Source organism: Amborella trichopoda, chromosome 12 (genome assembly GCF_054954075.1).
Source record: "Amborella trichopoda isolate Santa Cruz 75 chromosome 12, AtrichopodaSantaCruz75HAP2 v2.0, whole genome shotgun sequence".
NCBI classification, from domain to species: domain Eukaryota; kingdom Viridiplantae; phylum Streptophyta; class Magnoliopsida; order Amborellales; family Amborellaceae; genus Amborella; species Amborella trichopoda.
In genome coordinates, this window is record NC_142347.1 from 47,401,761 (window position 1) to 47,473,392 (window position 71,632).

The 71,632-nt window shown below is 35.9% G+C and overlaps 4 protein-coding genes across 16 annotated transcripts; 2 read left to right on the top strand and 2 right to left on the bottom strand.

Moving 5' to 3' along the window:
• Nucleotides 1–8,808: 8,808 nt before the first annotated feature.
• LOC18435566 (ARM repeat superfamily protein) lies at nucleotides 8,809–14,757 on the top strand. 8 transcript variants are annotated; one of them, XR_016045365.1, is made up of 10 exons: nucleotides 8,809–9,453; nucleotides 9,535–10,045; nucleotides 10,413–10,499; nucleotides 11,238–11,428; nucleotides 12,113–12,308; nucleotides 13,315–13,379; nucleotides 13,538–13,639; nucleotides 13,820–13,949; nucleotides 14,065–14,124; nucleotides 14,403–14,757. XR_016045365.1 is itself a non-coding variant. In XM_088852966.1 (9 exons), the coding sequence occupies exons 1-8, from the start codon at nucleotides 9,344–9,346 to the stop codon at nucleotides 13,911–13,913; spliced, it is 1,356 nt and encodes a 451-aa protein (XP_088709092.1). In that variant the 5' UTR covers nucleotides 8,809–9,343; the 3' UTR covers nucleotides 13,914–13,949; nucleotides 14,403–14,757. The 8 variants fall into 8 exon arrangements, 6 of the variants coding, with proteins under 6 accessions (XP_088709092.1, XP_088709094.1, XP_088709093.1 ...); XR_016045366.1 differs by having other exon boundaries at nucleotides 13,820–13,914; XM_088852966.1 differs by lacking the exon at nucleotides 14,065–14,124.
• On the top strand, nucleotides 14,486–29,944 carry LOC18435567 (flocculation protein). Of its 2 annotated transcripts, none has more exons than XM_088852965.1 (9): nucleotides 14,486–14,531; nucleotides 22,106–22,155; nucleotides 22,894–23,009; nucleotides 24,398–24,746; nucleotides 27,146–27,328; nucleotides 28,115–28,579; nucleotides 28,897–28,996; nucleotides 29,093–29,174; nucleotides 29,283–29,944. In XM_088852965.1, exons 3-9 carry the CDS (start codon nucleotides 22,915–22,917, stop codon nucleotides 29,686–29,688), a joined length of 1,680 nt encoding a protein of 559 aa, XP_088709091.1. In that variant the 5' UTR covers nucleotides 14,486–14,531; nucleotides 22,106–22,155; nucleotides 22,894–22,914; the 3' UTR covers nucleotides 29,689–29,944. The 2 variants fall into 2 exon arrangements, with proteins under 2 accessions (XP_088709091.1, XP_020523651.2); XM_020667992.2 differs by lacking the exon at nucleotides 14,486–14,531 and adding an exon at nucleotides 18,227–18,977.
• Nucleotides 29,945–30,175: 231 nt separating this feature from the next.
• Nucleotides 30,176–35,059, bottom strand: LOC18435568 (COP9 signalosome complex subunit 5b). The gene is made up of 6 exons (XM_006845611.4): nucleotides 34,478–35,059; nucleotides 32,837–33,118; nucleotides 32,477–32,624; nucleotides 31,515–31,597; nucleotides 30,841–30,918; nucleotides 30,176–30,736 (listed from the first exon to the last, which is right to left on the bottom strand). The coding sequence occupies exons 1-6, from the start codon at nucleotides 34,880–34,882 to the stop codon at nucleotides 30,638–30,640; spliced, it is 1,095 nt and encodes a 364-aa protein (XP_006845674.1). The 5' UTR covers nucleotides 34,883–35,059; the 3' UTR covers nucleotides 30,176–30,637.
• Nucleotides 35,060–41,376: 6,317 nt separating this feature from the next.
• Nucleotides 41,377–48,236, bottom strand: LOC18435571 (N-acetylglucosaminyl transferase component family protein / Gpi1 family protein). 5 transcript variants are annotated; one of them, XM_088852972.1, is made up of 9 exons: nucleotides 47,868–48,236; nucleotides 45,951–46,230; nucleotides 45,588–45,749; nucleotides 45,190–45,293; nucleotides 44,874–45,095; nucleotides 43,570–44,064; nucleotides 42,028–42,446; nucleotides 41,748–41,841; nucleotides 41,377–41,653 (listed from the first exon to the last, which is right to left on the bottom strand). In XM_088852972.1, coding segments are annotated over exons 4-9 (1,350 nt in total). In that variant the 5' UTR covers nucleotides 45,192–45,293; nucleotides 45,588–45,749; nucleotides 45,951–46,230; nucleotides 47,868–48,236; the 3' UTR covers nucleotides 41,377–41,535. The 5 variants fall into 5 exon arrangements, with proteins under 5 accessions (XP_088709098.1, XP_006845677.1, XP_020523688.2 ...); XM_006845614.4 differs by having other exon boundaries at nucleotides 45,835–46,230; XM_020668029.2 differs by having other exon boundaries at nucleotides 45,831–46,230.
• Between the last annotated feature and the right edge of the window lie 23,396 nt (nucleotides 48,237–71,632).

A 71,632-nucleotide genomic window follows, 5' to 3' on the forward strand; every position in this document is an offset into this window, starting at 1 on the left:
CACGTGTATAGGAAGTGTCTTTGTGGGTATGCATACACACGTGTATAGTTCGGGCTTTGTTGATAAAACCCCAGGCCTCAAAATTTATTGAGGGGAAATATTATTAAAGGGAATGAAACCCCTTAAAATATTATTAAAGGGGCATTTGAGGGTTTTCTTTATCCCATTTCACTCGGACACCTTTTTAAAAATTTCTTCTAAAAATACCAAATTATTATTATATAATATTTGGAATGAGGGACATTTCAATAATTTGAGCCATGAGGCCTCATCTCATTATGTATTATAAATAAGGAACATTGTATATTAGTAATACATAACAATTAGAGTTATTTTTTGGCATTTTATATCTCAAAGGCATTTAAGGTATAAGGTTTGGATGACGATGATTGTCTATGCAAAGTATTTAAGTGTAAAATCATAAAAATATCTCTGATTGTTCTGTATCACAAATGCTAAACAAAACCTTCTTTATTTGTAATATAGAACAACTAAGGGTATTTTCATTATTCAGGTGAGGCTTCATAGGTCAAATCATTGAAATACCTTTCATTATTCCTCTTTCTAAATACTAAATAATGGTAATTTTGTTATTCTAAAGATATCTTTTTGTGGAGATATCTGAGTTAAATGAAAAAAAAAACCACCTCCTCGAATGCTAATAGGGATGATTTGAAACCATGCCCTAAAATTTTAGTAAGGATAATTTGATTTTTTTAATAATATTTTGAGGGGTTTTATCTCCTTTAGTGATATTTCTCATTTATTTATGGGTTGAGGTTTACGTAAGGTTGCCTCTTTCTATAGTGGAATTAAGGTGCACCACTAAATTTTGACCAGATATCAATTCAAATGTCAAAAACCTTGTGATTATTGAAAATCTATATTTGAACTTAGTTATAAAATTTAATATTCCATAAATGCTACATATCGAGCAAATCTATCCGTGACTTAAAATCCAATGGTCTAGATAGAGAATCGTAGATCTGGATTGAGAATTAGCTAGGACCAAACTAGTTCCATCAAGGTACTGGTTCTGGGTTGGTTCTCTATAAAATCCCTTCATTTTTTTTATTTTTATTTTTTTTAGATATTTTAAAACCCATTGGTCTAGATCAGGAATTACCGATCCACATTGGGGATTTACTAGGACCGTCCCTCATAATTTTATTTTTTTTGTTTGAAGCTTACGTAATATTTTCATAGGTCCCCTCAAAATCCCGACCCATGAGCCCCTATTTTAAACTACTTATTTTCTATTATTTTTAATATTTTCCGGATTCATGCATACTAGATTGGCAATTAAACGATTCAAAACAATTTTCTGTGGTGGACGATCCACCCCATCGATACCGGTATCAAAAACATTGCCTCTTATTATGAAATTTAAAGTTCAATAAATTGATGCATATCAAACAAATCTATAAATTATTTAAAATCGTGAAAATAGATGATCTAGATAATATATTACAATATGCAGTATTTTTAATACTTTATTTTGTTTGTTTTTCCATATCTATAAATCTCAAAGCTTATAAAATAAGTTTGAAGAATTTCCACATCAAAAACCACCACTTCATGTGGGTTCCTGAGGTTCATCTAACTTCATGTGTAGGGTTCCCACCCTGAATATTTATATATATATAGAAAACATTAGACTAGGCATGGTGCTCGAGCTAGAGTGGTTGGGTGGGGCTCGGCTTATGGGGCAAGTTTTTTAGCCTGGGCCTACATTTTTCATAACCAGTCCTACATAGCTGAGTATATATACTTTGGGTAAATTGTACATTGGAGTAGTGGATCATGCGACTTGTATTATGTAAATATGTTTGAGCGATCTCGACTGTATTTTGATACCAAGGGACGGTGGAGATGGACAGTTGTTTTGCTCGAGTTTGTCAATGGCAAAATATTTCGTGACATGCAAAGCAAAACGTATCAAAGCAGTCCACAACAAGTACAGTTGAGATGGGATGTACCTTATTGTTAAGGAGTGAACACGTATGGCGAAAATAAGAAGTGCCCTAGTTCTATAGATATTGTAGGATACATTCTCATTTTTGAGAGACGAATTGCATATCTATTTAGGAGGGAGAGAGAGAGTAAAATAAGAAGGGTCCTAAGTTCTATAAATATTGTAGGATACATTTTCATCTTTGAGAGACAAATTACATATGGAAGGTAGGCCCCTACCCATTTTTTTAATAGATTGGGGAGTTACATTTTGAAGGTATTGGGGGTTTCAACAGTATGAATGGATACCATGATGTAGTAACTGGGTGTGGGTATACTACTACCATAACCCCAACCCCTTTTCTAGTATGCACCTTTTTTTATATAAGAAAATAATATTTAAGACAGAAAAAAATGCTTACCATATTTAGGGGAGAAAGAGAAGTCGTGGGGATAAATCTTTTTACTTTTAGAGGGTGGGGGAGAAAGAGAAAGCCAGGGTGCCTAATCCGGGTGAGAGAGAACGTGCAGAGGACAATGACAGAGAAAGTATATGGGCAAAGAAAGAAAAATGGAAAAAAATAAAGAAAATAAATAGATTTATGGGAGAGAAATACGTGTGAGAAGGAGATGGAGAGAAAATTAAGGAGCGAGATCATTGAAGATTTTGCTTCATGTGTATAAGGTTTTATCTAATTTTAGATAAATATGACATTCATTTATCGTATGTATATAATTGAATACAGTAAATTGCTCCGAAATAATACAGGTGCTGACAGAGAATAATAGCCACATAGAAAGCAAATTAAAGGATTTTTTTTTTAAAAAAAATTCCAATTGTACCATCCAAGGGAATAAAATAAAATTTTTTATACAATATTAAACTTATGGGCCAAGTAGCTTTGCCTTTCATTATATGTGAATAGCAAAGCATCAATGGGGATAGTAATCCAAGAATTCCAAAGAGAAAGCATCTCCAATCACTCATATATGTAGAGTAGACTTACACAATGTTTAAATATTAGCTTTAACTTCCTTTGTTGATATTTTATACTTATTTTGTTAATGGGTCACTTTATATTACTTTAATTTAGTTTTCTATAATTTTTTCTATTAATATTTTATTTTTATTTTTATTTAACTTTTATTGTTCTCTATGTTCATATTTTTGTAATTGCGTTCTTTTTATATAGTTAATATCACCGGTCTATGAAGCTCAATTCACATATTCATCTTTTGAGGTAAGTTGTTATATTTTTTCATTAAATTTTCAAATGGTACTACTTAAAGATGCCGTCTAGAGGTATAAAGTATCCATCTTAAAGATGGATGCATATAGGTAGTCCATATAAAAACAAGTGTAACTAATTGTCCAAATGTTTTTTTAATATAATTATATTTTCTAGTTTTGAATTTTATTTTATTTTGATGTTCATGGTCTCCATGTTAAATATTATATATTCTCTAAAAATTAGGATTAAATTATATTTAAAATATATATTTATTGTGAAGCCCGCATATCTACAATGAGACCATTTGCCTTTGATACAAGTAAATCACAATTAACCTTAATCAATAGATGTGAATTTAGATGACTACATTTATTCTATTGACAAAGGTCAAACTTCATAATAAATTGTGAAATACGAAATCTAAAATACTACATCCTTGCTTTTGCAAGTTACCCCGTTATATAGGCTTTCCCCGGGTTTATATTATTCATGGTAGGTAAATGGTGTAATTTCAAAGGCAGATTATTCTAGGCATATTGCATACTATTCTTTGACTCCACATTGCCGGTCCCAACAGTTTCAAGCTGGTCATGCCCATGTTGAGCCTATAGAAAGGTGGGTCGTGTTATATTAGTAATTAGAGTAAAACTTTTGCCACATCTATGATTGGTGCCCAATAAGTACCTAAGAGATATTATTTTTTATATATTGGATCGATAATCCATTAGAATGGAGAGAATGAGAAATTGAAGGTATGGCCCTTAGTAGAGCGGAGTGGCACAATATGATCATTGTAACCGAGCCCAAATAGTTGGGATATGGCTCAGATGATGACGACGATTGTATATTATTATTTTATTAGTATAAGATAACAATTTATATAAATAGGAATCTCATTTTCCTCGTAAATATAGTAAATTAAGAGCATAAATGCTACGAATATAATTTTTCTCTATATTATTGCAAATGAATAACATAAATAAGAAAGCATTCACTCTTATGTTTATACAACTATATTCGTATATTTTTATATTGTTGTACATCACTTGGTGTACATTGGAGCTCTTTTGAACTCAAAATGGGAAATAACTAACATTTGGAAATGTTCAATAACTTAGTATAATAAATTGTATTGCTGGTGATGTGATACATTTGGCCAAAAACTTTAGCTTGCATGATGCATTTGATTAGTTGCTCATGAAATTTTTTCTCATAAATTTTGAAAATCATTGTAATTACACACTAGAATTAGCATTTTCTAAATACATATTTGAAGTTTCTAGATCTGAATGTCTACTGATTTGAATGCTCTCTATTCAATCTTGAAACATTATATTTTAAGAAAATATACAAAAGTGACCATTTACTTTTAGTACAAGGAAGTCACAGTCAATAATGTCCATCAAATTTTAAATTCGGTGTATATCATTGACCAAACTCAAAATTTTAAAAAAATTTCTCAACCCAATGCTATCAAATTTGACATCTAATAGCTATAAATAATTGTGACCTACTTATAATAAAGACAAATAGTTTCAGTATATAATCCTTATAATCTACACAATGGGTTTTTATGAAAAGTGCAAGGTTGGTCACATGCAAGTCCTCATAGCACTGCTATATAGTGTTTCAGCATAGGGAGCAAATGGATAATTTGCTCACGCGAGACCATATAAACTGTGTTGCACTCGAAGAAGCTAGATAATGGATAAAAGGAGAAAAGGGCATAGACAGGTGGCAATAGAATATGCATATTTGATGTTTGGGCAGTAATAAGTCAAACTCATGGATGTGAACTTTATATTAAATTTCAAAGACCTACTTAATACTTAACATAAGAGTAAAATTGATGCCATGTAGTTCTGAGTATATAGCATCAATTTTTGGTGGAATATTCTCTTGATGGACCCATTATGTCTTGTATAAGAGTTTCATGTATTTGGATGAGGGAGTATACTATGTTCTTGTAGGAACATAGTGTATATTCTCCCTAGGTCAAAAGACCTACTTGTGAGTTTTTTTTTTTTTAACATATTTGGTTTAAAAAAGGTGAGGGTTTTTTTTTTCTTTTACATCTTCCCAAGCCATGGTAAAGAATGTGAGTTGTGTTGAGTGTGCAACCAACATAAAACTTTGTCAAAACATTTTATGAATCCAAATACTTAATAATCATTATATGCTTATTTTCAAAAGAAAAAAAAATTGAATTTTGAGTTATCCGAAACTTGGATCTCATGCTTTAAAAATTGGATGGTTTCTATTCAATTTTGAAAATTTATTTTTTCAAGTGCATAGAAAGTAAAATTAGATTTTTTTTAATTAAATTTTTCTATGGGGTTAAAGGGGTTACATTCTCAAAATTTAAGATCCTAAAATTAATCCTAGAGAGGGTTTTATCTCATGGAATAAATTGATATTATACTCTCATTGGAGCCTAACATCTTTTGGCTTACTGGATTATCCAAACCTGTATTATTTTCTTCGGTGATATGAAATTGGGCAGCTGTAAGTATATTATTTTTTGCATCAAAATTCGGGAAAAATTTGTAGTGTGTCAAATCTCCCTGTTTTTCATCCCACGGTTAAGTGTGGTTATGAAATTTTTATCTCACTATTTCGTTTTAGGAAAGGGATTGACTCTCAATAAGAATTATCAATTGATTATTGAAGTCCAAAAATATGCCTCGGAATTTTGAAAAACATAAAAAAAAAATATCCCTCTAATTTTGTTTTAGGTAGCATTAGATAATATTTTTATGATTTTTATGAGATTTCTAATAAAATCATTTTTTTGCTTGGTTTTGTATTAAAAAAAACGCAAGATTTTTATATTTCCCCTATAACATAGAAGATATATACTTTCCCTTCATCCAGCCGTTCAATTTAGATCAAGTGAGTCATTGACCATTTAATCTAGATCCGAGCCTCATAGTAGTTTATTGTTTTTTTTTACAAATTGTATGACTATAAAATTTGGTACATGACATCTTCTAAATGAAAAGAATCTAAACAAATATTAAAAATATTTTTTTGGTAAAATATAATGATAAAAATATCCTTTAAAATTTTTATAGGTATTTTGGTCAATTTTATTGAGAATATTATTTTTATATTTTTTATAAGCGCAAGCTTAAGAGAGGAGTGGATTCTCAAATTTTGGTGTCAAAATATTTTGTGATAAAAATTAAAAATAAAATAGTGTGGAGACATGATATGGTGATTGGCATCATCTCAGCCGTCCATTCAGAATGAACGGTTGGACAGGGGGAAGTATATAAATTTTATGTTGTTGGAGAAGCATAGAAAGCTTGTCCTTGAAAAAAAATGCTCGTTTTTTGTTAACCAATAGATGTTTAGGGCTGCGACCTCCATGGTTTCAATGAGCCACCCCATCATTTTGTCTTGATTTGCATTGTATATTTTGACTTTTTTAAATGAAATATCAATTTCATCTATGTCACTATTAAGATTTATTACATTTTAGAATTTAGACTGTGAAATAACTATGTAGCACTTATATGGGAACCAAACTTCATTATTCGTACGTTTTCAATATTTTCGTCAACATATGTAACATGTTTACTTTTTTTTTTAGAACTTGCATTATTTTGATTTTAATATATTTTTCCCCTCTTTCATGACAAAATTGCCCTTGCTCAAATATTTTATGATAAATATCGATCATATTTAAAAATTTTAACTGGTGGTTTGAATTATGTCACCCGCCAGTGAGTTACTCTGCATACTAGGGTATTTTATTCAAAATATAAACATATTTTTAAAAGTTTAAACAAAGTTTCGGAACCTCTAATCATCTAAAAAATAATATGTTTTATATTTATTTTTAACATGAGTTTTTCGTGAATAAGTCCTAAAGTGAAAAAACAACTCACCCAATGGTTTAGAGGGAACAGGGAAATTTGGTTTTTTTTAAAAAAACCAATAATTGTGTGATTACGAGAAATTTATCCGCGTGCCCCATTAAAATTACCGCTATCATAAAAATATTATCCATTATTGTTGTTGTTGCTATTATTATTATTATTATTTATTATTTTTTTCATTCATACATTTTTTTTTCCAAAATACCAACGGACCTCGAGTGACACCTTCATGGTTTGAAGTGACAACGACTTCGGATTAAAGATTTATTTATTTATTTATTTTCTTTTTTTTTGTGATTCCAGACATTTAAGGCTCAAAGTCTCGTCATTTCAAACATTCACAAGCTCTATTTAAAAATCATTTTATACCTTCAAAGTTTGAAATCAAGATCCGACTCCATCACTAAAACCCTTGAAGTTCCGAAATGATTAGACTTTGACCTTGAAAGGTTCAAAATCAATAATTTTGGTAACATGGACTTTTAAGGTCTGAAGCTGAAGCATTTTAAAAAAAATTAAATAAATAAGAATATATCAATATAAAATGAAAAAAAGTTTCATCTAAAAAATCATCGGAAATAGTTGTTTTAATGTTGAAAAACCCTCTAATTATTGATCATCTCGACATCTAAATGTATGAATATAAAAAGAAAGCGAAAAGATTTTGAGTCCCATAAACAATGCATCTTGCAACACATTATTTAAACCATCAAGTTTCAAGATTTTCATATATTTATATATCTACTTCATTTTGACCAATTTTAGAGTTTTAGATTTTATAATTAGATATGAAATAGATTTTCAAATAATCCTAGGAATTTTTTACGTCAAAATTACATATTGTGATAAAATTTGGAGCTACGCCTTATTTGAATTGTTTAAAGTTGTAACACTATAGAAACTACACCCATATAAAATTTAATACATATAAATATTTTGTAATAAATAATATACATCATGGATGTAGGCTTACATTGGTCAACCACCAATCTCAAGCTAAACCAAAAAATCTGCCGAACCCAATTTTAAAATCCAGTGTACGTTAAATCTTTAACAAGGGTGAGCAACCCACCGATATAAAACTATAATTATTAAGACCATATTGAGTGATCTGATCGGTGTTATGGTTGGTTTAATCCAAAATAAAATAAAATTTAATCGAATCAAAATCAATATTTGATCGGTTCAGATGAGACATTTTTTATTTTCCACGAGGTAAAATGAAGTTTGACAAAATTTTCAATATATTTTATATTCCATGATATGGACTTTTTTAAACGAGTACATTTAAATTTTGTTCCTTTAACCTAAAGTTCAGTCCAACTAGTTTGACTTTGTTAGACAAATTTCAGTTGGACCAAACGCGGTGGCCGGTGCGATCCTCGCAACTGAAACTTCAAACCAACGGCACTAAAGTTGCAAATACCCAAAAAGCCAAAAGATTTTGTGCCCCTGAGAGAGTATGTTGTCTATTTACTCAAACGAGCTCAATCTAAGTGTTTTTAGGACAATATGACATCTACAAACATATGCAAAACCCAAAAAAAAAAATCCTAATTATATTATCTGTAGGTTCGGAAAAATAATGCCTTAAGATTAATAAAAACTATTTACTTTTTGAAGAGTGAAATCTAGAGAATTTGAAATCCAATTTTTTTCTTTACATATAATCCTATGCCGATTTTTTGGTGGTTCTCAAAATTTCGGATAAAAGGCACTCCCCATGTTGGTCTTCTGCCCGCAAGAGTAAATGTACATTATATATACCCGCGGGAGCATAACATATGCGCCAGCCGAAATATTTACCCGATCCCTTTGCATTTCCGTCTCCAGTTTTCAGCGCGAAGGCTTGCTCTACATATAACCAGGGTAATTCATGGCGCTCCCTCTCTCTCTCACACTAATTTCTTAGGGTTTTCTCGGTTTCTCTCTCAAGGGAAGCTTTTATTATCCAAAAAACGCAGCACATTCCTCTCTAAGCCAGACTTTAATGGCCACCCATCTATTGAAACAAGGCGGCTGGGGCCTCTTCTTCCAAAGGCTCATACAGTGAAGGGTTTTCTCCAATTCCATTATAGACCAAGCTTCTGCTTTAGAAATATATTTTATTTTTTTTAGGTGTGCAACATTCAGTAAATTGTTTAGAGAACCAGAGATCAATGGTGACTGATATCTTGTAACAACGCAAAGAGCTCTCATTTCTCTTGTCTCTTATTCCTGAAAAGCTCATATAGGGACGGGTCTTCTCTATTCCCTTTTAAAAAGCGAGATTTTATGCTCACAGCAAATTATTCTCAGAGTCAGAGATTAATGGCGACTAGTTTGTTGAATCAAGGCAAAGAGCTCCCCAATCTCTCGCCTCTCTTCTTTAAAAAATTCACAAAGTAAGTTCATATCCCTTAATTTCAGTGTTTCATATAAAAAACCTCGAATTACATATGCGCTAATTATTTGCTTTTATTTAGGTTTTTGAATTTGATCAGAGAAATGCTATCACAAACTCCATACATGCAGCCCGAAAGCTCGAATATGTCTGTAAAATCCATATTGGAATCTCTTTTACCAAAAGACGGTATGCTAAACCCTAACTGTAACATGGAGGAGGCATGGCTTTTGACTCTGGATTTTTGCTTGTGTTGTGCCGCTCTGGCCTCTGCAAGTGACGACAGGGGTACCACAATGTCATGGGTTCCAATGAAGCTTTCAGAAGAGGCAGCCATGGCTATAAAGGAACTTTCAGGGTCAATTTTAGGAGAACCGTGGGAAAATGGATCAATGGAAATGGATTTTGGAGCTATTGATAAAGGGGAGAGGTTGATGGTGGCTTTGATGCCAAGAATTATGCCAATTTTAAAGGGTTCAATAAAGGAGACGTCCATTGATACCAACGAAGATATGGTTGAGGCTGCTTGTGCTAGGGCTCCAAAGGAATATGCCATTGTAGCTGCCCATCAGCTAAGATGGTGGGTAAAACAGGTATTTCCCATTCAATGCATAGATTATTAATCCCATTAATGAGCTCCCTTTTTGGCAATTAGTCTTCAAATGCAGATTTTAATTAAAATGATGGTATGTTGCTTTGTGAAGTTACATATGTAATTGCAGTTTATGCAGTAATTGAAGGTGCCCACTACTTCTAAATTTCATCTTCCAAACATATGCTACGAGATCTAGTTACCAAGAAGTCATTATCCAGAATTCACTGTTGAATTCGTTTTTCTATTGCATTGTTTATTGCAAAGTAAATAAGCACTTTGTTTTTAACATTTTTGGTGAACTATTCTTATGTTATGAAGAGTTAAGCTCTGATAATTTAAGTAAATCTGCATTTTTCTCATTGTAGGTCAACCAACCCCATCTTGGAAAGCTATGTGCTTGGGTGATTCCGTGTGCATTGACTGCCTTAGATCATTGGTCACCAGAAGTTAAGGTACGTTTGACATATTATTTACTTATTTTTTGTGTATAACAGTAAAAAAATCTTTAACCCTTTTTATTGAATTTTCACCAGAGCATTATTTGTATTAGTGTGTGCATTTTAATGATAAACACATTTGTTTTGTGCCTCATCGTGCATAATTACTATTATGATTCTTTTGTATGAAAGAGGATTTTAAGTCACAGAAGTGATTATCATGCTAGATTGTTTCTAAAAACATTGATGAACTTACGAACTTATGAACATGCATGATATATATTTTTTGTCAACAAACTCCTATTTTTGATGATATAGCTCTTTTCTAAAGGTTAGTGGGTTTTGTATTTGCGTAAAAGTTATATAAAAGATTGATTTTCATGTGCTGCTTGTTTAATCAACAAATTGATATTTTAGAGATTTGTGGATTTTGGCTGGCAGTCATGCTGTAAGCTCTATAGCAATATACATCCTGATGGCTTGAACTATTTTTCTGTTGCAATTTATGTTATAGAACATGCGCTTCTTTCATATAAGAACTGCGAGGTGTTACCATTGCGACAATCCTGACATGATCAGGGTTATCTGAAATTCTTGATTTAACTTTTATCGTATATAAATTCCGGGACAGGCTATAATTAGGATAATGTGGATTTTATGATTACTACTCTTATCATACATAATTTTCAGGGACAGGCAATAATTATGATTATTTTGATATTTATGTACAATTTTCTCATATATGATTTCCAGGGACAGGCTATGATCAGTTTTATGCATCTGTCAATAAACATGAGTGCAACTGAATTTGGTTCTTATGGAGATGTAGTTCTCGATGCTTCATATCGAAATATTGCTGCTGCTGATGAGATTTGGCAATATGCCGTTGAAATGTCAGTGCTTTTGCTGACTTGCATTGAATGCAGGAACCCTCGTAGCTACTGGTACGTGGATTTTTAATCTTGATATTGGACTATACATGCATGTCATGCTTTATATTTGATATTGAAAAGCATATCAACAATCATTGTGACATTATAATCATCATTATTGTCCTCATAAAGGGATGTCTTAACTATTGATGTCGATATAACAATAAGAATACACTACTCTTCATTGCATAAGCATTACTTGTTGCATAAACATTATATGAGTAAGTTATTACATCAGTGATTTATTTTCATTTTGTAAGTCTTGATGAGTATTCGGCTCTTAGTAGATTGAAGGTGAACGTAAATAGTACATTCAATAATTTGAGATAGTGCTGATTCGAGTCGCAGTGGCTATTTCTCTGCATTGAACCTCTAGATAAACCTTGTCAACTATTTATTGTTTGTGGTTATCTTTGAGTGTGTGATTTCTAATGGAGGGTTATGGAAACTATTTCATGAATGATGAAGCTACTATTTACATAAATGTTTTAATGTTTTATTCATAGTGACATACTTCATCATCTTTTATGTGATAAAGGAGTCTTCCTTTTTCTAACTTCCTATCTATAGAAGCATGGATTGCCATTATACGTTGATTTATTTGAAAGAATCTATGTAAAAAAAATTCCTAATTTCCTTTATGTGGTATTTGTTACTTAAATTTTAGTCAATATTCTATCTTTATTTGCTATATAGGTATGAGCGCATATTGGGCGACATGCTAGGACATTTGGAACGTCAACCTAATTGTAAAGAGCGACGTATTCCATGGCTTCAGCAAATTGAGCCAATTTTCAATGCCATGGGGCTTGTCTTATTAGCCCATTTAAAGCGTGTCATGACCCTTTTCTTCGACTGGATGCATGCTGACGATGATAGATCTGTTCTTCTGGTAAGAGTTTACATTCTTCCCCATCAAAAAAACTTGTGCATCCATTTCCTTGAATTGGAATCTTAGTTGCTTATTGATTGATGATCTTCTGTTCCTTTCAGGTTTAATAAATTTGAAAAAGAAGGAACTGAGAGTTTCTGGGGATTGCATAGTGAAAATTTTAGAAATGGAATTTCTGGGGATTGCATAGTGAAAAATTTAAAACCTCTGTAACACTAATGCCAGAGGACATGCCTTTTTTGTCTTTTTCAAAATTTGTGAAAGTAATGTATCTGGGACATGCATCATCATCATCTGAGCCTTATTCCAACTATTTGGGGTCGGCTTATCTGAGACATGCACAATAGATTAAGATCTAATCAACCTGGTCACATACCAAACACTTGATACATTCCTCATTTCAATCAAATCCCTAATGCCTGCTTAGGGATCTCTCCCTAATGAGGGAAAGCCTGAAACTATTGGCCGCCCATTAAGGGAGGGACAAATTCCCACCTTCTGTTGCCTGTTTTGTGGCAGGGGTACTAGGTTAGGCTTTGTCCTTACTATTAGAGCTGGAGATTTTTAAAAGAAATGGACAATTTTGTCTTTTTGAAAGCAGTTGCGAGGTTTAAGAGAATTCAATGGCCATGGAACCACTAGGAAGTCGGAACTGGTGGTGTATTGGTTAATGTTACCAGAATTGGTGTATTGGTTAATGTATTAGTAAGCCTCTAGACTCACAACGTGCTTTTTCTTTTATTGCAATTTGTGATCTTCATTAAACATTGTCCGAAGTAGATGAACCAGTCTGTTGTGCCATGGGGATTTATTATGCCCCCATAATCTTTTTTTGAATGTTTATTGTGTTCCCATAAATTGACAGAAAGAAATTGGAAAAGACATATGGGCAATCTCATGAGTGATACTAATCCCTGGATTCAAAATGTGCTTTTTGTTTTAGATTACAATTATGATCTTCATTAAGCATTTTCATAAGTAGATGAACCAATTCATTACTTTACAGGTTCTCGAACGTATCTACACAATTATGAAGTTAATATGGGTCCGGAATACTCCATACTTGGAAAGGTGTGGATGCTATCTTCTTTTATCTCTTGTTGTAATGATTGTGTTACTCCACTTGTGGGGTCAATTTTGTCTAAAATCATCAAGGTTTTGTACCTGTTCTTTCTTCTGTCGTCAAGTTTCATTTAGTTAATGATCTCTATACATGTGTATGATTTCAGATTAGTAGATGAGCTTACTGTAACTTATAGAGAGGCATCCTTGAGAAAAGAACGTTTTGCGATTCGTGAACACGTTCTTAAAATAATGTTCTTGCTCCAAAGGTGAGGATACTTATGAGATGCATTTGAAAGTATCATGCTTTATCACCAAAAAGAAAATGGTTCTCTTTTGCATCCTTGGTTTTATATTTGACTTGTGAAAGGCCATGTCTTTTATTTGTGTCCGCCTTCATTTTTTATTCGTTTGTCTGGGCTGATTAGACGTCATTTTCCATCTTCAAGATGCAAGGGCTTAGAATTTGAATCTGCTTGGAGCAAGCACAAGGATGATCCAAATTTGGTTTCACTTACGTCATCCTTAAGCACAGTGAACTAGGGTGATACTCTAATCCAAGAATGATTTGAGTTTACCGTGAGTCAACTCTAACATCCTGATTATTGAATGTGATTGGGTTATCTATATATTTAAGTGCCAGTGAGAATAGTATTTGCTTCAGTTTACCATTTGATTTGTGCTGGTTTTTTAGCGTCAAATCATCACTTGAGAGCTGGATCTAATGCATCAATTTGCACACTCCTATTACCATGTATGTATCATCACTTACAGTGTGTATCAGGTGGTTTGGATGGGCACCTAGGTGGAAGTTTTGTAGTTCCAATTGAATTGTAGCTTTTCTAGGAAAATAGAAACAAAGGAAAAGGGGATGTAATTTGAATGTGGTAGAAATTTCTAAAAGTCGTGCATTTTAATATGATGACATTTAATTGACTCCTGAGTTCATTTATATTTCCTTTACTATTTTACTTTTAAGGTCCTAATTCTATCTAATAAATGTTTCGATTTTTCAATTGGTATTTCTTTCAGGTGCATACTCTTTGTACATTTAAAAGAGCTGGCTTTGATTGTACTTCTAGCTCGTCCATGATGGATCAAAGTGGGGAACCTAGATATAGACCCAGAACGTGGGTATAGCTCACTTTTTTGTTGGGTGATGTAAGTTTGAATTATGTGCAAGTGATTTCTTTCCCCAATTTGTTTTGTGTTATTCTAGAACTTTCGGCAGATCATTGTTACTCTGATTTTTGTCATGTACATAGAGCATAATGAAGAACCAGGATTCATGTAGCCGACCCCAATTAATTGGGAAAAGGCTAAAATGATGACGATGATGATGACATATTTCTGAAACATCTTATTTATTTATTGGTACTTACTATTATTTGGAGTATCTAGGAAATTCATTATGGAGTGCATGGTTGTGGGACTTTGACATGTAATTTCAGAAGATGGGGAGAGCTAACTACTCGTAAATTTTCTAGAATGCCATCCTTTTATTTTTGGTTAGTGTTTTGTTTAAAGATAAATTAATATTCTATCCATTGCAACTTGTATATATCTACAACCTTTTTCAGGTGGTTACCTCAATCATCATCATCATCCGAGCCTTTTCCCAACTATTTGGGGTGGCTACACAATTCATGTTTTGCCATTCCGCTCTATCAAGTGCCATACCTTCAGTCGGACCAGAAGTCGCCATACCTTCAGTCAGACTAGAAGTCACCATATCTCTTCTCACTACCTCCATTATGAAAAACTAAGGGTAGTTATTTTGTTCCCTAAATCTTGTTATGGTATCTTAATATATTTTTAGATTTTTTATCCTTTTATAGTGAGAGATTCCATGTAAAAATCTATGGTCTTTGGTATGAAATTTTTATAGGTGGGTTTCTTGGATTTGTTTCCTGCTCTAGTGAGTGAAAAGCAGGTAACAGTGGTTGTGGGGGTATTTGTGTACCGTGGCTAATTTCTTACAGTTTTTCTTTTTTAGCTAGAGAACAGCAAAGTAAGTAGGTTTTATGTGTAGTGATTTAGGAGGATTGAATTTGGAACAATGTGAAATGCTATGTAAGTAGGCATGAATAAGACCAAATATTTTCTCCTTATATTTATTCAATTACTGGTAGTATATTTATATTTATGAAAATAAAATTCAGTCTTGTAATTTATATAAATTTCTTTTCTCTGTGACGTATTAATTCTTAAATTGCAAAGAAACAGAAACATTCCCCCCCACTCAATCAGAAATCTTAGGTGTATTTCTATAGAACAGTTATGGCAGGTGTATTTCTATAGAACAGATATGGTTATTCACCTTTTTAATAGTTGCCCTAACAAAATGAGTGGCCCAAGCAGCTCGCCCAACCATTTTAGCACCCATTACTGGGTGGCAGAATAAAAAGAATGGGCGGCTCAGTCTGCCGCCTATATTTATTTGCACAAATACTTGATGTTATTGAATATGGCCCAAGTGCCCCTTTGGCGAACCATGAGTATCCCTTTTTTCATAGTGTAAAATAGGGTGAGATCTTTTCTCCTGAAAAAACTGAGTTTGTCTCTTGAAAAGCCCTTTGTAAGAGAGGGGTGTGATAGTCTGCTGTATTCTTAGGTTATTAGGCCATTATTTCTTGTTTTGCTTTATATCTCTTTTTCCTATTCTCATGCAATGGTGAAGGTCTATGACCAGTTTTCCCTAATAATATTGCTTTTTAGTGTTTTCACCAGGTATACAAATTACTTTTGGCAAGTATTTGCTGACAAAATTTCTGCAGTATAAATTGATCAAAAGAAAAGAATCATTCTTCTAATACTTGGGTAATCATTCAGCAACTATTCTTGTTTTGAATTAATCTCAACTAATTCAAACTAATTTAAGAGCTCAAAGAACCTACCAACCAAAAAGAAATAACTCAGCCATTTATTAGAGGGTCTTTCATTCTTGTTTTGAATATAAAGTCTCATTAATTCTTACTTATGGCATTACTTTTGATAAGGTTTGAGTTCTTTTTGCACTAAAATCCAGTCAATGTCCCTTGTGGAATGGTATGGAGGGCACTTTAATTTCAAACAAGAATGGAATATTCAAGTAAGTTAACATCACCATTCTTAGTTACATAGGCATGTGTCTACGAAACTTCATTTTTTTCATACACTGTAGTGGTATGAATGTCTCTTCAACCATTTTTACATCACCACACCTTTGGTCATTTGGTACTTCTATTTCCTAATATTGAACAACTAAGGATATTTTGTAATTTAGCTTGAGGCATTTAAATATATTAAATTGTTAAAATGTCCCTAATTGTTTTGGATTTCCAGCCCTAAATAGAGTAATTTAGGAGTTTTTGATAATTCTTTTGAGAAGGTACATTTATAAAAGGAAATTTATTTGAGACCTTTTGAGCCTTTTAATGATGAACAATTGTTTCATGCGGGCTGGATCGCATTTCTACAATATGTGGTCCGGAGGTATAAAGCATCCCTTTTAAAGATGGATGCAAATAGGCGGTCCATTTAAAAACAATTGTAACTAACAGTCCAATTGTTTTCTTAATATAATAATTATTTTTAATTTTTAAATTTTTTTTTTCTCATATACATCATCTCCATGTTATTTAGAGAATGTTTAAGGAAAAGCATCTCACTAGGCACGAGTATTAATCAATGAATAAATAAGCCCTCTTTTATTCGGATTGGTGAGGGCAAGATGCAGATTTATGAAGAAAGAAAAAGATTGAAATATCAATTTAGTCTTCGTGGAACCTCCGGGTTTTGAAGTTAAAAGTATTGACAACATTTTGCTTATGCTGGACATAAATGAAGCGGGTCACTTCAGTGGCTTATGATATTTCGAGTCCTTTATTGATCATGTGACACGTGTATCTGAACTGGGAAAAAGGATTTGCCCATATGTGAAGTGCTCAAAAACAACTTGGAGATGGGTTTGAGGACCTGAAATACTTTTTGATCTACCCATTGACTATGGAATTTGGAGTTTAAAAAATTAGTGCAAATTTGATAGTTCTATAAAAACTTTAAATATCCAGAAAAATGCTATAAGATAGATCAATTATAGAGCTTCATATTTAACGACTTTTTTTTGTAACATCATGAATAAGTGATGGATTTGGAGAGTTAGGGGCTAGAACGTGCTCATCAAAATCTCCACCTACATGTAATGAAAAAAGAACGGAGTATATATTCACAAAGGTAAAGTATATAAAAAAAAGATCATTAACCTTTGATCCAAGGTGGTCACAATTAATCTTGACCATTGGATGTGAAATTGGGTGGTTATATTTATTTTATGGACCAAGTTTAAAGTTTAAAAGAAATTTTTTCAAACTTTGTGATACATCGGAGCTATCAGATTTTACATCGGATGATTGTAAGTAATTATGACCTTTTTGTATCAAATATAAACAACCTCCTTTTATACAATCTGAGTTTTAGATCTAGTTTGTCAAAAGTTGATAATCTCAACTATCGATGAATCTGCAAAAGAAAATGAATTTTGAACCTTAAAATTAATTCACGGATGAGATATGTACCATCTTTCGAATGGCAAGTTCATGAATATAATGCGGAGTGCATATGAAGTGATTTAGAGTAGACTTTAGATTAATCAAGATGGGTTCACCAGTTGGGTATCAGGCGTGTAAATGGTTCACTTGGTCCAAGGACAACCTTTATCCTAATAGGTGTAGGGTCACCCTACTTAAGGAGCCTAGGTTCTCTCTTTTTCCAAAAAAACAAAATGAAATGACCCTTGATTTTAAGAAAAAACAAGGCCAAATAACATTAAAATCTTAAAAAAAATAAAAATATATAGTATGTGCTTGCATAAAATATTGGGTTCGACTTGGCTCATTTGGGTATAGATTGAACCTAGACCAACTTGATTGAGGTCAGACCTGACCTGCTTGGGTCTAAAATCTGGACCAAGACGGCAGCTGCGGCCCTATCGACAATCGGGGGGCACACACAATGGGCTTTTCCTACAAAAACTAGGTTCCTTACTCGCAAATTCCAGGTTACAACTGCCGACTGGTAGGATAACTACCTGAACCCTAGGTCCCTGACCAGCACTGCGAATTCAAATCTGAGGGGCCATAATAGAAATTTCACAAAATCCCCAGGGCTCTTTACTAAAACGCATACACACCCTCTCTCAAACCGAACGTTTGGGCCCTTCGAAATCGGAGCGTACCAAAAATTATCCACTTTCTCTCGGATCATCGCGCCCTCGACTACTTTGTCTCCCTGCAAAAGGAAAAAAAAAGCATTCTCTTTCTCTCTCTCTCTCAAAATTCCATTTTCGCGTGCGTTTTGTTGCAGAGATGTCCGCCATTTTCGAGCCTCGCTCTCCTTCTAACGGAGAACGCGGATCTGGTGGAAAGATTAGACGAAAAAGAGGAAACGGTGTTCATGGCGCCTCCCCTTATAGGCGCCCTGAAGCGTCATGTGACGTCCATGAAAAAAAACCTAGCTGGTTATCAAGGTTCGCTAATGGCGCGGGGAAGTTTCTCTCCTCTGCGTTTTTAGGGCGTGAGACTGGTTCTCCTTCTTCTTCTTCTTCTTCTGATAGTGAAGAGAAATATGGTAAGTTATGAATGTCGCTGTTCTGTTGATTTCGTTTTTATATAAGTTTTACGAATGTTTTGAGTGGATTTTGATGTGTTTTGTGGTTTTTGGTTGGGGTTATTGTTGGTTTTGTTGGATTCAGGGTTTGGAGTGAGTAGAGTTTGGATTTGACCTTAGGGTTCGGTTTCTAGTTGTGTTTCGTGGGTTTCTGGTGGATTTGGGGGTTTTCAGGAAATTTTTTTCTTTGTGGGTTTAGAATTATTTTAGTGTTTGTTTGACATTTTTTACTGCTATGTTATGCCTTTGTGAAAAAGCATGATTGGGAACTAATGGAGTATGCTTTTTTTGTTGTTTAATTCTTGGTTTTTGGTTGAATGATCAAACAAAACTCGTTGGTCTATGGCCGAATAAATTGTCAGAAATGATGGTCTAAACTTAGGACGGACTTTACGAATTGAATTCTTTCTAGTGTTGGGTTTTTCTTATGCTCTTGAGTATTATAGCGGGTTTGTGTGTTTACTACTTCAGTTTCTTGTGAAGCTGTTTCGGTTTTTGGTTGTCTAACGGATGAAGTTATGGTTTATAGAAAATCCCTTTATAGAAACGGTGAGGAATTGTTGTTATGAATTTGTTTGGTGGTTTATGAGTTTTCTTTGAGCTTTTACGGTGTATTCACTGATTTTCTTCCTACTAGCTCTCTCTGCTCGCATGGCATTATGCCTTATGGATACTCCAAGTGACAAGTCGAAGTTGGAACCACGTTAAAGAAAGATTAACGTGATATTGGAGGGGAATATATTTTTCTATTTTTTTTCCTTTCACCCATTTTCTTTTCTTTTTCTTTTTGGCAAAGATCACTTACAAGTAGTCTTCTTACAATAACTTTTGCTTCAAATAAAATAAACCTAACAAATCCAAGATCTTAAAAATCTTGATGCTTTTAAACAAATTTTCTTTAAATAAAGAAAATATCTACAATTCTTATGCTTGGAAATATAAAAACAATATAGTTAAATATGGAAAGAAACAAAAAAAGAGTGTCGGAGATTACCTCAACCGGGCTTATTACACCCCACACCAAGTCACCACCATCCGATGACACGGGATCAACGATCAACCTTCAATCTCAACCGAGAAAGCAAGTTTAGGCCAAGCCCTCTAATGGAATTATGAACTCTTTTATCACAAATCTCAAACCCCCTGGTGAATCCCCTTGACAACCTAGTTTGAGAGAGATAGATTATCTTTTTGCTACACCCTAAAACCCTTAGCCATAAATTCATAGTTGAAAGATGGGAGAGAGAAGAACTCAATAGGTTCCTTAAACCCATAGGTTCTTTCACAATGTGGGAGAGAGAGAGATCTCAAATATAGGAGAGTGGGACGTGCCCCCTTTTTGGTTTTAATGAGAGAAACTTTTTTTAAAGGAGAGAGATTCTAAGTGGGGCACAGCCCTTTGTGGGATATGAGAGAGAAATATGAGAATTAGGTATAAAAGATAAGGTATAGAGATTTTGGGTAGAGACAATCTTTTTTTATAGGCTTTGAACGAGATTAGGGTTTTTTAGGGTTTTTTTTGGCTTGTATCTTCTTGTGAGATTGAATATGAAACATTGATCTTGGGTGACGTGTGGAGTAAGAGATTTGAGCAATCTATTCCATAAATGGGCCATTAACATTATGGAACGTGTTAAAACTTTATCCCCTTTTCCTAAACCATTTTTTCATTAATAGAAATTAAATAAAATAATTTCAAATATAATATTTTACATATCAAAATAATGCACAAGCCTTCTCATGCTTTCTAAAAAATCATTTAAAGCTTCCTCAAGCCAATACCTTTTCAAAGCACGTAGCAACTTGGCCTACAAGCCAAAGTCACGTATCATAAAACAATAGAAAGCTTCTAAATGGGTGGGGCGTGCCACCCATGAGAGGATCTCATGGGCCCCACCATCTAAGCCATGGTGGGCCCATGTGCACAATGGGCCTCCATGCAATTTTAAATATTTTTAAAACTCAATAAAATAATTTTAGAATTTATTTGAATATTTAAATCAATGTAAAATCAATATCTCTGATTTTATAAATCCAAATTTGACAAATAAAATATCCAGAGGTCTAGAAAAATTCAAATAATAATTTTAAAAATCATATATCATAAAAGAAAGATAATTAAATTCATAAGATGGGAAAATGATCCATATGGTATAGGAGTCAATGAAGCACGGGGGCACTCCACCTTCGATTGTGGACTACGGACCACACTTGTTTTATCAAACCGACCCAGTGTTTCCCATGACCGATAGTCCAAATAGGGGCTCATTAGTGGGTTACCAAAGTCTTGCCGATGAGCCAAAAGGTCACAATCCTAGTATGTGGATTTCAGGTTCTCCTCTAGAGACGTGCCAAGGTCATATAGACTTGATGCGACCACAACTTCTATGACGCATAGGGGTATCTCTCGCACATGCATAACTCGCTTTCTCGAAACAGCTATTATTATGCATGCCGTGTGATGGTACATGGATGAGGCTTTGGTTCTCGTCTCTGAAGGCCGCCATCACACACAAGGGTCACACAATCCCTTGGCTTACTTATTCGGGCATACTCCAACCTCATCAAGGGATGACCCATTAAAATCCTTATCGGTTAATTTTCTATGCTCAGATAACATAGGTTTTTCTCAACCGATTGGCCAAACTGTAAAGCACAGTTCAGTATCAACAAATATCGTTTGCTTAGTATGGTCCACGAGGGACCACACTCCCATTGAGTTCATGTTCCACTATATCATTTCATCGTACAAGCACTCATAAGGCCTTTAATGGCCACATTCAACCAACACCACGCAATTTTATTGTTTGTCTTTTATATTTAATACCTGGATGTAGTAATATGATGCTTTTCTGTGTCTAACTGCTTCATATTGTGAATGAATGAAGTATCCCCACATTTTATTTGTGGTTTTTAATTTTGCTTGATTTGTGGTGTTCATTGTGAGGATTATTATGTTCTTATTTTCCTGTTAGGTGATGCTGAGGGTTATGAGGCTTTCTAGGATTATCATGTTTTCCTATTTAACGTTCATTGTTGTTATTATGGCTGAGATGTTTTAGAGACTAACCTGCCAGGTCTTCATGCAGAGGAGGAGAATGAAGCTGCTGACTCTGGTGACTTTGTTGAGTCGAAGCCGGTACTTTTCTAACTTTTGTTCACTCTCGGTGTTTTTCCTGTGTACTTATGGTTTATGCTTAAAGAGATAATTTTGTAAGTTTCTTTAGGGAGTTTGTATTCTCTTATTTTTTATGATAAAACATGGAATAAACTTGCTGACCTTTTGTTTGCAATAGTATTTGGAATACTGGATTTTTCTGTTTGAAAGGTATCTATATTAAAGAGACTTGTTTACAATCGACATTTAGCAGTACCTTGAAAATTGATTTTTAGAAATCTTATAGTTCTAAGAAAATTAGTATATGCGTAGTTGACATTTTCCAAATTTAGCCGGTTTCAAATAGTTGGGATAAGGTTCAGATGATAATGAATTGACATTTTGCAAATTCCTTATTTAAATTGGCATAATATATATATTTTTAAAAAATGCATTAGAATAAATAAAATAGTTTAAGTTTCATGTGCTTCACTTTTTCTTGAAAATAGAGAATTGAGGAATATTAAATTCCAATATAGTTCTGTTGTGTAATGATGACCTTTATTTAAAATTGGTACCATTTAAAATAAAAAAACTTAATATGCCTATAATTTTACTTGAATATAGGAAATTAAAGAAATCTAATTCCTATCATTTTGTGTTATATATTGGCATCATATTCCTATCTCAATCACTTGATTTTGGCTTTTATATTTCTTGAGGCTCAGACTGTCACATCTTGATCTCCTGTATCGCCTTTTCTTGTTTATATTTATGCAGGATGAAATTTTCTCAGAAGCAATGGAGAACCTGGATACTGCTTCCTTAGTTGTTCCCTTTATGGGCGAAGCAAAAACCACGATTGTGAAATTAATCCAGCAAGAAACTTTTTCAAGGTTCCATTTTTCTCATATTTCTATGGGTTTCGGATTTAATTTTAACTTTTTTAAAATTTAGTTGGCTGACTGGATGACTGCTGGTTCCTCATGTACTGCATTTCTTTATGGTTTCCTTCTGCTGATGTTTTTAAAGTCGGAACTTTTTGCACTTAGTTTCAGATTCATGTTACTCTCTCTTGTGAGGCGTTATCCTAGATTTTTCTAGATATATTACTCTGTTGTTCTTTTGAATTTCTTTTGGTTATATGGACTCATATTCAAATTCCTGAATGGATGTGCAAATCTTATATATAACTCAAATATTTGTATGGTGTTTTCCTAAGTCCGAAACCTTCAGGGTTGGTTTAATGAATTTGTCGGACATATCAGGTTTCTGTGAGATCTGGGATAAATGACGGGACTGTGTTGGGAATCAACAATAAATATTTCCTTTTTGGGTGCAGTGGATGGGGTATATGAGCAGTGGGATTTGATCCTGGACTGTGCTGCTGCAGTTGTCCACACCCTAGATGTTAAGCCAGATGCCCAAAACCCAACAGCAACAAAGCTTTTTTCTTTAGTGTTACCTCACTTTTTTTTTTTATCAGTTGCTTGACATATTTAATAACAGTCCGAAAGTCAGACACCCTCAAGTCAATAAGACTTCATACAAGTGCTAGAGTTGCTCAGTTATGCATGCTTGGCTGAGTATATCAGTTCTGAGTCTTATATGAGCTGCTTTGCTCAACTTTAGTATTTATAGACATTTGAAACTCTATTCATTGGGCTACTATGCTTTCAGAATTTAATCTTTCTTAGGAAACTAGTAATAAATCAATTTTATGAATTAGAAATAACAAGAACCTTTTTATCTATTTTCAAAAAAATAAAAAGTAAAAAAGGAACGTTTTATTAAATTATGATGTAATTAACATTAATGTTGGGGACTTCCTCTTTCCTATTGTCATTGCTTGATCATGAAATTTTCATTAAGGCGACAGCTGATCGTTTGCTATTTCTCTTTAATTCTGGGCATTATATGTCATTTGTTCGTACGTAGGGCAACTTAAAAGAATGTTTATTGTTGTATGCATATCTCTTTTACTTGTGGTATTTTAATCTCATGAACATGCTATAAGCAGTGGGGGATCAATTTTCTACTGTTGCATGTAACACTTCCAAGTTGCATACCCAATCTCTTTTTTGTTTCCTGAGATTTTTCTTTGAGAAAACATTGCAAATCTGGGATTCTTTAGTTATTGTGCTATAGAGTCAACTGAATCCAACTGTGCTTTTCTGGAGTTGCCTGTTGGCTCCTTGTCAGATGCGTGATTGGTTATAGTCTTTGTAGATTGGTTGGATTACAACCTACTCTTTTGACAGGGTTTGAGGTTTTGTTTCACCAGGTCCGAATATATTAATCTTACCAGGATACTTAAATCACGAGTTGTAGACAGCTCCCATGTGTTGCATGAGGGTGAGGATGCTACCCATCAAGAGTTTCATGATGCTTCAGGTTTGAAAAGTCTTTTCTTCTCTGGAACAAACCACTTGCCATATCACATGAGAAATTCATCCGTAGTATCTCCTAGAAGGGTGAATGATTTCGGTAGTGGAACCCCCAAATCTTTAGCACGAGATCTTGAAAATACAGCTGTTATGGAGGCAAAGAAATGGGTGGAGGAGAAAAAGTTGGAATCCAGTCCTGGACAGAACCTTGGGCCTTGCACTCTGAACACTACTCCGCTGCCTATTGTTAGTACTTCTTGTCCTTTAAGTCCTTTGAGCTTTAGTTTTTCTGTTAATGAAATGAACATCAACTATTGCTTCTTTTTTTTTTGACATGGTTTCCTTTTTTTTTTCAAAGGCTAATTTAGTGCTGATAGGGGTTACTAATGGATCAAAGAGTCTATGATTTTTTGTGGTTGTATTATTTTGCCTTCTGAATGACTATTTCTTAGGAAATTTGCATAAATATCCCTTATAAATTTGCTGTATTTTTCTGACTGACATATTGGTTTGGAACTTGAAGTGCCGAGCCAGGTTGGTATTTTTCTTTTAGTGAAATGCCGGTTCAGAACTTGAACTTCAAGTTCTGATTGGGGGTCACTTGTCTTTTTTCAGTAGACCAGTTTGGAATTCTAGTTCGTGTTCGGGTCACTTGTAAATTTTTTTTAAGTGATGGACCAGAAGCTTCAAACGGTATCACCTCACTAAAACATAAACACCTTTGGAAAGGGGTATAGCATGGTGCTGTGGGAGCAGATTGTAAACTTTGTCCTTTGAATAAATGACTTATTTAGATCAAGAATCCAAACTTTTATTTTTGAAAATAATCATCCGGTGATTTTAAAGTGGATCCCAAAATTTCCCCTCAAAAGAATATATTTTCCCTTAGGTAGCAAGTGTATATATGCACTTGTAGGAGAACAATATAATAAGAAGTTCACACATACAAAGGAAAGAAAAAGGGTGCACTTGTGTGCATTTAATAGGTGATGTCAGCTCTTTGAATACATATGCTCACCCTCGTCCTTATCCTTCCTATGTGTTAACTTTTTAATTATATTGTGCTCTTAAAGGTTCACATTGTATGTATACTTGCTCCCTAAGGTAAAATATTTATATATGTTTTTTTTCTGTTTTTAAGTTTGGGATCCACTTTAGAATCTTCAAATGTTTATTTTCAAATGGAAAAAGTTTGAATTTTCAATCTAAATGAGTCTTTTATTCGAGGAACTAAGTTTACAATATGCTCCTACATAAGAACTTATACTCTGGCTTTTCTAAGATGTTAATTTTTTTAGTGAGAATGAAGTTTTGAAGTGACGCTTCCCTCAGCAAAAGACAAGTGATCTGGTTCAGAACTTGATTGCGATTTGATCTATGGTCTATCACTTGAAAATAAAAATTCTACTAGTGTCTTGGCTCAAAATTGAAGTTCAAAATCAGTCTTTCACTAAAAAAAGACGAGTGACCCTGTTCGGAACTTGAAGTTCCTAACCGGTATTTCACTCAAAAGACACATTTAGGAACTTGAAGTTTCACTCCCAAATTAGTAATGTCATTCAGAAAAAAAGAACCCGGTATGGAACTTCAAGTTCGAACTGGGGGTATATTAAAGAAACTAAAGAAAATATAATTGGGAAATTTTTCCTATTTTCCCTATTATGTCTGAAGAAGAAAGGAAGTCTATAGAACGTACTGAGGGTGATAGGCTATAATATTTGTGGTCATCATATTTTTCTACCAGTTAGTCTACAAATCTTAAATTTTAGCACTAAAATTTTGGCAAAAAAAAAAAATCATAAAAAATTCGTCATAGCGAAAAAAAAACCCTTAAATTTTAGCTCTAATACTTAGAGCTGTACCTTCTGTGAAAGCTATCAGTTGGTTGTCATCTCTGATATTTTCTCACTAAGTGCACTACATGTAATGTTTGAAGGTTTCTATATGGCCATTAATTCCATTGGAGTTTAATGAGATGAGTTGTGACACTTTCTGTTTTGATGATTATTACATCCTTTTAGTCCCATGTGGAGCTCTGCCTTTGCATTTGTTTAGTCATGTTTAATTTTTCAGATTTCCTTACACTAAATGTTTTTTTCACGGTATCCTATTGGCTAGAGATCCTAAAAGTGATCTTTAATATGTAGCCATGATAATTTCCTTTACTCATGCGTGATGACTTTTTGAATGCATGTTGGTCTTGTGATGTTGTTGCATGTTCTTATTGATGGACCTATTAGTGCACATCTTTTTCTTTTAATATATGTTATTGATTTACTGGTGTGGTGGCTGTAAGTTTGCTTGTGACACCCTGCAGTTTGCACGTACTCATATTGTGTGGCTAAACTAAAGATAATGTATTATAAAAATATGTTCATAATTTTACATGTTTGTGTTGCTTGTCTAAAGATTGTGCGGTTTCCCATAAAGAAGTGAAAATGTGCCCTACTCAAGGGAAAGATGTGTCCCGTGCCAATTCTCATACGTGTTTACAATTTCTGAACTTCAAGAGGTGTGATATGGTTGCTTGGTGAGATATTTGGTTTTAGTATAACACATGGTGTAACATTTGCAAGATTGAGAAGTCTGTCACTCATTTCATAGTATTTTGGTATAGTTGGCTAAGTAATTGGTGACTAGTGCAGGTTACTGAAGTTGGCCAATGTTCACCTGTTGATGTAGCAAAATCTTATATGAAATTCCGTCCAGCATGGGCATCACCATCTGCCAGTGATATTGGATACGGAACTCCATCCCCTATTGGATCACATCAGTTTGTGGGTCATACGCCATATCCCATTGGTGATAGCCCTTTACTCTCTTCAAAGGTATGGGCCTGTGATTCTACCTTTCATCAGGATTTCCTTTAAAGTAGCCGAACCATTCAATTGTTTGTTGTGACATATCTCTCGGTTTTTGTGTGTGTGTGTGTGCGTGTGCTTTCTTTTTTTCTTTTCTTTTTGGGGGGATGGGGGCGGGGTAGTAGCTTTGCCGTGTTGTTCTGAAGTCATTATGCTATGAAGTTTATATTACAAATGATATTCAAATTGTTAGGATACTATTTTTCTCGTGTGTTAAGGATTTGTATGGAGACTCTTGGTAAGTTTTTATTTAGCATCTGACCTCTATCTGAATTCCAAAGGGCCATATGCCACCAACCCTAGCAACTGCAAAAAGAAGAGGCAATATCCCATGTTTTGATAAATTCTTTATAGGATTGTCTACAAAGAGACCATTTATCTTTTGTACATGGAGGTCACAATCAGTCCCACTCATTAGAGGTTAAATTGGATGGCTCGAGGTGAGTCACGAAGTCCGAGAATTTTTTTTGGGAACTTTGTGTCTATTCAATGACACTCTTACAATCACCCATTTTGAAATTTAAGGGGCAATTATGATTGTGAACTCCATGTACAAAAGGATAAATGGTCTCTTTGTAGACAATCCTTTTTTTTATACACTCTAATATATATTCTAGGATATGCAGGTTATTGAGTTGTTGTTACCTGATTGTCGATGGCTTTGCTACTAATGTTTTGCTTACTGCTTTCACATATATTAGTTCATTTGTTTATTTCCACTAATTGTGGGTATATTTAATCCACGCACAGCAGGCATCTAAAAGGTATTCTCTAGCTATTGATGCATCCCTTAATGAAATTCGAAGAGTACGTCTTAAGTCCAAAGAAATTGCAGCACTACCATCAGCTAATCAGCTTGTTTCAAGAACATTGGGATCAGAAGCTATCTCATCAACAGCAGATAAGGAAGTTGGTGAAGCAGGTTTAAGTCATGATTCAGCATCATTGCAGGCTGAGAAGCCCACCATTCAGTCCAATGACCAGGCCAATGAGTTGGCTGTGAATAATAGTAACCTAGGTCCAGTTGTAGGCTTGTCCAATGAGAATATAATTGAAGGAAACTTTAACTCAATGGATGTTATTCATGACCAGAAGATGGATCAGGATACAGCTGAAAATTGTTCAGACCTTGAACATCGTATGGAGGGAGAAAGTCATATGCCTCTGTGTACAACTGTTGGCTATCAAGATTCTGCCATTCCTGAAATGGAAACTGAAGTAAGTGCACATCGTAATTCCTGCTGAATCTATTATATTAGATAACATCTATGTTGAATTTTTGAATTTTGTGATGGATCTGAATCAAGTTCAGATGGTGCTCACCTTTTTTTTACTATGCTAGTACTTGAAAATACCATATAAGTGATTGGTAAGACTGATTGGACATCAATACTCTTTCCTTGTATTTTCCACCGTTTATTGTCCAGTGCCCACTGAGTGCTAACGTGAGGCTTATTAGAGTTACTTCCAAATCTTCTAGTTATGTAGCCATTGGCTAATGAATTATGGGTTTTATTTTTGTTATGCATTTTAAGGACCCTGATAAGGCTCATCATACCAAGGAACAAGAACTCAAATATGCCTCGAGCTTTGACAAATCTATCACACAGAATTCCACTTCATTGCAGCATGATGGTAACTATCTTGACATATGCGCCTTTTAATCTATGCATTTTACATTTATGATGACTAATGCCTGTTCTTCATTCCAATGCAAAAATTGTTTTACAGAGGCAGTCACCCAGAGCGGGAAGGAGCAACTAAAAGAAACGAATATTGCTGCTTCAAATGGCTTCAACTCTTCTCCTTCAAGGTATAAATTGTTTTCCCCCTTCTCCCCTCTGTCTCTATCTGTCTCTCTCGTTCGTATTTATCCACATGTCAAATCTAATTGTAGCCCCAAATTTCCTCTTATTAACAGTTCCTCTGCTCCATCACTATCCCGTGAGGGACATGATCCTTTGCTTGTTTCAAATGATGGTGTGTCCCCTTTGAGTAGCACTGCCCAGGTTTGCCAACTTTCCAGTGAGACCACTCTTGAAGTCCCACTTGATGATCAAAATAGTTCACTACTTTCCAAAACAGACAAAGCTTCTCAACTTGCTGTTGGGGTTGAGTTACCCCAGGCTCAACAACAAAATCTTACAGAGCACACAGGAATTGGGGCTGGGAACGCTTCTCAACTTGCTGTTGAGGCTGAGTTACCTCAGGCTCAAGAACAAAATCTTACAGAGCGCACAGGATTTGAGGCTGGGAAAAGGGTGAGAGGAGGAAAAAAGGCACCATCAAGATACCGGAGGGGTGGGGTTAAGAGATGGAGAGGTTAGAAAATGGTTCTCTCATATTTGTTGTACTAATTATTTGTACACTAGCTGTGGGGAGGAAGTGGTGGGTCAGATGTAGGTTTGTTTTGGATTTTATTTGGTTCTGGTACGAGTGAGCTCCTGCAATACGTGGAAGAGCAGGATTTTGTCATTCAACTCCCTTCTGACTTGTTCAAGGGTTGTATTGTGGGATGATCGAGGGACCGGTTATCGGGAAACTTGTACAATAAATTTTCAGTTCTTGGTTTTTGCGTTTGAACATTCAGTTTTATGAGCCTGAGCTCTCTTCCCCACTTCTTCGCTTTTGGAATATGAAATTCTCTTCCCCCCTCCCCCGTACCACTTTTTTGCTTTTGTAGTATATATGAGGCGGCAATCTTGTAGGCTCAAGAATGTTACATTGTGTCAGAGAACGTAAAATCTATGCCATACCAATCTCAGATAGATGATGTAGAATCTAAGTACACCTTGTTTAAACATTTTCCTTGAATGGATGAGAATAGGAATCACTTTTTAACATTTTTTTCCTATAGTAGGCTTACAAGAATCCAGCACAAGCCACTGCAATTGATGCTGTCTTACAAGCTTCATTCTTTTTCTAGGTTCATCCACTGGTTTCCAAATTTCTATAACACAGATTAACAGTCTAATGCACGAGAGAGAGAGAGTACAGAGAGGGTGTTCTTTTTTCATTACAGTGCTGGCCGATGAAAGATAATTATAAGACCCCTCAAAGACGGACAACTCTCAGATAACTTTTTGTCAAAGCTCAAAATGCACTGCAAAAAAAACAGTAGCGCTTAGGGCTCCATCGCCCCCCAAAATGAAACCAGGAAAAAGGATTTCAGCTCTACCAGGTCCCAAAAACCCTCTACAGTCTAAGTTGAACGCCATAAAGAGTATGTAACATGAGTACAGGATGATACTCCTTGTCACTCCTTTTCCTCTGACATCATGTCTCAACCATGGGCTCGGGATCCGACAGATCAGTCAGGATTGGTAGCATCCTAGAAGCCTGATGAACTGAATTGAAGAGTGTGTCCTTGATAACCTTGAAACCACACAAACACATCGTATAAGCTTAGCTGAACAGACCAAACAAGTACATTTGACAACCAAAATTCAAATAAGAATGATATCCAAGAAGTGTGTTACCTGTGACATGAGCCCATGAACCTGCTCGACTGTTATTTTCGAGCTGTCACGGGTTATCTTTGCAAGTTGAGAATCATCCTGCAAGACCAACAAATTACAAAGGAAATGTGAAATACGGACAAACTACGAAGACAATCACCCTTGTACAGGAAAGGAAAACACTGCATCTTAAAATTTTTTGCAGGTCCTGATAGTGCATGAGTGATACGATGCCACAGCTCTGAAGTTGTTAAAAGTGAAGCAGTAAGTCAAGAAATTAAATTTTTGTGATGCTTGATAAACATTATTTCTTAAACTTCTATAAGATAGCTCATGATTGAAAAAACATTAGGGAAATTTATCAAAATACCTATGAGAGGTTAACCATCTAACATTTTACCCATATGGCGTGTTTTAATTTCAAAATGCCCATCAAAAGACAAATGATTATAAGTTGGAACAACAGTTGCAAATGTGTAAAATGATAAATGGTTTACCTTTCACGGGTAGTTTGATAAATTGCCCAAACATTATTTACACATGTTCATCAGAGATTTTAAAAGATAAATCCATTAATCACATGTTTCTAAGAAATCCAGTGGATCTAATCTCTTTATGTGAAGTGATATCAAAGGTCTTGCATCAAATTGAAAAGGGCACCCGTCCTTGAAACAGAATTACATGGGCTGACTAACCTCTTTCTTTCGTAGTGGAGGCACAAGGAAAGAACCCATGCGTGAATGGGAAAGGTGATTCTCGGCTTGTTCTAGCTTTTCCGCTGTAAAAAAGAGAAGATGTCCTGTTAATCTGAAGTAGTGTCATTAGTTTTTAAAATTAAGTTAAATGACTTCGTTAATGGTAACTTATGGCAATGCCTAAATACCATATGGTAAATATCAGTGTAACAATAATATTGAAAGAACAAACAAAATTATTTATATAGTTTTTCTGATCAGAAAAACTGAGTTTTCACAAGCATATAGAGACCATATTTCGGGGGGATGGATTTGGTCGAACTGGCATGAAACTGAAAAGTGAAAAACTCACAAATAAACATTTCCATACTTCTGTCTTGGAGCTCTAATTGACAATGCATCAAACACAGCAATATTAATAACCCCCAATGGTTCAAAATAAATTAAAAAAAATGAAAACCATAGTTCCACTCCCAATAGATCTGGTAAAGTTTAATTTGAGGGATGAGTTCAATAGGAAGAAACTGCCAATACTGCATTCATTATTAAATGGAATACTCCATAAGAGCGCTACGGATACACCAAAATTATCCTGTGGAACTAAAACAACTGAAGGTTCTAGAGTGAAATTAATTGGAACACAAATGTGTAAGTAGACCAACTTCCAAGTGTAGCCTTTAACATAATGGATTGAACCCAATTTACTATCTACTCTAATGCTTCCACCTTAACTAAGATGCAACAAACATCCCATGAAATTTCAACAATTATCCATATTCGTTACTTGATGATTGGATCTAACAATATACAAAACTTTTTGAAATACTATTCAAAAATAAAATAAAAATAGTGCAAAAGAATGGCATAACTTGTAAATCTCAAGACTACAAGAAAATTTCTCAAAGCATTAAACACAACAAACAAATAAATAGTGTGATACAATAAAGAAAAATATAACACACCAAGATCTGAAATTTGGCCAGCAACATAATCTCTATTTGCCAGAAGGGGTGAAGACGATAGGGTATTCACCCAATACTTGTTCCATAGAAGATCCAAAAGGTGGGAATCGAGTGAGGACTTGAAGTAGGTGATATCCAATGCATAATACTGCAGAAATCAATAAAATATTTATCAAGATTAAGAATTGATGATGGTACATGCCTATCAAGAAATTCCATCGATCTTTGGACAAACTTTCAGTTATCTCTAATAACTAACACTGCAAAATTTTAAAGAGCAGCATACATCAATGAAGTACTAAAAATACTCACTTTATGAAGAAATGTACCAATCAACAAACAGAATGATAATTAACATACCTGTTTGCAGTGAACACCAAAATCTTCAATCTTATTGAGAGGTATAGTTTGATACTCTGAGACAGGCTCATCACGGGGTTTGTATCCTTCAGGATATGTGCGAAAAGCACCAATCTCAACCTTTCCAGCAGAAACAGTCCTTGTTGGATCTATAACAACTGCCAAAAATGGTTCTTGAAATTGCTGGTTTGTCAGCTGAGTTGACACATCAATGCCAGAAAGCCAGCATCCATAACCTGGATGTGAGTGGTACCATCCAACTGCATTCTCCAAACGTCCAGCCTGTACAAATTGGAATCCCCAAGGAAACCAAATGTTATTGTTCTCGTCCTACAGCGATAAGTGTGGCCTTCGAACCCCAAAAAAAGACGACCATAAAGAAATCTGTGTCACTTTTATAGGGCACAGACGCCTACTTGAGTTATTGCATGCAAAAAACATCTTACACATTGAAAATTCCAATTTCATTCACTATAGGCCAATAGATAAAACTTAACATGTCAACAATACGGAAGTCGCAAAGTTATGGGTAAGATCTTCAATCTGTAAAATATAGACAATTGTAACACAATACAAATGTTTTGTCTTCAAATATCTATGCTTAGGTATTTTGAAGTTAATAGACATTCACACCTACAACAAACAGTTTGTACACAATCATGGAAGATTTATTAGTTTCTCAAACATTTAGGGAGTTCTTTAAACCAAATATGAGGATCGTAAATTTCCCCATGGTATTGTTATGTACAACTGTGATAGTCAATATATTGAACGCAAATGATACTCAAAATGAACGAGTAAATGGCATCAATCAACCTTCAATAAATTCAAGAAAAAATCATGAGGTAAATTGTCCTACTTACATGTTAGCCTGTTCAAAGACTCATCCTATAGTATAGAAAAAAATCACCAGTAATCTAAATTATTATCCATTCCTTTCGTTTATACGAATCTCAGTCACCTATCTTTTCTGCAGTTAGTATTGCTTATAGTACTAGAGAATCTAAAACTCTTAAGCCCACTTATCAATTGACAATTTAATAATCAATATAACTAATAAACGCACACAATGGACTTGACAAATTGCAACATGTGATTCTCGGATTTCAATTAACAGTCTAGTTTTCCATGCATTCTGATGTCAATGTAACAGTAAATTTATTGTTAAAAATCAACACAAATTATCAATTTACTAAATTCCTAGTTTCACATTCAATGAATCGTTCAACAACGTGGTTACCATCACAATAAATTTAACACCATATCAAGTAATTTCCACATCTGATACATTTGCAACTGAACTACTATTTTCACATTCATGGATTCATTTCTATTATGATTATTGAAGACATTCAACACTGTATTGAGCAATTTCCAGTTCTAACACGTTTTCAATTAATTACCAACTTTCACAATAAGTGGTTTGGTTCACCATTATGATTATTGTGTGAATAATTTAATGCCATATCGAGAAACCCCAAATCCTAATCTTCACAGCAACAAAACATAATTCATATAATCAAACATTGAAGCATACAATAACGTATATCTCACAGTGTCATAACACAAAATACCAAATAAAATACTATAAAAAATAAAAATAAAAACTCAAAAGCTTGAAATTTACTCAAATAGAATCACCTGCTTGTTTGTCTGAGAATACTCGACCATGTACTCATAAGCATCCGCCTGAGCATTAACCCTAGTTTCAGTCCCCTCAACTGGGAGAGCAAAGGCATCCATAACAATAATCGTATCACCCTCAATCTTCCCTTGCATCAACCCCATGACTTCAATCGTCCCTCCAGATCGGGCATGGACCACCATTTTCAGCAGAGCTAGCGCTGAAATCTTCACTTTCTTAAAGTAATGGGGATCGGATTGCCATGGCTTCTCTTGCTGAATCTTGGTCAGAGCCGCGTCGTCATAGAAATAGATAGAATCAGAGTCATTGGCGCCAGGAGACTCCATGTTCACAATGTTATTCTCGAGCTCCCATGTTTGTTGAGCCATTCTCGCTGAGTTTGAGGAAGAAGAAGGCTCCATTGCCGAAAATGGCTAAAGGCCAAGATTAGGGTTTAGAGATACAAAATTAGGGTTTTCACAGTGGTAAGATGATGGAGAAACAAGAATCGTTGCAGAAGAAACCCTAGCACTGGCTTACAGGGTTTAGGTGATCAAAATCAGGGCCAGGGTTTGTAATTTAGACTCGGATGGTTCTTTAACATCCCAATGTGGGGAAGGGGTGATCTGATATTGTGAATAGCGTAGTCGCGCTGGATCATATTGTGTAGTCACTCCCTCGGCCCCATTAATAGATGGTGGTTTGGGCTTGCATGGAATGATAAATAGGGATGGTAACGGGTCAGGTATGGGTCGGGTCTGGCTTGACCTGGATCCAGACCCAAATAGTATTCGAATCTAAATTTTGGATTTGGACCCGATTTGTCGGGTCTAAAAGTTGGACCCATACTCGTACCTATTGGGTCCCTCGGTCTTTGGTCGAGTTCATTGCCACCCTCAATGTGAGTTTTTTTTTTTTTAACTTTTATTTTTACTATTGTATTCCCATATTATTGGCAACAAGGTTACAATCACCCGTTATTAGATTTCGAGCCGTCTAATTTATTGTTTAATAGCTAAGATGACTCTGAGTACCTATTATATACAAATTATAATAGGGTTTGAAGTATTTTATCTTCAACAGTTTACAGGTACGGGTCGGATTCAACTGGATCTAGACCTGGACCTGACCCACGGGGTCCAAATGTTGGACCCATACCTAGACTCGTATCGGGTATACCCAGGTTGGGTCTAGGTACATTGCCATTCTTAATGAGAACCAAAAGCGGCCGTTTCCATTTGAAATTAAAAATAAGAGAAATTATCTATAATATTTTTTATAATTATTAATTACAAAAGTGTTTAAAGATTTCCTATTTTTTTCTTTAACTTTTATGCTAATTTTTCTCCAATTTTTCGTGTTATACCAAAATAAACCGCTGGCACACAACATTATGAATCTATTAGATATGTAATGCGTTTGGCACTTCCTAACCTAGAAGGAAGCACCAAAAGGCATTACGGTTTTATTAGATTTAGAGTGGCGCAAAAGGTTTGTTACTCACTCTATAATCCGTTGCAGTGCAAAAAATGCAAAGAGAAATGATGATCGTACCCTTCCAACTTTACCCTTGGGAACTTGGAACCAGAATTTTCAATGAAGAAAAAGTTTCAAGCTCCTAGTCCGAATGTAAGGGGGTAGAACCACTGTTACATCGGCGACTATGAGTGTGGCGGTTGTTTGGTACTTCACTTTAAAATGCTAAGGCTAGACAAGTCAGTGCAATCATTTTCATAAATAAAAGAAGAAAAAATTGCTAAAAACTCTATAGAATGTACTCTCTAGACACTTAACCCTAACCCCAAACTTTTTTCACTTTGTTTTATAAGAAACCAACTTTTATAACTAAAACCTCCCTTATTAAAAAAGTTGTAATTTTTTGACAAAACTACCCCTTCTTGTACCGTCACCGTATGAACGATGGACCCCAATAATACATTCGTTGGATCGCGGTACTTATTTGCTAAACTCATCACATATGCCGGTCTGATTTACTGTAATACCTGATTGCTTATTTAGACAATGATACGTCGGACCGTAGATAACTAACGCCGGACCATAGATTACAAAATGCCAGACCCAGACAACGAATTGCCGGACTTCCTACTCAAGTTAGCAAACCACCGGACCGAAGCTCTACAACGTCGGAATGATTGAGAAAACCACCTGATTGATGCTATAAAAAACCGTACTGATAATCTCGGTAAATAATCGTCAGAGAACAATACATAAAAGGCGGACTATTCGATGACATCGTCGGACTGCTCATAACTAAACCCAGACTAACCTATGCCAGAATGAACATCGTCGGACTACTATGTGATTGTGCCTGGGCGCCATGAATCTAGTAAGATAATCGCCGGACTCCATTGGTGCTTGTGCCGGAATGCCCAAGCATTGCCGGACTTCCCCGTGACTTTGTCGGACGGCCATGAATCCATCCACCAAATCGCCAGATTGCCACGGTTAGAATGCCGAAGGGGAGATGAATCCAGGAAAAATATCAGGTGTGCCATGAATCCAGGAAGCCAATCGTTGAACCCCTACGGCGTCTATGCCGAAGTGCCCACGCTTTGCCGGACTACCTCATGACTCTGCCGGAGTGTCATGACTCTAGGAAATGAACTGCAGGACTGCTGCGGTTACAGTGCTGGAGTGCCGGTGAAGCCAATAACGAGATTGCCGGACTGCCGCATGAATGTGCCGCGGTACCATGAAACTAGGAAGCAAATCGCCAGATTGCAATGGTCAGTGTGCCAGAGTGCCCATAAGCCTAGGAAGCAAATCGCCGGACCCCTGCGGTGACAGTGCCGGAGTGCCGACAAACTTTCGAACTGACGCGTGACTCTGTCAGAGTGCCATGAGTCCAGGAACCAAATCGCCAGATTGCCATGGTGCGTGTGCCGGAGTGCCCATAAGTCCAGGAACCAAATCGCCGGATTGCCATGGTGCGTGTGTCAAAGTGCTGATAATTCCAGGAACCAAATCGCTGGATTGCCATGGTCCGTGTGTCGGAGTGCCCATAAGTCTAGGAACCAAATCTCCGGACCGCTATGCATGAATTGCCGAAACGCTTTTCATGGAGTGTCGGTGCGTGCTATTCAAGTACCGGAGTGCCTTCAGGAAGTGCTGGAGTGCCTTCAGGAAGTGCCAAAGTGCATTTTATAAGTGCTAGCTTGCTATGAATGGTGGTCCAAACTCTTTGCGTTGGGCAATGGATGATCATCTTTATTAGCAAATCTATGGTCCAACATCTTTTTGTTGATCAAATTACTGCGATTAATTATTGAGACAATGAATGATTATCAACCATCAAATGAATATCAAATTGTTGATTATCAACCACCATAGTTTCCATCATCTTAAATTTATCAACCACCATATTTTCTCAATCTTTTCAACCTCATGGCGTATGCTTGGCCAAGTTTCAAAACAGGAACTACATTGATAAACAATACATTGAGCTATTTGCATATTTCATTTAAAAGAATTCTGATATTAGATTTTTCTTCTATTAACATAACGACATCAAAAAGAATGAACATTTCATTAACTTGCTACAATAATAGAGTAGCTTCAATTGTACAAAAATAAATTTAACATATGTCTCAAAAAAAGAAAAAAAATTAACATATGTCTCAAAAAAATGTTCATAACCTTTTTAATTTACATTTTTAGATATCATAAAAAAAGTACATGTCAAAATGAAAAATATATGATATTCACTTTCTTGGCCTCAACCATTTTTTGGGCCAACTTGCAATACCCTTGCCCTTGTCATTTTTGCTCTTTGTTCTCCTCTCATTTTCCTCATCACTGTCGCTCTCTCTTTCCTCATCTTTACCATTTGCATCCTTAGTCTCTCTTTCCTCATCTCCACCATCTTCCTCCTCGGTTTTACTTTCCTCATATCCACTCATCTCCACCATCTAAAGTCCCATCGACACTTGTTCGGAGTTCTCCACCGAAAATACAATAAATTAATTTGCAATCATCCATTTGTTTCTGTCCTGCACAATATTTGTAGTAACTTACATATACAACATATTAAATATTAGCCTTGAACTTGCCATATGCTTATTGTTTTTTAATAACAAATTATATTTTACCAAGAGCTTTGCAAATTTCCTTAAGAGATTTCCTAAGAAATTATACAATGAATAGATGTTGGGGAACTGAATCTAGCTATTATAGAGAATGTCACTTAGAGGGATTGGTCTACATAGAGTAGCCAACCAAAGAGCAAGGCTATTGGGTAGGCTGGGTTTCCCTAAATGATGGAAAGTTGGGGATCTGACACGTTTTGTGCAGTGAAGCATGCTATTATGGTAAACATTACAAAGTATAACAAGATAATAAGATATCAAGGGCAACATTGATTGTCAGCAATAGGGCACTTAATTTCATAAATTGGAAGAGAGCGAGTGATCTAAGATGGTAATGAACCAGAAGCTCTCCGAATCTTAATTGAAAACCATTAGTTATCTTCATTTAGACAGCTAGTCATCCCAAAAAATTACAAAGGAAATAACACTCATTTAACTCCACGAGAATTAGTGAATATAAACAATATTTTTTCCATTAGTTTTTTTAATGATGGCTAAAGCCACATTAGAAATTGAAAAAACAAACACCAAAATTACTAAAAATTCCACTATACCTTTGATAAAATCAGAAAACAGGAAATTGTATAGTGACCAATTTGGTTTGGATAAAATTAGACAGAAAACCAACCATTTTTGTGAGGTAAGTAGCAATAATCAAATACTACATCTTGAAACCCGAAATCAAATAATTGAATTCAAGTTCCAAGCGACTTACCCCAGCAAAAATACAAAAAGTGCACAATGATAAATGACAGACAAAATTCAGAGCAAAAAACAAATTACCTATCCATTCTTTTACTTCATACACCTGAGTTTTGTCTACCATTTATTATAACAAATTAAGAATAAGAAAAATCAATACATCTTTTGAATCACCTATCCATTCTTTCATTTGTCGATGACAAATTAAATACAGCCAATGTAGCTAAATAAAAACCCAACAACAAATTTCAAGGATACGTTTTCATCCACCTTTTGATAAAAAACAACATAAATTTAATTTTCCCTAAATTTAAAGACAATTAACAAGCTTTTGATTTACATTTTTACTTCATATGATTAAGTAAAAGGTTTCCATGCCAAGCCTTAACGACAAAGTTGAAGTTACAACATAAATAGCATTATAAAAATGTTTTAAAGATTTAATTGATCTATTCTTTCATACTTGGTCCTAAAAAATCGAGCTTGACCTGTGATGGGATCAGTGCTCTGTGGGACCTTCATAGAGAGTTGTGGGACCTTCGTGGGGGTGAGAAAAACCTTCATAGAGATTGTGACAAAGTTGTACGACCTTTGACAAAGTTGTATGACCTTTGATTGTAGAGAGAAAAAAAAACGTGATGCTTTGTGAGAGAGTGGGGCCTTCGTAAAAAGAGAGATTGAGAAAGAAGTAGAGTTTTGGCTTAAATAGAGAGAGAAAATAGGGCTAAAAGTAGAGAGAGGGAGAGCAAAAAAATAGGTCAAGAGAGAGAGATAGTGGACCTTGTAGAAAAAGTGGTAGACAAGAACTCACATTTAAAGAGTGAGAAATGAAATGAGGAAAAATCGTGGAATACAAAATGAGAATACCGTGACGAAAGAGAAAGAATGGAAAAAGGCGTAAGGGAAAATGGTGGAGAGAAAAAGGAGAAATACGCTATTGAAGGAAAAGGAAATGGGAAATTTCGTGAAGGTAGGAAAATGAATGGAGCGAAGGTAAAAAACGTAGGGGCGTAGGGTAAAGGTCAAAAAAAAAAAGAAGATAAAAAGTAAATTAAAAACGAGGGGTAATTTTATCATACATTTTATGTTTTTTTAGGTTTGGGGGGTTCCAGTTATAAAAGTTGGTTTTTTATAAAAAAAAGTGAGAAAAATATGAGGGTGGGGGTAGAGTGTCCATAGAGTACATTATAAGGGGTTTTAGAAATTTTCGCAAAAAAATGTTATATTTTTAAGGAAAAGTTTATGTAGAGCTTAGGCTCTAAACAATCAAAGCCTACCTCAAAATTTTCATTAGAAAATGTTGTTTTGATGCCCAAATATCTTCAAATTGATCATCTCGACATCAAGATACATGAACATGAGAAAAAAAAAGATTTCAAGTTTTGGAACTAATGTATACATTTTTGGACCATCAATTTTCAAGACTTCTAAGTTTCAATTGATCTGCTCGATCTACACTATCTTTGCAACATTAAACTTTATACCTAGATATGAAAATATATTTTAAGGATATCACAAAGAATGACCAAAATACCCCTGAAAGATTTAAGGGGTTATCGAAAAATTATTTTTAATATTTTTTATAGGTGCGCCTCAATGAGAAGATAGCACATACTAAATTTCATATTCATACAATTTGTATAAAAAAAGCAAAAAATAAAATACTTTGAGATGTCGGATCTAAGATCAAACGGTGAGTGGGTCTCTTGATCAAAATTGAACGGCTAGATGGTAAGGGAGGATAGAACTTCTATGCCGTACAGGAAGCATAGAAACCTTTCCCTAAATATAAAGGCAAACTAAAAGTTACCAAGAGAAAGATGCGTTATACTATAAATATAATGCAGAATGAACTAAACTAACTATACAAAAAAAGTTTATTAGACTAATTTTTGTGTGTGTGTGTGTGAGAGAGATTTCTACTAGAAATATGTCAACATGTTCAAAACATATTTTGAGCAGGGGTTAATTGAGAGGGGATGCCCTTGGGTTTCATAAGTGTAAATGAAAATGTATCATTGCTGAGAAATTTAAGCACAAATTTAGATAACAAACTTGCATCATCCTGTAAAAGAGGATGAATGCTTGATAAACACTCCACCCACTAATGCATCTTAAGATGTAATCAGCTCAGCAAAAAGAGTGTGACATCCTGATATTTCTTACTCAAAACAAAAAAAAATCGTGAAACCAATGTGCAAAATAGTAAATGACATAAGGCACATGAAAAAATGAATAGGATTATGAGGAAAAAACTACAAAAGGGGTTAAAATTTTCGCATTCTAGTGCGTATAGAGTCGCAACAAAGCCACCAGAATTCTCTTATGCCGATTGACATCCATGGAAGGGTCAAAGGCAACTTGGCGTGCAAAGCAGAAGGTATTCTGTAAAGAGGAATGACAACATATGAGAGAGAAAGAGACACCAAGATTATACAATTAAAAGATACCCAACTATCAAACGGGAATGTGAAATCACCTTCTACCGCTGAAAACTCCATAGGCAGATGAAACAACAGAAGACATAGAAACCCCACTGAAGACCTTTCTCGAATGAGGATGGAGAACTTGACCTACAATTTACACCTTTCATCATTAGCAAAAATGTTACTAAACTTCTTAGCCATCCATTGTCAATTAAAACAAATTCCTTCAAGTTCTTCCACAAAGAGATAATATGAGAAATCAGTAGAGTTCAAAGGAATAGCTCAAACTATAGTATAAAAAGGAAAATTTAGGGAGATATCAGTAAAATGTACCAATGGTCGCAGAATTGCTCCCAAGAATTGAGACTACCGTTGTCATTCTTCTTGATATTCCTAAGTCTTGAGAACTTTCAATAAAATCATTTCGACCATTCCCTTTGGGAGATTGCCTGCATGATTCAGAATGCTCAGAGAGAATTTTGAACCATATTCCTGAGGGAAACATTCTTGGCCATACAACCCATAGAAATATTTCAGCATAAGGGGCAGCATGTAGAAATGAAATGGCTAACTCCATGAGAAAATGAATGGAACTGACTGTCCTGTACAAAATGGTGAAGAAGATATAGAATACTGAGGTGGTGGGCAGGAGAAGCAAGAGGGGAGTAAAGAGAAGGGATCCAACAACATGTTGTTCCACGCTGTAGTTGTAACTGTCTAGTCTTTGCCGAAGAGGGTTCCACTTCCTGCCTCTGCTTGTTCAGAAAAAAAAGCGACTCTTTTAGATGTATGTTCAATTATAAGGTCTAAAACATAATATTTCTCCGTGTCAACATTATATTATTATGTCACTCTACTTCAAACCAGTTTTGATGTAGATGAGAGGCCCAAAAAAAATCTATATCAGTTTCCTTATCCCTAAAATCAATGGTCTAAAAATATTGATCTGAAGTTCCATGAATGCCCGAAAGTGATTGCTACAGGCAAATCAAATCTGGGCTGTCTATTTGAATGGACAGTGGATCGGAGCGGTAGCTCCAAATCGAATCATAAGAAGCCACTTAAAAAACTGTCTTCAAAAGAGAATTGACTTGGAACTCCAAAAATGCTGCAAATATATTGCCAACTCCAATTCACATCTGCACCCTCCATTTGAGTGGAAGGTGAATGTGTAAGGGATTTAGAGTCCTTCTGGAACTCCAAATCAAATATTAATTGCAGGATTATTATTTGGAGGTGATTTGGAATTGTTTGGGTGTCTCACCCACCTATAGTGTCATTTAATGTGGGGTACCAGGCAGGCTAAGCAGGCCATATAGAAACTTTCCCCAAGTTTAAATACAGCTAAACAACTAGAGGTTTCCTTTTAAAGGTTTTCTCTTCCTATCTTCCCTAATTTTATGTAGAGAAGTCACGACAAAGTGACCAAATTAGGACAAGGTTGAGTATACTAATCCGACGTCTTTGAGTCATTGCCATCGATTGAAATGACGTGGTGGCGTGGCAGCGGGACCCAGTAAAATGAGATATGCACCAGAGGTGGATACTCTAGACCACCACCTATAATTTCATTCAATGGTAATCAAAAAATAAACTACAATTGTTTCCAGAATCCATTTGGTTTAATTATATGTTGGGCTGCACGCATCTGAAATTCAGGAGGGGTATAAAATTCCTGAGGCATGACATCTTGGTCAACAAGATTTTCGGATGTTTACACTACCTCCATGTCGCAAGAAAGAAGTTCATTGTAAGTTTGTAACACAGTTATTCCCAAACACCAAACTTGCAAGTTTCAAGGAAAATCAACAACCTGAAGAAATTCAACTCTCACTTGTCCATAGCTATAGAGACCGAAGCCTCAAAAACGCATACCTGAACAGGCGCCATACAGATGCTAAAGCCTGGATTTGTAGAGAATATATGAGCGAAATTAACCAATGAAGAGCCCATATATGCAATGTTGACAGTGACAGCAAGTCAATGCATAATGAAGCAGGAACTGTAACCCCAAAAAGAATCCCAGAAATGGCAAGCACTTTAACAAAGTACGCAAAGAATGAATTCATAAAAAACCAGAGAGTTGACCAGATTTGTATGGCATTTAGAGCAATCATGCCAATCACTTCTGCAAGCTCGGTATTTAATTTAAAACCAGCTGGAACACCCATCAACCACACACAACCCGAGCGTAGCAAACCATTTGTAATATCTCGAACAAGATGGGAAACCCAGAAGCAGATTTCCTCAACATGACCTAGAAGAATGAAACCAACAACATTTCCAAGTAGAACATCAACAATGATGCTTGACCAAACAGAATGCCTGATCAATGAAGCTCGGTGCACATATTCTACACATGATTGAGCCCTGCAAATTTACCAAATCAGTTTGCAAAACGACAGGCAGTAAACAAGGAACCTCATACACTAAACAGAAAAACTATTGAAAATATCATCACAAAGAAAAGGATGTATGTGACACAATCAACTATGATCATGTTCATCATAGTCCAATTAATATGGCAGGGAAAAGTGGGATGCAAAATTAGGATAAAGTCCTGTTTTGAGGTTTCTGCCCCTTCCAATAATTTGCTAGGACCAGTCTTGTAAAAGTCACCGACCTGGAACAGAATTGAATCCGGATCTGGAATTGCCGATGACTGCACCAGTTCTTGGTTGGAATCAGATTTTCAATGTCATTATATATTTCTTATATCGTCAAAGTTGGCTGACCTAGTTGGCTAGCCCACATGGGTATTAAAGGATAGTCAGAGCGCCCTCTTTGTTTCTAAAATAGCTCCAAATTGTTTTTTTTCAACTTAGCTCAACCTTTATTACAAAAAAAAAAGGATGTCTAGAGGGAGAATTGAACCTCATTCCTTTTGGGAGAGGACCTAACATCCTAGCCACAAAGGAATTACTAGAATAGTATTATAAATGATGTATATTGTATATTCTATTCAATGTTTTTGTTTTTTCTCTGTGTCTCTTTCTTTCTGTCTTTGGCCGGATCTCCGATCCGAATCAGGACGTTGGGTGGATGATTCACCCAATCGATCTGATCTTTAAAACACTGGATAGGATAGTAACCATGGTTTCTCAGGGTCCCTTATTCCATAAGGGAATGAAACATAATGAAAATATAGAACTAAAAGGCCCAAGGGATTAACAGTATACCTGAAAGAACTGCCAAGAAGAACAATGGGCCAATAAAGAAGCTGACAACTACGAATATGAACAATTTTCCACGTATGATCAAGTAGCATATTGAGCATCCAATGAAGAAGAGATGGAAAGCAATGGTTAAGAAACCTATTACTACACTGAAGAAGGACGTAATATAAGGTAGAAGCCGATGCTATAGTCATGGCTACTATTTGCCATATAGAAGCAACCATCCTGCAAAGTAAAAAGTAATAGTAGAGTTTACAGCATGAACCTGATTTCCTAGATAAAGAAGAGGCCACAAAATTTAAAAGATACAAAGACATACATGGAGACGGCAATGACATGCACTGATCTAGTTTGGGGAATCACATTTCTCCAAAAGATTGTTTTTGCAGCATGTGAACAATTGAGCGCCGCAATAACAGTATTCTGTAATCAAGAAACAAAATGTAAGCAAAGCCCCGTAAAACACCTATCACCCTCATTGTACCATTGACACAACGTTCACTCAAAGAATCCCACATTTTCTGAAGAAGTATTATATTGACTTGGAACTATCAAAAACTAATATTTATTCATTTCCTTTCTCTCAAAAAAGATCAATTTAAAGCAGCCACACCTGGGGGATTTTAAATCCACAAATTAAGTACCAAGGTTCATAACACACTAACCCCAAACTTTAAAAAGCTAAAATAAATGAAAATAAAATATAACAAATCTCACCAAGTTACAGAATGGTTGCTTTTGATCAAGTTCATCAATCCACCGAGGCTTTTTATGGGAAATCTGACCACTCGGAGAAGCACACAGATGCTCATAGGAGGAAGCCCAAGAGTTCAATGAAAAATGATGGAGACCACAAACAGGTTGCTCATAAATAATTACCTATAACAACAAAGTCAAGGACAATTATTTTAATGAATGACATCCGTAAATAAAGCAAGTACCAAAATATTTGACACTTACATACATGAACATCAGAGACAGACAAGATCCCATTCTTATGCATGTGATGCAACTTAGGAACCCATTGGATCCCATTACAAGCGACTCCTTTGGAGTCATAAAATAGCTGGATCCAATTACCAGTTGTGATTGAAGATTGCCTGTATGGTTCCAAGGATGTATCTAGTATCTGGCAACCACAGTTCCAAGGCATGTTGCATTCAATTGATAACCCTGATTTCCTCGATACTCTTTTGTTGGTTTGTGAATAAAACCCTTCATTCTTTGGATTCCCATTCATATTTTTGAGCACCATGTTGTTGCGCAACTCATTATCTGCCATAAAATGGCCAAGGGTGGAAAATACAAAGTGATCCTGAAGGCATAAAGGCATTTCGCGATTTGTAGAATCAAGAGCCCCCTAAAGAAAGAATTGAAGGCAATCAGATCCGAGGTTAAAGAACTCAAGGTCAAGAAAAAAGTCAGTGAGCTTTTCATTTTATATACTTTTCCATGTGAAACAACCTAAAAAATAGAAAAACTCTGAAAATAAAAGGCATTAAAATGTTTCATAGTAAATTAAATGATTTATACATGATTTTTGTGCACTATAGGTATGTATAACTGAGGATTGCAGAGGAAATTACGCATACCAAAAATAGAGAAAAAATTACTGATAAGTTGCTGAGAAGTCAGAATTCTATTTTCAACCCATCTTGGTTTATATTGGACGACTCTGATTTTTTTAACATGGATGAGAACCATGCACACAATTTATGTTTTTGTCAGACATGAGCAATGTGCATTATAGTGGCTTTGCTAACTGGATATGTCCCTCAGAAATAAAATGCCCTAAAGATTTTATGAAGAAGTGCAGGTCAATACAATAAATGCTTAAGTGAATGACCAATGCGCACCACTCCCTTTCTATAATTAAACACTGAGTGTCTTTCACAATTAGCATAAGCAGTAATTCATTTGCCAAAATATAGCACTAGGATATATAACGATATCAAGTTGAACATCCTAGCAGAGAGATAGGAAATATCCAACTATATCATAGTTAGAAAGCAGAGCTTAAAACAACAGGCAACAAAATAGCGGTTTGTCATAAGGAATGTAAAGTTCTTGTGATCTTTTGTTTTCATTGCAGTACACTTACTCATATTATGGTCTTTCAAGGCGTTAAAGAAGTACTATTCTCACAAAAGATGATCTTCATGTTGGATTCTCTCATGATTTGAATTCCAAGAAAGAAAGGACACCTTCCTCATATCAGTGCCGAATTGAGATGTCAATTACTTCTCCAAAATAAAGGTAACACTCAATGCACTTTGCTTAAAATCCTTTTGCGTTTTAGCAATAGAATTGATTCACTGCTACTTTGCATGCATTTCTCTCTCAATGAGTTTCATTAGAATTCATCAATTGGGTCCATTTGAGCTTTTAACTTGAAAATCACATACACAGTCAATAGAAAAAGGACCAATACACCCTAACCTAACACAAGCACTGAGTTCCATAGGGCTAACCCTGCTTATACGTCAATCCATTCGATGGACTCTGGATTCAAGCCATTTAATGGACTCTGGATTCCACAGATAAAGACGCTAATATTATGAAACTAAAAGCCGCAATTCCACGCCATTCGAGAATCCTAGAATTCCAGGCTGTTTGAGTAACAATCTACGTAAAGGGTCTATATGAGATACAGAAGAAAAAAAAGGGGGCAGAGGGGGGGGGGGGGGGGGGGGGGTGAGAGAGAGAGAGTAAAAGCTCAAAATAGAATCATTTTCCTTTACCAAACGATCAATAGCAAACATGGAAAGTAGGAATATTTTTAATTCTATGAAAAAATTAAAATATGAAGAGAAACACTAGAAAATACAATCCCCTGCCCTATAAATAACACCAATGTGGGTTTGATGCCCTAGCCATTCATGTGATTATTCACTCAAAATCCGTGATTTTTTGCTATCAGCTACTACACATTTAAAGATAAAAAAACATGGAACTTTTTAGAGAGAGAGGATCCAAAAATTGGGTGTGATTAATTACCTGGAAGTAAGATTTAGAGAGAGAAAATGAGTGGGGAGGAACTCCGGTTGCGACCACAATGTCGAGGGAATTGGAAAAGGGGGAAGGAATGAACCATCCAAACAATAACATTGACTTGGGTTTTTTGCATGAAAGGCTTCTTGGCCACCACACCCTGCATTTCTCTCTCGCCATATCTTTCTTCTCTGCGATCATGTCTCAGTCCATGTCTCTCTGCGCTCTTGTCTCAGTCCATGTCACTGTAATTTTGTGACTCAATCTCCATTAAAAACCCTCATCTCTCTCTCTCCCTCGGATTGGAGAAAACAAGGCGGGAAGGCACGCGGAGGGAGAGGGAGAGGGAGAGAGGGTTTCTTTCTCTAATGAAGTGAAAAAGAACCTTCAAGTCGAGCAGTCCATAAACGGCTCATTTTTCAATTTGGTTACGAGCACGTATACTTTGTTCCCGCGGGAGCATGTACCCGGCAACGTATACAGGGGCTAGCGCACTCCGAAAATGGATGTGAGCTAACGCAACGGGGCTTTCGCGGTAGCTAGCGCACATTGGGACATCAGAACCAAAGTGGTGCTCTCCCACAAGCACCACGGGACCAGAGCAATGTCTACTCTCTCATTCAAACACCTAGTTGGGAGATTTTTCTTTTTTTTTTTTTAAAAAAAATCAGTGGGGGTTATAGCCCAGTCCATTTTTGGAAAGAGTGAATTTTTTTTGGAAGTATTAGTGAGAATGAATTTAAAGTTTTTTTATACTTAGATCTTGCCCTTCAAATTAGGATCGTCTTGTTCAATTTTGACACAATATTTTTTCTAGCACATTGAGAGTTTATTTCGGAATTATTTATTTATTTATTTGAAATTAGTCTATGGGTTGAACCCAAAATTTGAGTTCCTAAAATTATTCCTGTATTGAATTTAGTGGAAGGAGTAAATAAATAGTGTATTTCTATAAAGCATAAAATCTTTTGGCTTTGATCTGAGAGTCGCAAAGGACTCGTTAGAGTCCACGCGAGAATCGATCATCCCGTGTCGATTTTAGTAAAATAATTTAATTTGGCCGGCGGCGATTCTACAAATAACTACGCCATGAACCGACGATTATGACGTCATTAGTAGTGAGTCGGTGAGTTGGGCAGAGGGGTAACGTACCTCACAACACAACACGTGACAGATTTGAGCGAAGGAGACTCTCACGTGTGGTGATTTGGGTGGAGAAACTCTCACGTGGACCTTGGAGGACAAATGCGCATATGAAGTGAGGTACGTCACACGGATCCAATCCAACATTCAGTTAAAGAGAGAGAAAGAGACAAAAGTAGAGAGAGAAAAATGAAAGAGATGCAAAAAAAACCCTAATCAATTATTTCTTCGGTTTGACCTTATCTTAGAAGGAAGTAGTAATGACGGCATCCACAGGCGACATGAGAGGGCTGAGCTATTTTCCATGAAACTAACTCAGATCTGATCTCAAGGTTCTAATTTCTCTGTAAACTAACTCAAATCTGATCTCAAGGTGCTAATTTCTCTGTAAATTTCTCTTTTTTGGATAATTTTAGTATCGTTCTCTTTTGTATTTGACGTGCATTGTTTAGATGAATGCCTTCTCTGTCTCTAAGTTGGTACATTGCACTGAAAGTTAGGCTTTATATTTCGTTTTACTTGGTGACATTTTTGTTTAACTTTTCTTTTTCTTTATTCTGTCTTACAAGGGGTTTTAGGTTTCTTGAGTTGCTTTAGGAGTCAAGTTTTGTTGCTTCTTTAAAATTAAGTTTGCACCAGATTTTAGATCCATTTATGAGCACAATATATTTTTTTGCCATGTTGATTTTTGCATTTTTTTTTATGGATTTTTGGTTGAACTTGAATTTTTGCATGAAGTTAATGGTGTCAATTGTTGGTAGAATATGACATTATTATGTCATTCTTCTTAATGCTTACTCAATTTTTTTATTTTTTTAATTTTTTTTGGAATTCTTTTGCTTCTCCTTTGGTTTATTTTCCATTGCTCAACAGACGAAGTCCATTAATGTTTTTGGATATTCGTTATTTTGAGAGAGTTTTTGAGTCTCTCTCACTATCGTTCTGTGATTCACATGTACGTGTAAGTCCATTAATATTTTTGGATATTCATCATTTTGTGAGAGTTTTTGGGTCTCTCTCTCTCTCTTTCAGTGATTCACATGTAGGTGTAAGTGCAACACAAGAGTGTCCATAGTGTTCGTCAGTCCTATAATGCTATGTGCTAAGGGAAACAATTGAAATTTACCAGGTATCAATTTTCTATCGTGTAGTATCTTTGATTTTCCATTTTATCTATTTGTTAAGTGAATCCAATTGTGTTGATCTTTTGTTGAAGTAACTCGAATATTTAAGTTGACGTTTCCCTCTTTTTTCTTTCCTTTTATCTCGTTTATTGAATGTGGTATATTTTGAATTTTTTTTTTTTTTTTTTATACAGGAAAAGAACATCTCAATATTCGCATGTTGATGAAAAAAATGAAAGTTAATAATGTAGTACCTCAATTTCTTATTGGATTCTTGAAACCCAACATTTATAATGAATTTTAATAATTTTTTTGGATTTTTTTTAAGGTTTAATCCGATCGATTCAGTTGATTCTCGATCCAGATCGCTGATTCACCGATTTGGATGGGTTTTTGGGATGCCTGATCCGGGGCATCGATCCATTTTTTAAACCACTGCTTTAAACCAAGCAAAACCTGTTCAAAAAAAGAAAAGAAAAAAAACAGAAGTAGGGCCGACAATGGGTTCAGGACGCATTCTAGACCTGATAAGTCGACCCGACCGAAGTTCGATTTTGGACCTAGACATACATAGTCCAACTTTAGAAACATAAACTTGAGAGTTCCGTTAGGCCTAGTTCCGAGTCATAGGATCTTTTTCATGATTCGTTTCGTACAGATCTAAATGCTCTTGCATTTTATATTATAATTTGCATTTTTGAATTTTTTTTAGTTTTTTTATCGATGTTAGAATTCGTGGGAGCATACATGCACATACATTGAATGGAGAATGGAGAGAGAAGAAGATAAAACACAACATTTATGTGGTTCAGGCCGAAACCTTGTGCTTGCGGATCCAAAATCCAATTGACTACATCTTCACTATTTTTGGATGAATGTTTACATCCAGAAGTATCCCTATTTATAAAAGATAATCACACAATTAGAGAAGATAAATATGGTTTAATAACTTGATGACTATGTAACTTTGACTTGATCTCTTATTATCTTCTAGATACCTAATCTTACCAAGAGATATATACACAGACTTCTATAATGATGTATATCAATATGAACTCGAAATATCAATATTTTAACACTCCCCCTCAAACTCAAGATGCTTTGACACAAAACAGCTGGCGTTTGAATAATAAGATGCATAAAAGAACTGAGTTTGATTTTCAGGTCTTCAAAATTTCTAGGATCGAGTAACGAAAAACTAGATCAGTAGACATGATCAAATAACATAAAGAAATTCGATCATCTCACATGATTGAGCAACGCAAAACTCAATCATTCAATAAGATTGAGTAACGGTAAACTCAATTATTGAAACATAGGCATCTGGAACAAACATGATCGAGTAAGCTCGATCATCACACATGATGGAGTAACGGAAAACTCCATCATCAAACATGATCAAGTAACAAAAAACTTGATCATAAACCAGGATCGAGAAATTCGATTGTCACATAGGATGGAGTAAACAAAAACTCCATCATCAAACAGGATCAAGTAACAGAAAGCTTGATTATCAACCAGAATCGAAAAATTTGATCATCAAACATGAGGCACTTGGAAGAACCAATAGTTCATATAGAACTCAAGCAACAACTCCAGGGTCGTCATCGGTGTCGGTGCTGCTCCGGTTTTGAGCATAAGGTCCACTCTCATCAATCACAACCTGCACAATGTTGGTCACAACTTGCTTACTCTAGAAAACAGAAACATCAGCACCAGCACCAACAAACAATATAATTGTCTCTTTTTGTTTCATCAAACACACTTTCCCTCTCTCTCTCTCTCTCTCTCTAACTTTTCTTCTTGTTACTGCAACGAAAAGCTCTTTAACGGCAACCAGAGGCAGAGGAGCAACAAGACCTCTTGGAAACTCTCTTTCTCTCTCTATCTTGATGTTTGCTTTCTGATATTCTTTGCGTAGCTAAGGAACACACTCGAAATTCGTGACTTCTATTACAAAAGTCTTAAAGTTACTGACAATGAGATTCAAACGACACCCTGGGCAGTGATTTTAGATAAAGTTGTTGAACTTCAAAGCTCACAATAACTCTGTGTGGTGAAGGATCTCTGAGCACACGATATGGTCATGAGGATTATGCGCACGGAGAAGGGCGTGCTAGCTGTGCCAATCAAACTCTTTTTCCTTCTCACTTTAACCTTCTGAGATTTTCTTTTACCCTATTCAAATTTCCCCTTCTCACACCTCCATGAAAAGATGGGGTAACCTCCTCGGCCACATCAATTGCACCTTTATCTGAGGCGGCAACTACAGGCCCTGCTCCAGTCCTCTTCTGACCTTGCTTTCTGAGCAAGAGCACGTAACTCTTGCTCCTTCATATTCTTCTTGTTGAGCAAGAGCTCCCTTTGTAACTTAGACCTCATCTCTACAGTCCTCTCTGTGTCGTATTTGCTATTTCTTCTTCTTCCTCATCCTTCTTTTCCTCATCATTCATCAACTTTGAGAGCAAGTCTTTGTGTTGCGAATAGACAATCTTGGATGCATTCTCATTTTGTTTGACTATGGCATCGAACGCGACATTACCATGTGCATCTTCAGTGAGGGAAAGGATTTTTTAGTCTCTCTTCTCTTCTCTTCTTTCGACCCATACCAAGTGGATACTGGGCGATGTGGATCTCAAGAAAGGCCCCACCATCTCCAAAATCATCAGGTTTCGAGGAACAAAACCAGCTCGTTTTGTTTTGCTTTGGAAGCTGAATTAATACTCTATGTTACAGGGTCAATGAAGCGATCTTTGAACCATGGGTCTGATGAGAAGTCATAGACACCAGTGGTTGCCAACTTTGGATGGGGAAGAAGTTCCTTCAAGGTTGCCATACCAGGCAATGAAACTTACCAACCAAGAAGAATAACAAAGAGGATCAAGTACAATCGATGGGATTTGAGGTGCTTCAATGGCGGCAGGCCTTCGGTCTTAGGCTAAGAGTACGTTGCCAAAAAGGCTCAAGACGAAATACCAAATCGTGAATCTTGCTCTGATACCATGTTAGAATTCGTGGGTGCATACATGCACAGACATTAAATGGAGAATGGAGAGAAAAGAAGAGAGAACACAGCATTTACGTAGTTCAGACCGAAGCCTTACGTCCACGGATCCAAAGCCCAACTGGCTATATCTTCACTATTTTTGGATGAATGTTTACATCAAGAAGTACCTCTATATATAGAGGGCAATCACACAATTAGAAGAGATACATATAGTATGATAACTTGATGACCAATTAACTTTGACTTAGTCTATTCTTATCTTCTAGATACCTAATCTTATAAAAAGATATATACCCATACATCCATAATGATGTATATCAATATGAACTCGAGATATTCATATCCTAACAATCAAGACCCGATACTAGCTATTAGGTTGGATCGAGTTCGATCAACCTGGACCTAAACAAAATAGATCTTAAAATGAAGTAGGCCTACGGTATGGAGAGAGAGCCTTTGATGAAATGAAGTTGGTCCACAAGTCTTCTATTCAACAACCAAAGCCAGTGATGAACTAGCATGCGGTTTGTATAGAGCATCTACAGTGAACAATCAAAGTAAGACGCACCTCCAAACTTGCTTACAGGTGTAGATTTAATGATGGAAATCTCTATAATTGTTTACGATGAAAATCTGACAGATCTTTCGATGAAGATCTCTCAAATTTTAATACCTTGCACTAATTAAAAAGATGTAAATAAAGTGGTAGAGAAAGTGAGACAGAACGAATTCAGATCTGAGGCTAGATTTGCCCAGAAATGAGCAGATCTACTTTCAGATCTATGGCAGAGCCAGCATGATCTAGAACATTAAAATACGATTTTTAAGACAAGTTAACAGATCAAAAATAAATAAAAGAAGCACAACAGTAAAAAGAAGAAGAAAGATAGAGGAATAAATAATACCAAATCGGGCCATCTCGAGCCTTCAAAGGCTCGCTCGTATCAGAACTGGTCCTCTTTGCCTCTCTGATTTGGATGTTGACCAGCATATCTCTGTTGTAAAGGGTTAGATCTAGGGTTGTTGTGCCCTAATTATAGTATTGATCCAGGTTTTTGTACCTTAGGTCTAGGTTTTCTTAGTCTTTGACGTTAGGACTTCAGGAGGTTGGGGTTTTTATCTTTTAGGTTTTCAATCTAGAGATTTTTCTAAAGCTGTTCGTTTTTTTGGGGTATGGAGGAGAATTTCTTTGGTTTTCTAAGGGTTTTGTGATCTCTAGAGGTTGAATATGAATTATGAGATTTTCTCTAATTTTTTGGGATTTTTTCAAAAATTTTAGAAATTTTCTAAGGGTTTTTCTATTTTTGGGTAAATATGCTAATTTTGAAAATTTCTAAGGTTTTTTTGGTCTCTTTTTCTCTCTTCTTTTCTCTTTTTCTCTCTTCTTTTGGATTTTGGTCTCTTTTTCTCTCTTCTTTTGGATTAGGGAGGGGGGGGGGAGGGGGGGGGGTGTATTTATAAGATTCAATTGGTGATTTTTTTGAAATTTTTTAGAGTTTTTTCGGATTTGTTTGGATTTATCTTGAAGTTTTAGTCGTATCTAATTAAATAAAACATATTTACTACATCATTAGATGCGTTGACAGCATCATCAGCCCGTGTTCGGCCCTATCGGGCCCGTTACAGCCCGCCTCGTAGCTCAACAGTTGGGTCTTACAGGGACTAAATTATCATTTGTTATATCTTTTTATCCGTAGGTTCGATTCAGGCGATTCTTAGACCGTTGGAAAGCTCCTGGCCTCTACTTCAAATTGGGATAGGATTTGAGTAGTTTTAGGGTAATTAAATTAGATCTACTAGGATAATATGGTCCTAAGGGTTTAGAAAACTATAGAATTTGCCAGATTTAAAATAGGGAGTTTACAGTTACCCCTCTTTGGCACTCCATGTCCTTCGAGGGACAAGTGAACGGTAAAGAAGTATACACTTTGACGTTCCTTGTCTTTTGAGGAGCAGGTGAACGTCAAAGATAAAGCAGACATTTTAAATTTCTTCATGAGGTCACGTGGTCAGGGGGCACACCAATTATCCCTCTAAGTCATTGCGCTCATCGAGCTCACCCACCTAAGGGATTTTTTCTCCTAGCGTTTTCGGCATGAGATGTCGGTGAGTTACATAAGCTTGAAAGTCGAGTTGAATTTTCTAACCATGCCACTTAACTTCAAGGGTTTTTGTAGTTTGAATTTTTAACCCTGGCATTTTCTTTTACCTCCATAGGGTTTCCTAAGGTTGTCTATAGAAAAAGGCTTTCTATAGGAAGACACTTGTTTGGGTGAATCTGAAGTGAGAGATGAGGCAGCAACGTGGCAATCGCGACAATGTAGTAATCATCATATATGGGTGTCCAAGCTTCTTTGTTTTTTTAAGACTTTTTTAGAATTGTTTTGAAAGTAGGGGGAGATTTGAAATAAAACCCGGAGCAAAGACAAGTTCCAATTTTGACAAAGAAATTAAAGCAGTTTTGGAAAACACAAGACATATAGTAAAAATTTTGAAAAGAGAAAGATATTTCGAAAAACAAGATTGGTTAGTAGTTTTAACTCCTGCAACCATAGAGCCCTCTAAGCAGTTTAGCGTCATGCAGTGATGGACTATACACCCAACCTTTTTACGTCAATACGGGGATAGACGAAATCCATCGAACAGGGTGATTGTGCCTTGGACACACCTGACCTTTTTGCGTCATACGCGGCTAGACGATACTTGCCTTGGCTCTTTTACGTCACACGAGTTTTATGTTTTTCCATCAAACATGGTGGTTGTGCCATGGATACCCGATCTTTCACGTCATACTGGGATAGACGATACCTGCCTCGACTCTTTTACGTCGCACGAGTTTGACATTTTTCCATCGAATAAGGTGGTTTTGCCCTGGATACACACGATTTTTCACGTCATATGGGGATAGACGGTACATGCCTCTGCTTTTTTACGTCGCACGAGTTTGACATTTTTCCATTGAAACAGGGTGGTTGTGTCTTGGATACACCCGACCATTCACACCATACGAGAATAGACGGTACCTGTCTCGGCTCTTTTACATCGTACGAGTTTGACATCTTTTCATTAAACATGATGGTTGTGCCCTGAATACACCTGACCTTTCACGTTATACGGGGATAGACGGTACCTACCTTGGCTCTTTTACGTCGCACGAGTTTGACGTCTTTCCATTGAAACAGGGTGGTTGTGCCCTGAATACACCCGACCTTGCACATCATACGAGGGTAGATGATATCTGCCTCGGCTCTTTTATGTCGCACGCGTTTGATGTTTTTCCTGTCTCGACTCTTTAACATCGCATGAGTTTGACATTTTTTATGTCTCGGTTCTTTAACGTCGCATGAGTTTGACATTTTTCCTGTCTCGTCTCTTTAATGTCACATGAGTTTGATGTTTTTTCCTATCTCGGCTCTTTTAACATCGTACAAGTTTGACATTTTCTTCCTGTCTCAGCTATTTAACATCGCATGAGTTCGACGTTTATCCTGTCTCGGCTCTTTTACATTGTGCTAGTTTGACTTTTATCCTGTTTAGGCTCTTTTAAGTCACATGAGTTTGACATTTTTTTGCATTGAACTTTGGGACATCATACGCACACACGGGGATGAGCCTCATTTCACCTTAGGGGATCTAGTCGAGAGAAAAACACTCCCAGACTAACCAATATCATCATTGACGAGGTTCACTCATCTCCGATATGTGGCAGTTGGTAGTTATACTGATACAACCATGGAGTGCCTGGCTAGTTTCAAGCCTTCATAACAGGTGTATGAAGTTGGCTTCGAGAACGATGCCAGATCGACTAACAGTTTAACCTCTTGTAGTGATGGAGGAAGTCATTTCTAAAAGGGTTTTGGAAATTGAGGGTTTTAACAATCATATTGAAAAAAACGCTTTTAAAAGGGACAAGCCTTACATTTTGCCACTTGTGGCCCATTTAGTGGTCATTTTCTTTATTATATTTTACCCAAAGATGATGAAGGGATTTTCTTGTGGGATCGTGAGAACTCAAAAGTCTCGAAGTTGTCGTTTTACCTTTGAAGCTTTCATCCTATGCTTCGCGGGTCCACAAAGAGTTCTTTGGATTCTTGCTGAGCTTCCATCTTGGAGAGGTCCTGATGTTCTTCCAAGATTTGTCGAAATCACTTCGGTTTTTCATTCATATCACGCTTCTGCATCTTTCTAAGTTGGTTATGTTGGGAACCTGCAGGGTTTCGGAGGAGTCTTCGTCTTCAGGGTCAACTTGTGCCGTATTGTTGGAACTTGTAAGTACTTGAGTGTTTTTTAATCAGAAGCTCTTTCTTGGAGTTTTTTTTTTTACCCATGATGCCCTTTCAGGTTTTCACCAAGTCCAAATATTTTTTTCTTTTTTTTTCTGATGCATTTTCAGGTTTTCACTACTCTTTTCAGCCCGCTACGGGTAGTATTTTTGAAATACATCTCATTGATAGGGTCGTTGAGCTCACACCCCTCCTGATTCTTGATCTTGTAAGAATTGCATGCATGCACTCGGGTGACCACGAATGACCCCTCCCAATTAGGTCTGAACTTGCTTAAAAGGTGTGGGTTTGCAGGAGTGTGGAAGATTTTCTTGAGTACCATGTCCCCTTCCCTGAACTGTCGAGGAACAACTTTACTTTGGTATGCCCTCTCGATTCTATTATGGTAAGCAATAATATTTTGTGTTAGTCGTAGCCGTCTTTCATCCAAATTGACGAGGGCAACGATTCGTGCTTCGATATTTTGTTCCTCCTCTGAATGTTTATGAATAAGCATTCGGAGAGACGGTATCTCAACTTTAATGGGTGACACTGCTTCCATACCATGCACTAATTAGTACGGGGTCATGCTAGTAGAAGTCTTCTCAGTTGTCCGGTAGGCCCATAGCGCATCATTTAGCTTTTCGTGCCAATCTTTGTCACCTTTTATTAATCTATCTATAATTCTGAGAAGTTCTTTGTTTGTAGCCTCGGCTTGTCCATTTCATTGAGGGTAGTAAGGTGTGGAGAATTCTGCGTTATCCCAAACTTTTTGCACATCTTAGAGACCTTTTCATTTTTGAGATTGGATCCATTGTCAGTAATGAATGACTCAGGAACACTGAACCTGAATACAATATTGTTCTTTATGAAACGGGCAACATGTTGTCCCTCATTTTTGATAAAAATGATGCGGCCTCTACCCATTTGGTGAAGAACTTTCTAGTCATTAATATAAAATGGTGGCCGTTTGAGGCTTTCGGTGAGATTATTCCGATGATATCACGACCCAACATGACAAATGGCCATATAGGTGGTATTGAGTTGAGTGGTACAGATGGTGTATGGTTGAGGTCTTCATAAAGCTTACATTTGGGACACCTCTTTACAAACTTCCAATAATTTTCAGCCATGGTGGTTTAGTAATAGCCTTGGCGCCTGATTGTTTAAGCTAAGGTGACTGCGTCAGAATGAGCTCCTTCATTGTGTAACTATTTCAGTACTTGGTTGATTTTTTGCTGATAAAGACATCGCAGAATGATGCCATCGAAAGATTTTTTGAACAGGATATCACCTCTTACTAAGAATCCCATAGAAAACCTTCGAAGGGTTTTTTTATCCTTTTTGGTGGCTCCTTCAATGTATAACTCATCTTTTAGCAAGGACAAAACATCCTGGAGCCATAGTTTTGCCTTAACTGATGCATCTGAAGCCACGAGAGATACTTTCCCATCGTTCTCATTTTTTTACTGTATTTCTTCTTCGATCCTTGGTGGGGAAGGATCATGTTTGTTCCTGATATAGAATGGTAGCGTGGTGATTTCTAGAGGAATATCAACTATTGAAGCAAGGGTCGCAAGGGCGTCAGCGAACCAATTATTTTCCCTAGTTACATGCTGAAAGGTGACTTTTTTGAAATATGGGATCATCTTTTCCACATTTTCTTGATAGGGCTTGAGCTTTTCTTCTTTCACCTTCCAAATCCCTTGAACTTAGTTTATGACGAGTAAGAAGTCGCCAACCACTCGTATTTGTTGGATTTTCATTCCCATGATGTTCTCGAGCCTGGTTATCAAGGCTTCATATTCAAGAATGTTATTGGCACATGGGAAATTCAATCTGATGGCTTTTGGCATTAAAAACTTCTCGGGTGAGCATAGTAATGCTATACCTGACCTTTATTCATTCCTTGCACCATCGAAGTATAGCTCCCAAATTGATTCTTTAATTGTAAAGAGCTTTTCATCAGGGAGATCCGTGTTGACGGGAGTGTTATCTGGCAGTGCGTGTTCAACTAAGTGGTCAGCAATGACTTGTCATTTGATCGATTTTTTAGTAACATATTCGAGCTCGAACTCGCTCAATAGCATTCTCCACTTCGTCAAACGTCCGTTCACGACTGGTCTCTCTAATAGGTACTTGAGTGGATATATTTTTGAGATGAGCTTGACTGAATGAGATAAGACATAGCGTCTTAACTTCTGCATGGCCCATACAAGCGTCAAGCAATGCTTCTCCACATCCATGTATATTGTCTCATAGTCCACCATAGTCTTGCTGATGTAGTATATCGTTTGTTCTTTTTCATGGTCATCGTAATTTTTCATGGTCATCGTATTATCCTAACATTGCCCCCATGGTCTTGTCTCCCACTGACATGTATAAGAACATGGGTTTATCTGAACTTGGAGGGCTAAGGACGGGAGGTTTGGTGAGGTACTCATTGATTTGATCAAACGCTTCTTGTCACTCATTATTCTATATGAATGGGGTATCTTTCTTGAGTAGTCTATTAAACGACATGCACTTGTCTGCTAGTTGTGAGATGAAAAGCTTTATGGTTTGTATCGACCTTCCAGCTCACGAATTTCTCTGGTGTTCTGAGGGGAGGGCATTTGTCATGCCCCAAGAATTTACAATACTGATATTCCTGAGATGTGACAATCAAAACATATATACATCTTATTGATAGGACAAATTTACAATGGCGAATTCTTACAAAGTAACAAAAGAAAGTTTAAGCACAACTACAGTATCTTCCAAAGTTGATCCTGACGAGCTCTCAAAATGAAACCGCAGTTATCCTGAAAAACTGTTTACCATAATTTGATGAGTTTGGCTACTCAGTAAGTGATCATCATAATCCTAAAAAAAATCATGATTGAAAGATATCAATATTTTCAAAAAGGAGATCTATTAACAGAAATACATTAACAGGTTCACTTTAAAAAAAAATGCATAATTAAGTACAATTCGAATAATTGAAATGTGTATAACATTTTAACGGCAGTGCATAATTCAAAAGATTTCACAAAATACCCTACTGGCGTCCCAAGTAGGTCACCTATATACCCCATCAGCATCCTAATGGGTCAACGTAACCCCTATCGACGTCCCAGATAGGTCAACTTAGTCCCTGCAGGTCCACTTATACCTCACTGACGTACCGGATGAGTCCACTTAATCCCTACCGGCGTACCGGATAGGTCCACTTATACCTCACCGGCGAACTGGATGAGTCCACTTGCATACTTCAAGTATTTTTAAATCTCATTAAACATTCGAAAGCAGCAATATCATGTACTCAACATATCACTTAAATTATTAATATGAATTTCACTGAAACTATTAATAACAGTCACGTTCAATAACATTTCAAAATAACCAATCAAATATTTTGGGCTCAAATTTAGAAAGGTAGCAGTTCGTAAAGACATTTTAGCATAATTGTCAATCTAATATGTATAGAAAAACTCTTATAGAAATTCAAGAATACGGAATTATCACAATTTATGGGATGTCAATTCGTAAATAAACATTTCACAGACGATGCTATAATCAATTGCAAAAATATCAGTTTTCAAACAATAAGGCAGTCATTTGCATATAAAATTTACAATGTCTAAATATTCAAAAACAGTAGAAGGAAATCTCATAATTTTACTAAGAGCGGAAATATCACATTTATTCCTAATAATTTACAGCACTTAGAATATTTTACAATAGATAAAATATCACAATTTTTACTAAAAAAAATTGTTCTTCAAGATAATGAGATCGCTTACTTTTGATGACTATGCATCTTCAAAGGTAGTGTGCTCCATGGGACACCACAGGGTAATCCTACTAAGCTCATTATGGGGCCGTTCCTCCCATTCTCTCTCTCTCTTAATCTTATTTAGACTCTCCTCAATGCTCAACTTGTGGGTTAACTGAATGCGTAGATAGGAGAAGGAGATATAGAGAGAAATAAAGGGAGAGGTGGTGTATGAAAGGAGAGGGAAGAAAAAGGCGTTCGTGAAGTGTCACGCCCCATGGTTGTCGACTTGCCACCTAAGCGGCCAAAACCAACTTTCCATCTAAAACCTTAAAATAATTGATGGTGGACCTAAGGTCCACCCAAATACAATTGCACCATCCAAAATTTTTGTTATTATTGAAACATTTTTATAAAAAGCTAATGCTCTTATTATTTGGCATCCTCAAGAAAAAAAAATGTGAAGTTACTGGCCAATGAATATTGGGCATAATACTAATCATTATGAGAGAATACTAATTATTTTCGACATAATGAACTATCACTTTAAAATTATTTATTTCCTGTAATTATTTTATTTATTTATTTTATTTTATTTTATTTATTTCTATTAACACCACTAATATATATATATATATATATATATATATATTTATTTATTTATTTTTTTGAAAGTTTAGAATTGTTACAGCATTTCAGTGATGGCTCGTGTTTTGGACGGGTCTACCTCAATGCCTCTTTGACTTACTATAAAGCCTAGTAATTTACCGGATTCAACCCCAAAGACACATTTTTGAGGATTGAGTTTGAGTTGATATTTCCGGAGTCTTTCGAAAATGGTTCTCAGGTTGGTGAGATGATCAGGCCTGGTCTTTGACTTGACCAGAATGTCTTCGACATAGTCTTCCATGATGGTGTGCATTAAGTCGTGGAAGATGCTAGTCATTGCCCGCTGATAAGTTGCCCTTACATTTTTGAGGCCAAAGGGCATAACTTTGTAGCAGTAAGTTCCCCATGGCGTTATGAATGAAGTCTTGGTCTCATCTTCTTCTACCATGAAGATCTGGTTGTAACCTAAGAAGCCGTCCATGAATGACAACATCTCGTGCCCCGCAGTGTTGTCGCCCAAGGCATCTATGTTTGATAATGGAAAATTGTCCTTTGAGCATGCCTTGTTGAGCACTTTGTAGTCAACACACACTTGGATCCTATCGTCTTTCTTAGGTACGACCACTATGTTGGCCAACCATTCTGAGTAATCGACAGGGGTAATGAACTTCACCTTGAGCAGTTTATCGACTTCTTCCCTAATTTTGAGCTCAAAGTGGATCTTCTAACGTCGGAGTTTCTGCCTTACAAGCTTTGCCGCTTCGTTGAATATGAGGTGATGTTGCACCAATGTGGGATCTAGTCCTAAGATATCATCGTATGACCAAGCGAAGACATCACGATATTCCTTGAGAAAGAAAATCATATATTCTCGCTCCTTAAGAGACAGGGAGGTTCCAATCTTGGTTAATAATGGGTCCTTCTCAGTTCCTAAGTTTATATCGATCGTCTCTTCGATAATAGTCGTTGGGTCACCATCGAACATCTTCTTGAACTGCTCAACATGGGAAGTGAGTTCCTTAGGTTGAGGGATTTCTTCAGACTATTAGCTCTCTTGATCTTTATCTTGGTCATCCAATTCGTCATCTTGGGTATTGTGCACCGTTATCGGGCTATATTGAGTGTTCACTGTTTTTGAAAATTCTTTTTCATTATTATCAATTTTATCATGTTTTGATTTTTCAACGGTTTTTGAAATAACACAAGAGGTGTCCCTTATGGGATTCGCGAGAGAAATGTTGGGGACTGGACGTGCAGCGTGGTTAGATGGGCACCTTGTGCCTATCCGTTTTTTAGCACCGAGACTTTAAGGTATCGCTGGTATGCTTTCAGCGATTCTCAAGATAGGGGAGTGATCGACCTATTCCATTCTTAGGTTTGAATCAGTGGATGAGCACGTTTGGCTGTGTTAGAGTCGATTGTGCATACCTTTAAATCCAGGTCAGCAAAAAGGTCTTCAATTCCCAGTTCTTGTGTGTACTAAGATCTAGAAAAAGAGTTATTACTTGTTAGGGATTCAAGGATCACCTTAAGCCATTTTGAAGGATGGGCATCGAGAAGATCGAGGCTTTGAATGCCTCCAGATACAAAGCCCGGATAACTTGAAGGCTTCATCCGGCTTTGCAATAAGATGAGAGCACCTGATACCTCTTCGATCTCCTTTTCCAGTTTTGGCTTCGAATGATTCAGAAATTACCTCTGTTACGCCTTGCCCTTGACTACCCAAGCTTTGGCCTGGTTGGAAGCCTTGAGAGAAGAGCATATGCTAAGCTTCGAGGGACCCAAAATCGTATCGATGTTGACATTAGATAATGTCATCCATCGATGCAGAAGTTTGCAAAATTTGAAGAATAGGGTCGTCGGCCTCTAGGCGTAAAGCGACACAATCGGCTTGCTCGAAGGAAGAGAGAGGGATTTCTCCGAGCTTGATTCCTACAGCTAGCTTCCAGTTATGTATACTAGGATTGAGAAAAGCAGGGAGTTCAACACGTAACTTTGTGATGCCATTTTTAGTTGGAAATTTGAGGCATTGATGGAGTGTAGAGGAGACCACAAGGTTTTCATGTAGCCACGATCTTCTTAACAGCATATTGAAAGAAGGTTTTATATCCAAGACATAAAACTTTTCACTTGGACGGTAGGGCCGATCTTGAGTGTGAAAGGCAGTATGCCTTCAGCTTGTCTTTTGATTCCGTTGTATGCAGCAATAGTTAGTTGACATGTCTCGAAGTCATTTGGGGTTTTGCCTATTTGCTTCACTGTTTTCGTAGGGCATTTAAGGATGCCCCATTATCAACAAGCAATATTTGTATCTCATATCCTTGCATGAGGAAGGTGACGTGTAGAGGTTGGACGTGAAATCAATTGAAGCTGGTTGGGATGTCATTGTCTGTGAACATGATTGGTGTTGGTGCTATCAGCTGGTTGATCATTCCGCACAACTCATCTGACTGTGTGTTGCTCGAGACGTGTGTTTTGGCAAGGACCTTCTCGATCTGGGCTCTATGTGCTGGTGAATTGGCGAGTAGCTCCAAGGTTGAGATTTGAGCCTAGATCTTCCCAAGATGAGCTTGTAGATTGTAGGTGGTTGCAGATCCTTGAATTTCCTTATTCGGCTCGTGATCTACGGTCCCCGCTGGTTGTTTGGCTTTTGAGGTATTTCTCGTTCTTTCATTGAGAGTATCGACCATCAATTGAATGAGTTTGAACATTCGGCCTCTTCGGGTTAAGGAGTCGACCTCGTCAGCTTGAAACTCGATAGGGTCTGCCCTAGCAATAGTAATGGGAGACTTTAGGATGTTGGCCCCTTGTTTGGAAGATGACGCCTTTTCATTGGTCCATACCAAACCAGACTAGATGACCCGAGATTCCTGAGCCTTCGAGGGCTTGCCCGTATCAGAATCAGTCATCTTTGCCTTTCTAATTCGGATGTGACCAGCAGATCTCTGGTGTAAAGGGTTAGATCTAGAGTTGTTGTGCCCTAATTCTAGTTTTAATCTAGAGTTTTTGTGCCCTAGGTTTAGGTTTTCTCAGTCTTAAGGGTTAGGACTTCAGGAGACTAGGGTTTCTATCTTCTCTAGGGTTGTCAATCTAGAGATTTTTCTAGTTGTTGGTCTTTCTGGGGTCTTGAGGAGAATTTCCTTGGTTTTCTAAGGGTATTGTGATCTCTAGAGGTTGAATATGAATTCTGAGATTTTCTCTAATTTTTGAGATTTTACCTAAATTTTTAAGAATTTTCTAAAGGTTTTTCCTAGTTTTGGGTAATTTTTCTAATTTCGAGAATTTCTAAGGTTTTTTTTTGTCTCTTTTTATCTATCTTTTTGGGTTAGGGAGAGAGCGTATTTATAAGATTCAATTGGTGATTTTTCCTAAATTTTTTGGATTTATCTTAAAGTTTTAGCTTTATCTAGTTAAAGAAAACACGTTTGCTGACATGCATTGACTGCATCATCAGCCCGCGTCTGGGCCTGTCGAGCTCGTCATAGCCCAGCCCGTGGCCCGACAGTTGGGTCTCACAGGGACTAAATTATCATTTATTATATCCTTTTATCCGTTGGTCTGATTTATGCGATTCTTGGACCGTTGGAAAGTTATTGGGCTCTACTTCAAATTGGGATATGATTTGGGTAGTTTTGGGGTAATTAAATTGGGTCTACTAGGATAATGTGGTCCTGAGGGTTCAAAAAACCATAGAATTTGTCAGATTTAAAATGGGGTGTCTACAATAATGACATGAAATTTATAATTACACAATTTAAATCTACAAAAATTCTCTATAAACACTTGGAAATTATGAAAATAGATGTTTTAAATAATATTTTTACAAGGAAAAAGTTTATATAAGGATGCTACCTTATAATGTAGAACTACATATGCCCCTCAAAAATCCATCGGAAAAGATAGTCTTAATATTGAAAAACCCTTTGATTAAAAATCTCCACATCGAGATGTATGACTATGAAAAATAAAAAGATTTTAAGTATAAGAAATAGTGCATTTTACAACATATTATCTACACCATCCATTTTCAAGATTTTCATACGTTTATAGATCTACTTGATTTTAACCATTTTTGAAATTTAAAATTTTATAATTAGATATAAAAATAGATTTTGAGATAATCCTAAGAACATTTTACATCAAAATTATATACCATGATAAAATTTGAAGGTGCACCTTACCTCTACACCTACGGATGCATCTGTATGCCAACTGCACCCTTTTTACAATATGCTCTCTTTTTAGGACTAAACTAAATAAATTTAGCGGACAATATTTCCGTAAAATTCTCCATACCCATAGAGAAGGATGTGGGTTCTATTTATAATAGTTATGTACGCATCTTTGATTGACTCAATCAAAGATGATATTACAACAAATCTGTACGGATATAAAAAGAGATTGCCATGCGAAGAAATTACAAGATATCATGTTAATCCTTATTGTGTTAATCCTTATTATGATCGTATCTTTCTAGATCATTACCATTCTCTATATCATTATCATTCTTATTACTCCCCCTCAGACTATTGTCAATGTGAAACGTAGAGAACTTGTTTGGTATCGAACGGTGTTGTGATGTAGGAAGACCTTTTGTAAAAATATCAGTAAGTTGTTCTATAGATGAAACATAATCAGGAGTAATCTCTCATCTCTCAACCTTTTCTTGAATAAAATGATAATCCATTTCAATATACTTGGTCCGTGCATGAAGAATTGGTTTAAAGGCAAGCTTTATTGCACTCTGATTATCACAACGAAGAATTGCATGTTGAATTTTTATAACCAATTTTGATAGAATGTGTCTACACCAAGTGATTTTAGTAGCCGTGGAAGACATTGCTTGATATTCTGCTTTTGAGCTTGAGCGTGAAATAATCGTTTGCTTTTTACTTCTCCAAGATGCTGGAGATCCTGTAAAGAAAGTACAAAATTCAGATACCGACATTCTTATATCGAGATCTCCAACCCAATCTGCATCAGAATAGGCGATAAGGTTAATTTGTCTTCCACCAATGGGAAAGAAAAGACCATCACCCAAGGTACCCTTCACATATCGGAGAATCCTTTTAGTTGCTATGAGGTGCATCTCATAAGGATCATGCATAAATTGACTTACTTGATTGACAACATAGGTAAGATCTGGTCGAGTGAATGCAAGGTACTGTAGACTACCAATAAGACTTCTATGCTTTTCTAAATCTTGAACATGATCACCATCTTTAACAGATATTTTTTTTGTTGTGACCATTGTCGTTGGTGATGGTTCACAATTACTCATTCCAAAATTTTATGACAAATCCAATGCATGCTTGTATTGTGTCAATTTTATAACTAGTCTCGTGCACTGAACTTCCACACCTAGGAAATACTTTAGATTTCCAAGATCCTTCATAACAAATTGTTCTCCAAGCATTATTTTTAGTTGCTTTATTTCATCCTCATCATTCTTTGTTAACATAGAGAAGCACCATCACCAGTTCGTGTTCTTTCCTTTTGGAGAAATAGGGAGTTATCCGCTTCAAGAATAAGCCATGTAAGAACAGCTCTGCAGAAGCTTTCAAACCAAGCCTGTGGGGCTTGTTTGGTATCATACATCACCTTCCTTAATCTACACATAAGATCAGACCCTTTGGATTCTCCATATCCCGGTGGTTGCTCCATGCAGACTTCTTCTTGGATATCACCACGCAAAAATGCATTTTTGATATCTAATTGATGTAATCTTCAACCACAGAGATTAGCCATTGCTAATGCTAGTCTGTCAGTTCCCACCTTTACAACTGGACTAAAGGTTTCTTCATAGGCCATTCCATGCTTTTAATTATAACATTTAGCCACCAATCTCGCTTTGTATCTTTCAATTGTCTCATCAACCTTGCACTTAATCTTATAAGCCCACTTACATTCAACAACATTCTTTTTTTTTTAGTATAGGTACAAGATTCCAAGTGTGGTTTCGATGAAGAGCAATCGTATCCTCATTAATGGTCTCAATCCACTTGGGTTTTTTTTTGTGGCTTTTCTATAGGTCTTTGGTTCTGTATGTTTAACGAAGATCTCAAGTGTGGTTTTGATGAAGAACAAGCAATTCCTCATTCATGGCCTCAATCCACTTGGCGTTTTTTGTGACTTTTTTGTAAGTCATTGGTTCTGTATATTTAACGAGTACAATGAGAAATGAATAATGTTTAGGAGAGTGTTTACCATATGATGCCCAATCCTCTATATGAAAGAACTTTCGTGGATTAACATGATATATTGTAATTTCTTCACATGGTAATATCTTTCTATATCGTATCTTTCTAGATCATTATCATTCTTATTATAAGCCATGATTTTTTTTTTATCTGATTCTCATATCTGCACGTCTCAAGATTGAAGAGGATCAATTGGATTGTTCCTTAACATCGAAAGCAATCTTTTATACTTTTCCCGGTGAGTTTCTAAAGTATACCTCACTTTTTTAATATAAAGTCAATGCCTTATAAATTTCTTTGTTTTCCATGAGCATGTTATGTACAGAATATTTTAGGAAAAATTATACAAAGAGACCATTTATTTTTGGTATAAAGATGTTATAATAACTCTTGCCATCAGATTTTAAATCAAGTTGTTATAAGACTACCATTGACCACTCATAGCCCTCTTTTTTTTTTATTCAAACTTTATGACACACTCGAAGCCACTTAATTTGACATATAATGACAATGAGTAATTATAACCGTCTCTAATTTGACATATAATGACAATGAGTAATTATAACGGTCTTGTACCTAAAGACTGACGGTCTTGTAGTATGCAATCTCATATTTTATCGGGTGAGAAAACCTAAATTGCACACCCAAAACCACAAAAAGAGAGATTAAAAACTTCAAGATTTATGCTTCCCAAGCGGGTATCTATAGTGAATAAGCATAACTCACAAGCTAAGTTGAGCATATGAGTTGGATTTCAATTAAAATGTAGTAATATACCTTTTGTCATAAATTTGGTATAATATATATAATGGAAAGGCAATTGGTGAGGCCCCTGTCTCAGCTGAAATCTGCGGCAGCCTCCATAATTCTATATTCTAGATGATTGAGGACTAAAAAACTATGTAGATTTGTCCCCTTGACTCCATTAAGCCTAACATCAAGATCCTGAAAGAAAGAATAGATCTGCTTAATCTTAAATATCATCTCAATATGCAATACGAAATGCCCTACTATAGGGTTTATTTGGCACAACTGCCATACTATAGGGTTGTAAAGATATCATATGTATTTCCCCATTACCCAAAAATAAAAACCAAATTCACATCATATTAAGAGCGCCGTAAATATTACGTGCTTTTGGTGGAGGCTAATGGGTCCTTAGTCCATCAAAAATGAGTTTTGAGGGTCTGTCCATGGACCCAAACCTTAAAAACCTAAACTCTTATTTTCACAAGAAAGGCACTTTTCATAAACCCCAACTCACTTAATACAACCTAAACCCTAGAACCCTACTCACCAACCCTAACAAAACTGGTTGGAATCAGCATATGCACCTTAACTATCAAGAGCCCAACCCCAATAGGAGGATATCATTTTTTTTCCTTCTGAAACAGGCATTAATATTCCTTACCCCTCTCATAGTTATATGATTCTACTTCTTTGAACCTTTTTTTACTTTTGAAAATAGTATTTCTAAACAAAATATTTTTTGAGATTTACTATCGTTGAACTTTTTTCCCCTACACCATCATTAATGTATGGGTGCGGTTATGTATAGAGCCGAGGCTCTAAACAATAAAAGTAAAGCGCACCTCCAAATAGTGTCGAGAAATGTGGTTTCAATATTAGAAATCTTTGTGAAAATCTTTGTGATAGCCTTAAAATATATTTTTATCTTTGATTAGAAAATTTAAAGCTTAAAAAATATGGTAGATCGAGCAGCTCTATAAAAAATTGAAAATTGACAGTCCAAAAATACGTTAAGATGCAATACTTCCGAAACTTGAAATCTATTTTTGTTTGCTCATGTCCATGCATCTTGAGGTCGAAATGATCAATTTGAGGATCATGGGCATCAAAACAACCTCTTCTAGTGAAATTTTTGAGGTGGGCTCTAATTTAATTGTTTAGAGCCTCGGCTCTATATAAACTTTTTCCTATATGTATTATTATTATTTTTTACTTGCGAAAAATGTATTTAAGGCAGAGTTGTACTTTCGGATGTGTGTTTTATATCCTAAATCTATGAGAAACCTAGGTGGACTCATGAGTTGGGGGATCACAATATAATTTTATTAGCAGTACAAATTCTTAAACCTAACACCAAATTGGGAGGTTTAGTTTCCTTTAAAATTGGTTCTAAAATAATACCCACATGATAATTTTGGAAAATTATTTTTAAAAACCAATAAATATGGTATACTCTTTGGGGTATTATAGCTGTACAAATTAGGGAGCATCATTCCTGTAATCAATTTTGGATAACCATGATTTGAAGTTGAAGATGGGGTATTGGTATGATACATCATGATACACTTAACATAAAAAAAAAATTCCCTGGCCAGTTCAATCTCCACTGTTCAACAAAGGTTGTAGGAAAGGAATCAGGCTTGGGCCAAGGCCGTAGCAGTTTTTTTAGCACCACGTTTCAAGTTCGATTCCTATTTAACCTTGTTAAAAAAAAAAAAAAAAAAAGTTGGCTGATGAAAAAAAACAGTAACTTCCCAAGATCGAATTGGAACAGTCCAATATTTTAGGGAGAAGACCTAGGTGTTCAGGAATTCAAAATATTTTTTTTGTTTTTTTGTTTTTAAAAGAATCATCTAAGTATCACTAGATGGTTCTTTTAAAAACAAAAAAACAAAAAATATCCGGTACAACTTTGGGATCCAAAGAATCCTCCCAAGTAGCTATATTGCCCGACGAAATGGTTCTGTAGTATTCTACTGCAAGAACATGCTATATGCTCAATATGTAATACTTCTCCAATTTTTTGTGGCAATGTAGATTCCATTCTCATTTTTTAGTTGCAAACGTTTTTTGAAAAACCAGTGAGCCCTGTCAGAATGGTGGGGTACTAGTCCAAGCCCAAAACGCCTTCACTTTATCTGGTTTCCTTTTGTTCTTCTTCAGTTTTCCTAATTTTTCTTTTTTTATGGAAAGAAATTATGGAGAACTGTCAAAGAGGCTCAAGCGGTTCCGACTCTGAGCCGGCTCCAAATTGGTTGGTGACCAAGTCAAGCCATCGATCTGATTTTCAAGCATTGATTACAAATATTAGTTATAGATTGTATTACATCCCATATTTATCATCGTCAAAAGCTTTTTCGCAACTAATTAAGATCGGCTAGATTGTATTACATCCCACACAAGAAACAAATCCATCTTTTTATTAGTTAGTTACACACAAAAGTTATATATGGTATTAAACATAGCAAAGTTAGCTTCCAAGTGAAGACTTTAAGCTAGGTTTTGGGGTCCCTTTTATGGCATTAAAATGCAATATCACCAAGGTCTTCAGATCAATCGATGGGAAAGTATTGGCAGGTGCTTACCAACACCAATTTCAATGCAGTAGCTCTGCAAAATGCTCTCCATTGCCCCTTAACACAATGGAAGGCTCTTTCTATCAGTATTATACTTTTTTTACGACGACATGTATAAGGAGGTCAAATCACTATTAACCTAAAGTTTAAGAATTTTTTTTTGGAACTTAAAGCCGAGTTATTGTCACATCCTTAACCATGCAATTTTAAATCCAAGGCTGATTGTGACCCCCTTATATCTAAGATAGATGGTGTTATTAACTTGCTGTATATAACTTCTGTATATTTTGTCTAACAAACTAGTACCCATCGTGTTGGATTGTCCTAAAGAAGCTTAAAAAAT

What these genes read in the sequence shown, in the direction of transcription:
- LOC18435568 (XM_006845611.4), bottom strand. Translation starts at nt 34,882, where the DNA reads ATGGAGCCTTCTTCTTCCTCAAACTCAGCGAGAATGGCTCAACAAACA. An exon ending in TGGCCAAATTTCAGATCTTG is followed by an intron (nt 31,598 to 32,476) that starts GTGTGTTATATT and finishes TCTTTTTTACAG; the next exon opens with CGGAAAAGCTAGAACAAGCC. An exon ending in CTCCACTACGAAAGAAAGAG is followed by an intron (nt 30,919 to 31,514) that starts GTTAGTCAGCCC and finishes TTGGTCTTGCAG; the next exon opens with GATGATTCTCAACTTGCAAA.
- LOC18435566 (XM_020667999.2), top strand. Translation starts at nt 9,344, where the DNA reads ATGCTCACAGCAAATTATTCTCAGAGTCAGAGATTAATGGCGACTAGT. An exon ending in AGGAACCCTCGTAGCTACTG is followed by an intron (nt 11,429 to 12,112) that starts GTACGTGGATTT and finishes TTTGCTATATAG; the next exon opens with GTATGAGCGCATATTGGGCG. An exon ending in ATAATGTTCTTGCTCCAAAG is followed by an intron (nt 13,640 to 13,819) that starts GTGAGGATACTT and finishes TCCATCTTCAAG; the next exon opens with ATGCAAGGGCTTAGAATTTG.
- LOC18435571 (XM_006845614.4), bottom strand. Translation starts at nt 48,062, where the DNA reads ATGATCGCAGAGAAGAAAGATATGGCGAGAGAGAAATGCAGGGTGTGG. An exon ending in TCTCTAAATCTTACTTCCAG is followed by an intron (nt 46,231 to 47,867) that starts GTAATTAATCAC and finishes TTCTTTCTTTAG; the next exon opens with GGGGCTCTTGATTCTACAAA. An exon ending in TGTCTGTCTCTGATGTTCAT is followed by an intron (nt 45,750 to 45,834) that starts GTATGTAAGTGT and finishes TTGTTGTTATAG; the next exon opens with GTAATTATTTATGAGCAACC.
- LOC18435567 (XM_020667992.2), top strand. Translation starts at nt 18,716, where the DNA reads ATGTCCGCCATTTTCGAGCCTCGCTCTCCTTCTAACGGAGAACGCGGA. An exon ending in GCCCTTTACTCTCTTCAAAG is followed by an intron (nt 27,329 to 28,114) that starts GTATGGGCCTGT and finishes CACGCACAGCAG; the next exon opens with GCATCTAAAAGGTATTCTCT. An exon ending in CACTTCATTGCAGCATGATG is followed by an intron (nt 28,997 to 29,092) that starts GTAACTATCTTG and finishes ATTGTTTTACAG; the next exon opens with AGGCAGTCACCCAGAGCGGG.